Below are 72,089 nucleotides of genomic sequence, written 5' to 3' on the forward strand. Positions count from 1 at the left end.
CCCCATCACCCATTCAGAGTTTCTTCTGCATGGGGAACATGGGGTTGGGGAAATCCTCTGATAAGCTGAAGAACACTGTAGTCATTTTCCATAGATAATATTTGCAGAGTATCTATCCTGTGGAAAATCCTGCCCATGACTTGGAAGTGGAGTACGATCTGAACATAGGGCAGGTAATGACAGGGCTCAGGGACTGCATAAACTGACACTTATGAAGAAGGAAATGCAATTTAACAAATGTTTCTACATTTACTATTCACCTGGTCTGATGGGAAGATTATTGACAGCAGGCTAACAATTACAAGACTCAGGTATTTCAATTAGGCTTTAGGGGAGAAAATTTAAAACCTCTCTTTCTTAGGTTGACCTGAGCCTGACCTGTCTGGGCAATCTGCATTTGGTCCATGGTACAGTTTTCATCTGTGTTTTTATCCACGTATGGCTTGCTTGGGTGTAGAGATACGTCGGCTGCATTGCACAGGACAGTTTAGAAAGCACAAGGATTAGGAACTCACCTTTGTAGAGAACACGGGTGGACTTTTCATTTACCCGAAGGCTTCAAGGACTTTCATGACAGCAACCATGCAGCTCTTACCATTTGAGAGACAGCTGGATGCATACTCACAATACAAGATGAAACAGCTTCTAAACTAATTTCTGTAAACCCATATGGAGTCTGCTTCAATTATATGTAATGACTCACAATACAAAAAAAAATAAAATGCCTGTACAGGAGGTAGTGACATAACAACACTTACTAAGTAACTTTCTTTTTTTTTTGTCTTTATTTTTTCAATGGTACATTAAAAAAAATGAGGTCCCCATATACCCCTCACCCCCCTCACTCCTCCCATAATAACAACCTCTTCCATCATCATGGGACTTTCATTGCACTTGGTGAATACATCTTTGAGCACTGCTGCACCACATGGTCGATGGTCCACATTATAGTTTACACTCTTCCCCAGTCCACCCAGTGGGCCATGGGAGGATATACAGTGTCCAGTAACTGTCCCTGCAGCACCACCCAGGACAGCTCCAAGTCCTGAAAATGCCCCCACATCACATCTCTTCTTCCCACTCCCTACCCTCAGCAGCTACCATGGTCACTTTCTCCAAATCAATGCTACATTTTCTTTGATTACTAATCACAATAGTTCATGAATAGAGTATCAGTAAGTCCACTCTAATCCATACTCTATTCCCCTATCCTGTGGACCCTGAAATGGTTATGTCCACTCCACATCTATGTCAAGAGGGGCCTTAGATTCCACATGGATGCTGGATGCAATTCTCCTGCTTTCAGATGTAGGCACTCTTGGCTCCCTGGTGTGCTGGTTGACCTTCTTCACCCCCATGTTAGCTGAGTGGGGTAAGTCCAATAAACCAGAGGGTAGGAGTTGCTAGTCTGTTGAGGCTCAGGGCCTGGGTATCACATGGTCAGTCCAGAGATTCAGGTCCCCTGGGTATACATTAAACCCCAGCGCCAGCCACAGGTCCAGTAAAAGTAACAGGAGAGGCTTGTGAACAAAGATCACATCTGAGTCCAGCTCCATCACACAGAAACACAAACCCCAAAGTAGGGCCAACTGACATGGCCCTGAATTCCATCTGCCATGACCATAGAACATGTGGGTCTCTGTTTCCCTCAGAAGAACCAATACCTGGGGTTGTATCTACTTTATCTGTCTCTGGGATTCTGCTGAGGTGTGAATAAGGACAATCCCTCTGATAACCTCCCGGCTCTTTTTTGGATACTCATAGCCATATAAACTCATTTGTCCTTTTCATTTCCCCCTTTTATTCAGGTCAAAAAGCATTTTTAACTCCTGATATTATATGTAGGCTGAGATATTCTGCTGGTCTGAGTTAACCCTTTTATTCAAGGTCATTTTCTAGTTACATCATCAGCTGGTATACTAAGTGACTTTCTAAACAAAGAGAACTATGTCCAGGATCTGTTTAGAGGACTTTTCCAACATTGTATTCTTTGGTCTACATAACAACTTTATGAGATTTTATTGTTGTTGTTGCTGTTACTGGTATACGTGTTTTTCAGGCAGGAAAGTAAGTGAAATAACTGTCCATGTTAATAATGATTCAAACCCAGCCAGAGCTCACAGTGTTACCAGGCTGCTCTCAGAAAGGTCATGACCTCTCTGCCACAGGACATGCTTAATTACAGGATAATGATAGTGACCATTACCTATAAGAAGTTAGTGACCATTACGCTGGGCTGTTAAGAAAGGAGCACCTACAAGAAGTGAACACATAATACCTGAACCCTTTCAATCACTAAGACTCTAAAAATGTAGGGACCTACAATCGGCACACAAGATAAAAGAAAGGTTAACTTCCACACTAACCCTCTCCAGGTCAGGTCTTAGAGTCATTGTGAAATAAAATTACCTTTTTTTGCCACACATAACACCAAAAATGCTTCAGCATTGGCAGGAAGTAAGGCCAGGAATTGATAGGCTACTCACAATCAGGATTTATACTTTTGATGCAGGTATGTATTATTTTAAATATTAACATTCACATATACTGTATAATACAGTATATAGCTTCCAGCAACTTGTTCTTTTTCCATCAAATTACACATTTTTAAAGTTTATTCATGTGGATTCGTTCATTTTAACCATGTACAGAATTCATTAATAAAATTATACTCCCTGTCATCCATTCCTCAATTTGTTTACACTTTGCAAGAATTTCGTACAACAAAACCCATCCTTGTGAATATCTTCTTGGCCATGTTGCTAGGGTTTCTCTAGGGTCCAATCAACAATGAAATGGCTCGGTCAGGGGTGTATGACTTTTTAGCTTTCTGAGAGAGAGCCTAATTTGTTTTCCAAATTGCTTATACTAATTTAGAGCCACATCAGTAGGGCATATGAGTGCCAATTTTTCTATTTCCTCCATAACACATGAAATTATCAGACTTATATATGTGTTCCAAGATGAACAGTGATAAATTGAATGTTCTTTTCATTCACATTTCTCTCATTATTAGTGACGTTGAAGAGCTATTCTCTCTTTTCCTGGCCATACCAGTTTCTTCTCTGGTTACTTGCCTCTTCAAGATTTGCTCATTATTTCCTACTGTGTTTTTGGACTTTTGCTTACTAGTGTGTAGGATTCTTATGTATTCTGAATACAAATTCTTTGATTCTGTGTGTAGCAAATACCTCTTTCTAGTCCATAGCTTTTATTTACCCTTCTTGATGACTTTCACACAAAGGTATTTAATTTTAATAGAGTCAAATTTTACAAGTTTTTCTCTTATGTGTATTTGTGCTGGTTTAAGAAATCAATCCCAAATCTGATTATATAAACATATATCCCTCTAAAAGTTTTACTTTCACAATTGATCCTTTAGGAATTGGTTTCTGTATTTGTTTATTTATGGCTACACAATTGCCTTAGCACAAGTAACTAAATGTCCATCCTTTCCCTTCCTATTAGAAATCCAGCCCCTGTCAGATACTAACTTCTAACATATGTTCCTTCTGTGTTGGGCTCTCTAGTCTGCTACACGGGTCATTTGTCAGTCCCTAAGCCTGCCCTTCTCCACTGTTTGAATATAACAGCTAAAGCCCTATTTCAACCTTCAGTACCTGATAGGTTAATTCCTCCCTCAACATTTTTTCCCTTGAATTGTCTTAGCTCTTCTTGGCTCTCTATACTCCCACATGAATTTTAGTATCAGTTTGTTTCACTCCATGTTTAAAAGACATTTTTGCTATTTTGATTGGGATTGCATCAATTTTATAAATTTATTGGAGGAGAATTGACATTTTTACCCCACTGAGACTTTCAGTCCATTAGCATTGCATATCTCCCATTTATTTAGGTGCTTTTTTTATATCATTCAATAGAGTTTTGTAATTTTTTATACCAGTATCATTTCCTATGCAGGTATGTCCAGGGATGACTGACAGTCCCACTGAACAACAGGGATTTATTCCCTTGATATTGTCTCTGTCTGGATATACAAAACTGAGGGAGAGAGAAAGCTGATCACTGGTGTCAAAAGTGGTGGATAAGGAAGTCATGATATAAAAACTTCACAAATAATTCTGGCATCTCCTCTCCTTTCACAGTGATAGAGTCATGAAAAGGGAGACCAGTCCTCTACCCTGAATTTCATCTAAGACTTAGCGGTCAGAAAGCACAGGAAGCTTTCTTCTTCATCCTCTTCCTGCTCATCATCTGCACCATTTGCTATGATGTTCTCCTTCACAAACCCATGCACTTTTTTGTTGCCAACCTCTCCTTGGTTGACAATTTTTTTCTCGTCTGTAACCATCCCTAAGATGCTTATAAACCATCTTTTGGGGAGCAGAGCCATCTAATTTGGAGATTGCCTCACACAGATGTATTTGATAATTGTCCTGGCTAACACTGACAGCTATATCTCAGCTGTGAAGGTATATGATCATGCCCTGGTCATCAGCCACCCTCTTCATTACACAACAATTATGAACCTGAGGTCGTCTTTCCTACTTGTTGTTGGGTCTTGGGTCATTGCAATATCAATGCCCTCCCCCAAGCTCTGCTCACAGCTCAACTGGGTTGGTGTTTTCTCCATGCCTTTAATATGAATCATCATCTTCTATTTTTCAGGTCTTCTCCACTGTCTCACAGGTTCCATCCACCCACTAAGTACCTAAAGCCTTCTCCACTTATGCCTTACACCTCACTGTTGTTTCTTTGTATTATGGGACTGTGATGGGCATGTATTTCTGCCCACTGACCAGTCAGAGCCTGAAGGATGCAGTGATATCTGTGATGTATGTGACAGTGACGCCAGTGCTAAAATCCTGTCATCTATAGTCTGAGAAACCAGGGCATGAAGGTTGCCTTGGGAAAGCTCTTCAGCAAGAGAATGTCCTGACAATGGATGTGAGGTCATGCATTAGACACTGCAGTCCACAATTAGGAGGCACTTGAGAGTTCAGCCCCAAAGTCATCCCACACCAAGAAGCCAGTTTTGATCTTTCCAGCGAAGAAAATTCCTCTTCTCAGAGGTCTCATAGCAGTTTCCTGGGACTGAAATCTTACCGAAAGGATCACTTTGATTGCATTATTGTTCCTTCAGCAGAGCTGCAGCACAAGAACATTAGGTTCATGACCAAGCTGTGCTACTGACTGGCAGAGTAGAGTTTGGAAAGCCTCAGCCTCATATTAAGAACAAAAATCCCAACCCTGCTTCTGTTACATGGTTGAGAAGATAACACCACCTTATACTTTAAAGTGTATAAATCTTTATTCGAGGATCACTGTACTGGACTGTGAAGTGACATCACTCCTATGCTTATAAATTTTGACAGAAGGAGTTGATATTTCTGTACCTCTCACAATGCATTCAGTATTTATTGGTGGGAATTGGGAAGAATGAATGAAAATATCAGACCCTGAAATGTAATATGATAGTGAACAACATAATTGCCTCAGTGTTATTTACCCTCACACTGAAATCTAATGGAACTGACTTATTGAGATATTTTATTCTTACTGCATTGTTAATTATACTAGACTATTTCTAACCATCATAAACCCTTTCTCAAATCTTACTAGAATGACACTCATCAAAATGCTTATTACATTATAAAGTAATCAATATTTTACCTGTTTTACTTTAGTCAAAACATTAAACAAACCCAATTGACAGTATTTTGGGAGTGAAATAAGAAACAAAGAAAAGAACATCATAAATTTATTTGACTGTATTTTTCCAGCAAATTCAGAGATGAGGTTTTGATTCTGGCCAACCTTGATCATGTAGATAACGTTTCCCCAACAACAACATTAAAAAAACACATTTTACCGAGCAGATCAAGAAACACCCCCCTGTATTGTTTTAATCTCTTTGTCCTTTAAATTTTCATTCTGGAAGGACTTCTAAAGTTCATCCTCAACATTATTAATTTGTTTTCTGAAATATCAGTCCTGCCTAAATTACCTGTTCAAATCATTTGTGCTTTTACTCATTGCTGTTTCCAGGTTCTTTCCATTTTCTCCTAAATTAGTCTCTGGACTGAATGCCTCTTACTTTAATGTATTAAGTACATGAAAAAGATATTTCTAAATATTTTTCTGTTCCATTTTTAATTTGCTTTTAATTTTTCTTCCAAAAACTTAGGGCGTACAATTTTTCTTTTACAACGGATATGTTTCCCTGCCTTTTTTTTTTTAATGTCCTTAAATAAGAAGGAATTTAACCAGACCTGGAATTTTCCAAAATACAATCAAGTTTAGGCTCTATCACCATTCAGAATTTCTTTCATTTTGTGTAGGGGGTTGCTATAGATTCTATTAATAAGCTAATGAAAGCTGTAATCACAGTACAAGGAATATATTTGCAATTTTTTGAAAGGTGAAATATCATTTTCCTCATTGTTCTCTTCTATACCCTCACATAATTCCTTACACCTAATTTGAATGGAATACATAAACATGAAATAGTAAGAAATTCAGAGTAGGAAAAACCTGACTCCCAGAAAGAAAGCACCTTTCATGAGCTGACATTTATCCATGTCTGGACAGGGCTGTCCTGGGAACTGGAGATTGATCTGAACAGGGCAGGTAGCAACAGTGTCCATGGGCCTGACCTGGAACTAATGAAGAGGATAATGCAACTTAATAAAAGCTCCAACAACTATCATGTGCTTAGTCTCATATAAGATTTTGGAGAGTGTCTAATAATTAAATGGCTAGTGTAAGAGGAGGTGAGATAACAATAAGCATTTACTAAGTGACATTAAAAACAGCAAACTATGTGTTGGACTCTGGTTTAAGACATTTCAGATGTATTTCGTTTCATCTGCATAACAATTATATGAAGATTTTATTATTACTGCTATTGATCTTGTTGCTGCTATTCTAATTTTATATGTAAGTAAAAACTTTTTTTGAAATTATTGTCACAGTGTGAGTCAAACCCAACCAGAGATCACAGCCTTCACTATGGTCCTACACAGAAGGTCATAGCCTCTTTACCACAGGTGAACCTAGGTTAGAGGGTAACGATCATTATTCTGGGTTGTGATAAAAGCCACATACAAAAGTAGACATCCAGACCCCTTCCATCTCTAAGGATATAAAAAGCACATAATGAAAAAGCCTATAAAGGTACTTAGATGTATTTTAAGTTCCCTAAAATAAAGTAATAAAAATAGCTCACTAGAAAATAAAATAGAGGACAACACTATCAGCATGAAATATAAAGGAATTAAAACTCCCACACTAAACCTCCTCAGGACAGATCCTAGAGTAAAGGTAAAATAAAATTCTTTCTCTTTGCCACAATTAAGACCAGGAAGTTTGCAGCATGAGGAGCAGGGAAACGTTGGAGCCCAATGGTAACCTAGTCCTTATAGCTCCAAATAGGAGATTCTCGGTTTGTGCTGAGCAGCAGAGGAGAGGAGGAACATTCCAATAAAGATCCTAGAAAGGCCACCCCAGAGGACCCTGGGGACACAGTCTCCTAGAAACCCTCTCACCCAGGCTTGCTCTGGAAAACACTCTGGAAATGATTGCTCTTGACAGGCACTGGGGTCCCTGAGGGCACGGCTGGAGGAGTGTGAAAATGAGTCCTGACAATTACTGGAACTTGGCCTGAAGGAAGACCTAGGAGACTTGTGTTTTGGCAGACTTTACAACCTGGTGCATATCTCCAGATTGCTCTTTGCTCTGAACCCCCTGCTTTCTTAAGGAGGATCTAGACCCCTCATCTTCACATCCCAGTACTGCTCTGGCACTACAGCCTGGCCCATGGGTTCTTCTACCTGGTTGGGTAAGAACTCCTCATCCCTACCAGTCCTGTCTCTTGGTATCAAGAAGAGAAGACCACTTGAGCTCAGCACAGCCTCACCTGGTGGGGACTGTGGACACTGGAGAAAAGTTTATGAAAGTGCTATCAAAGGATAGGTAGCTTTTAACTGACACTTACCATGTGTCAGCAACTACATGATTCTCTTTGACTCTGGCAGACCCCCAAGAGGTAAGTAGTAGTATTATGTTATTTGTCGCCTAAGGAAAACAGATGAAATTAATTGCCTAAAGTTACTAGCTAAAAGAGGTAATGTCAAATCTAGAACTTGACGGGACGAACTCCAGAATCCAAGATCTCAAAGATGGGAGATATGGGGATAACACAAACATGGTGGGAGCATTTTGATTTCTTTCCCTCCTTCTTACATATTCCAGAATGTAATCATAATAATGAATCAAAGAACACTGAAAGCCAGACTTTGGATTTTATCTGACAATTCCTCAGTGGGCTCCTGTTTAAAAAGCAGGATCATGAAAGTTAGCTCTGATGTCAGTATCTCAGCCCTAAGCTTTACCTCCTGAAGTGATATTGTGTGTATATGCCCTTGGGTGCAGGCACATAATCCGTGTGTGTGTGTGTGTGTGTGTGTGTGTGTGTGTGCATGTGTGTGATCTTGGAAAGGAGCTAAAAGCTATCCTCCACTGCACGTTCAGCGGTGCCTGTTAACAGCCACTCAGACAGTTGTGTTATTTCATTGTCAATACATGGATGGGTTGAACTATCAGAGAGGACTCAATTCATTCAGAAGTCAGGTCTTTGGCCTTGTCAACTGACCCCACATGCCAGGGGGAAGCCCTTGGCCTCTTCTCTCCCTGGAACAGTCATCTACATCATCACACACATGAGAACAATAACAGAACACATAACGCTTTCCAGGAGAGGAAATTTGAGTGGCCTAGCATCCCGTGGGATTCTGGGAACTCAAGGTTCTCACTCTGCCTCCAGCATCTTGTGGATGCTCCACCTTGCTCCTTTCCCTGGCGGTCAAGGATCCTTTACCTCTTTATCCAGAGCCTCAGCAGAAATCATCCCTGCCCATGATGACTCTGACATTGGCACTGTGGATCTCCATCCCATATATGCTACTTCTCTGTGCTCAGAAACCCCAACTCCTCTGAATTTCTTTCTGTTTCTTAAGTTCTCAGGCTAAATATATCAACCACTTCATTTCTGATGCTGCTACATCTTACATTCTTTAACTGTCTTTTAAAAAATATCACCATGTGATTGTCCTTGCACCAGATTATCACTCCACAAAGTTGCCCTGTTCATCAGTAATTTAATTTATATATTCAAATGTCTGCATTAATGATAACCAAATTTAGGATATCTCTACTACTAGAAATGTGAAGTACAACCCAAATTCACTACATTAAATCTTAGTAATTAATGAAAAGTGTACAAAGTCCTTGCTTTGGTTCAAAACCTTTCAAATATAAACCCAAAATTCTCTTCCAGGCTGATTTCCACCTACTCCCCTGCCTGTCTCCGCTGCTCAAGATAAGGATATATGACACATTTTTCCTAAATTTACCCTCTAATAGTCAGAACTATTGGCCCTTAAGTATCATCTCCACGATAAAGACTGCAGACTTTAACTATTAGCTGATGGGGAGACAAAGAGTGATTTTAAGAGACAGACAAAATCCCATCTGCCTTTTATATTTGTTTTTGGAGTCCAGTAAGCAGATATCTCTACAAAGAAGCCTACATGAGAAAGGAAGGACAGAGATAAGAAATGGGGTGTGAACTACAAAAGGGTTACAAGATTAAGGAATATTCATTTCATTAATAAAGTAATGTAATGTGTCAACAGTTAAAGGGAAGGAAAAGGAATTGAGGTAGATATTGGAGAGAGAAAATGCAGCCACTGAGAAAACTGATGGAACAAAATTCCTGAAGAAACAGAAGGGAACAGGAGTGAATGCATGTGGATAGCTGTGTACTTTTTTTATAATGGAATTAGGTGTTTGGAAATTACATGCAAGGGAAAAGGTTAAGGAAATGTTCCCTCATTGGTTTATTTTTTCTAAAAGATGAAAGAAGGGACACCCAGGTTTCTGGGAGAGTTTCATGTAGAGTTTTGTGATGAGTTTCAGTAGAGTGACAACAGTTTTGATGCACAAATGCAGATAATGGAAAGAGGCAGGATTGCAGAAGAAATATCTGGGTCTAAATGGAATTGAGGATCATGAATTCTAGCTCCAGGTTTGTATGATTTCTCTAACAGCCCACAGAAAACCAGGAATAGGGAAGTGAAAGTACACACAGATTGTCATATGCCGAGGTTATGTTTTAAGAGTGGGTGACCATAGGGGACAGGTGGGGAGAGAGAAAATGGCGAGAATTGGACTGATGAGACAAGAGGTTAAGAGGCTGGAGAACAACATTGGTCAAAGACTGGGTGTACTCAAAATAATGAACTGGGAGGACTAGCGCTGGACAATTAAATAACAGGAGCTAAAGACTGTTATTCTACCCCTATTTACATCCACTTACTATTTGCTTCCTCTCCTTTGACACTTTCTTCCATTGCATCCTTCTCCCTTTTTATAATAAAATGGCACCTGGATCCATCTTCTCAGTGTAAATACACTGTCATTTATTCTGACCTGTTTACAAGCCATCCTCTCTCCCTTGTCCTCAGTGTGACATGATTGAATCATCTGACTCCTTGTCCACATTCTGGACTCAGTTATCACCCAACCTTGTGCAATCTGTATGTTAAATTAAATTTGCTTTTTGTGATATTGTTAAAACTTCAGAAAGACAAAGAGAATAACATAAGAACTCATCATCTAGATTTACCATATGACATTTGATCATATTTGCTCCAAAAGATTTTTAAAAATAATATAAAATTCAGATGAAACCCCCTTTGTTCCAATCCAAAATCTTACCTTTCCCTTCTCAAATTAAACATAACTCATATCCTGAAGTTGGTAATTATACTTTCAAGAATTATACTTTTACTACATATGTGTGTATTATTTTAAATATTAACATTGACATATATTATGATATGGTATATATTTTTCAGTAACTTGTTTTATTTCCATCACATTATATTTTCTTGAGTTATCCACGTAAATTCATTCATTTTAACCCTTTCCAGAATTCATTCATAAGAAAATGACAGAACGTATTATTCATTCCTCATTTGTTAGATGACTTGTAAGAATTATACAAGGCAGTACACATGCTTTTGAAAATCTTCCTGTCTGTAGGTACTAGGGTTTCTCTAGGGTCTAATTTAAAAGTGAAATCGCTGGGTCAGAGGTGTATGAATGTTCAGCTTCTACTAACTTAGAGTCATTAGGAGGACATACATGTCCATTTTTCAGCTTCTTCCATAACACTGAAAATTCTGAGGCATTTACACATGTTCCAAAACGAAGGATGTTAACCTGATTTGTTTTAATTTGCATTTCTCTCATTTCTGAAGAGGACTAACATCTATTCGTTTATTGGATTCACCAGTTTCTATCTCACTTGCCTCTTCAAGCCTCTGCTCATTAGTTCCTATTTCGTTTTTGTTCTTTTTCTCATTATTGTGTAAGACCCCGGTATTCTGAATACAAATCGTCTATTGGTTATTTTTGCAACAAATACTCTTACAGTCCATGCCTTGTCTTTCTTTTTGGTGTCTTTCTCATACACATGGTTTTTGTTTTAAGATAAACAAATTTTACAAAAAAAATTCTCATTATGTTTTGTACATTTGTGTAGGGTTTAAGAAATAAATTCTTATGCTGATATCATAAACATTTTTCCTCTAAAATTTTTGAAGTGTTGCCATTCACAAGTAATCCTTTAGGAATAGTTCTCTGTGTTCATTTATATTAGGTCACCAAATGGCCAAGCACAATATACTAGTCATCCATCCTATCATGGCTTTTATCAAACCAACATTTGTCACATATGAACCTCTAATGCAGCGGTTCTTAACAAGGGGTCCATAAGCCTGAATTGAAATTCAAAAAAATGTTCTTATGGGTACGTGTTGGTGCAGGTATGATTATTTATTAAATAATACACAGCATAGTGTGAACTTAGTAAGGGGTCAGTAGTTTTCACCTGACTGGCAAAGGGGTCCATGGAACCCCTGCTATAATGTATGCTGGTTCTGTTACTAGACTCTCTAGTCTGCTACCTGCCAAATTGTCAGTCCATATGTCTGTCCTTTTCCACTGTTTCAATTATCTTAGTAAAACATTTCAATACCTAATAGTACTTTTATTCCCAATTTCTTCTTTACATTGAGTTATCTTAGCTCTTCTGAGTTCTTGATTCTCCTAAAAGAATTTTACGATCGTTTGTTAAGGTTCATGTTTAAAACACACCTGTGGTATTTTGATTGGGATTGCAATACATTCATACATTTACTGTCAGAGAGTTGATATTTAAGCAATTGAGTCTTCCTATCCTTTAACATTACATATCTCCCATGTAATTGGGTACTCTTTTTTTGTCTTTATTTTTTTAATGTTACATTAAAAAATATGAGGTCCCCATATATCCCCCACCCCCTTCACCCCACTCCTCCCCCCGTAACAGCAACCTCTTCCATCATCATGAGACATTCATTGTACTTGGTGAATACATCTCTGAGCACCGCTGCACCTCATGGTCAATGGTCCACACTCTCCCACAGTCCACCCAGTGGGCCATGAGAGGACATACAATGTCTGGTAACTGTCCCTGCAGCACCTACCAGGACAACTCCAAGTCCCAAAAACGTCCACACATCACATCTCTTCCTCCCACTCCCTACCACCAGCAGCAACTATGGCCTCTTTCTCCACACCAATGCCACATTTTCTTCGATTACTAATCACAATAGTACGTAAATAGAATATCAGTAAGTCCACTCTAATCTATACTCTATTTCTCCATCCTGTGGACCTTGGAATGGTTGTGTCCACTCCATATCTATATCAAGAGGGGGCTTAGATTCCACATGGATGCTGGATGCAATTCTCCTGCTTTCAGTTGTAGGCACTCTTGGCTCCCTGGTGTGGTGGTTGACCTTCTTCACCTCCATGTTAGCTGAGTGGGGTAAGTCCAATAAACCAGAGTGTAGGAGTTGCAAGTCTGTTGAGTCTCAGGGCCTGGCTATCACATGGTCAGTCCAGAGATTCTGGTTTTTATCTTACAGGAAAGTTTTGTAATTTTATATACCACTCTTGGACCTTTATTACTAGACTTGTTTTTTGACTAGCAATCTTTCTTAAAATTAGATTTTCCAGTTATTTGTACTTACTATAAGAACAGTATTGATTTTTTTCCTGTCTCTATAAATGTATTTGTATTTATATTTTGGATAGATGGAGTCTAACAATATGTAGTACCTTGTTTCTAGTTTCTGACACTTAGCATACTTCCCTTTATAACACTGATGGAAGAATATTAATATATTTTTATACCCTACAATCTATAAGTACTGACATTTATAATGTTGATTTATTCCACAAATCATCTTGAATTCTCTTAGTTTATCTACAGATTCCATTCAATTTTCTATACAGACAATCATATTTTCTTGAATTTTACCCACTTTCTGCTTTCCTTTCAAATATTTATATGTAAAAATATTGAAGGGGCAGCATTTATTAATATAAAAAGATAAATTAAAAATAAATAAAATAAAAAGATTCATTTCTCTCTATGTGTCAGCTCCAAATGGCTGTTTTTGGGGTTAGGTGGTGCCATGAAATATTCACAAGGGGGACAAAGTCTTATTCCACCTGTGACTCCTTGCAGTTTCGTCCAGCTTGATAAAGAGAAAGAGAGAATGGAGGAAGCCCAGAACTGAGCCATATCAATGAACTGAGTAGAGCTCTGTCATATGGTCACACATCTCTGCAAGGGGGCCTGCAAAATGCAGTGCAACTGAGTGTCCTGAAGAAGAGAACGACCTGCATTTGAGCGAGCAGCTACTAGTCAATTAGTATGGGTTGAAACGCCAAGATGAATTCAAAAAAAGGGAGCCTATTATCTAGATGTTAAGGGAGTATCACATTATTTCAGGTAGAAAATAATGATGGTCACTGAGACAGAAATAGAATGTTGGGTTATATAAGGTTTTTTTTAAATGAAGAATCAACATGGTCAGATGCAGAAGTGAGGGATAAACTGGGTAAATGTGCCAGTGAGCATCTCACAGTGGAGAATCCAAGATATATACCTTGAATTGATGCAAGAAATATTGAGTGCTAACCACTTAGTCTACTCTGTATTTTCTGCATGATTTTTTCTGTGAAACTACAACTTCTCTACTAAAAATTAAATAATTAAAAAATTCCTTGATGTGCACAATGAACAACATTATATAGTAATTGGAGGAGAAAAAAATGAATGTGAAGGGAAGCTGCTGTGGCTCAAGCAATTGAGTGATAGTCTCCCACATGGGAGGTCCAGGGATTGGTTCCTGGTGGTGCCCAAAGAGAAAGCAAACAAACAACAAGCAAAAACAATGGGCAGATAATGAGAGCAAACAACAAGAAAAACAACAACCAAACACAATGTGCAAACAGGCCAGGAAGCCATTTCTGGGGAAAGGGAGTAGGGAATGAATGTGAATATGCAAACTAACAAGCTTCATCAGACATGGTGGCAGAATTACTAATGACTGAACATGGAATATGGAAAAAACAGATCAAGCCTAAAGACATAGACCTGAGAATCATTGGCAAACCAGTAGATGAAACCACTAAAAAGTTAGAGGAGTCAACAAAAGAAATAACAAGTAATGGAGAGAGCAGACCAAAAAGAAAAGCACTGTAATTAAGAAATAAACTCTATCAAAGGAGATGGTGAAAGTTTCCTTTACAATGGGACACGTGGGGAACAGATGAGGCTCAGTGTTTGAGCATCTGCTTCCCTTATACAAGGTCCAGGGTTCAATCCCCAATACCTCCTAAAAAGAAAAGAAATGATAAGGGAGGGACACATGGGGAGGACTGTACTGGTTTTACAGGACCTAAATAAACCCAATGATCCTTGTGATTTATAATCAAACAATGCCAGTGTAGACACCTGTTACCTATTGGGTTCTGATTCAATCCGAGTGGAGAAATTTCTGATTGTCTGGGCTCTTCCCTATACTGACACATCCTAGGCACAGGAGTGTTTGGTCAAAGAATCCAAATGCTGTACTTTCCTTACAATGTAAAAAAGATCTGTGAGTGATTCTATCTTGAGATCATGTTGTAAATTAGTTGAGATTTAGGTGGTCTATACAGGATGAATAAATTGATGAATAAACAGTAATAATTATATATTTCTGATTTTTCCATGCAGCCAAACAAAGTGTCTAGCATATGAAAGAAGAAAAGTTAATTATTCTTTAAAGAACCAAAACCTAGGCTTTTGGGTGGTGGTTCTGGGGTAGCAGGCAATGCCCACCACTGATACACAGGATGCTCATTTCTTACACTTGAATTCCATGGGTGACTGAGAGTCCCAATGATCTATGGGTATTTTTTCCCAGATATATTGTCTCTGCCTGGATTGAGTAAACCCGAGAATGGAGAAAGCTGATCATTGGAGTCAAAAATGGTGAATAAGGAAGTCATGACAGTAACTTCACTAATAAATGTGGATTCTCTTCTCCTTTCATTTTGAAGAAGCCATGAGGAAGGAAAACCAGTCCTCTGTCCTGTATTTCATTCTCCTAGGAATTAGCAGCCAACAGGCACAAGAAGATTTCTTCTTCGTCCTTTTCCTTTTCATCTACCCCATCACATTGATTGGAAACCTCCTTATCATCTGGGCCATTCGCTCTGACATTCACCTTGACACTCCCATGTACTATTTCCTTGCAAACCTCTCCTTGGTTGACATCTTTTTCTCATCTGTAACCATCCCTAAGATGCTCACAAATCATCTCTTGGGCAATAGAGCCATATCCTTTGGGGGATGCATAACACAGATGTATTTCATAATTTCTTTGGCTAACACTGACAGCTATATCTTAGCTGTGATGGCTTATGATCGTGCTGTGGCCATCAGCTGCCCTCTTCATTACACAAATATTATGAACCTAAAGTTTTGTTTCCTGCTTGTTGTTGGGTCTTGGGTGATTGGAATCGCCAATTCCCTCCCCCACATTTTGCTCACAGCTAAGCTGTCCTTCTGCAACAACCGGGAAGTAGCCAACTTCTACTGTGACATTAGCATTTTGCTCAAGTTGTCCTGCTCTGACATTCACTTTAATGTGAAGATGATGTATCTAGGGGTTGCTGTTTTCTGCGTGCCATTAATATGTATCATTATCTCCTATGTTCAGGTCTTCTCCACTGTCTTACGTATTCCATCCACCAAGAGCATGCTCAAAGCCTTCTCCACCTGTGGCTCCCACCTCACTGTTGTTTCTTTATATTATGGGACGGTGATTGCCATGTATTTCCGCCCACTGACCAGTTACAGCCTGAAGGATGCAGTGATAACTGTGATGTACATCGCAGTGACCCCAATGCTAAATCCTTTCATTTATAGTCTGAGAAACCGAGACATGAAGGCTGCTTTGGGGAAGCTCTTCAGCAAGAGAATGCCCTCACAATGAGTGTGAAGTCATACATTAGACACTGCAGTCCCCAATTAGGATGCACTTGAAAGTCCAGACCCAATGTCAGCCCACTCCAAGAAGCCAGTTTTGATCTTTCCAATGAAGGAATCCAACTTCTGAGATCTCTTGTAACAGTTTGATGAGACCTCAGTCTTAAAATTTGACCATGTTATGTGCGTTCTTGCTCCTTTGGCTGAGTAGCAGCACAAAAACATTGGATTCATGTCCCACCTGTGCTACTGGCTAGCAGAGTAGAGTTTGGAAATTCTCATCATCATCTTCCACATCTTCCTATTATGAAAAAAATACCTGCCAATGTTCTATCACACTATTAAAGTATCACAAAATACCATGCTTTAAAGGATGTAAATCACTATTCAAATGTTGGTTTTTACCATTTCTTTTAGGTTCCTTTACTGCCTAAGTAAATACCATGAAACAGATTGGTTTAAACAATAGGAATTTATTAACTTATGGTTTTGAGGCTGAGCAAATGTATGAATCAAGGCATCATCAAGGCAATGCTTTCTCTACCTGACTGATTGTGGGCTGACTGACAGCAACCCTTGGTCCTTAGCTTGTCACATGGCTGGGGGCATGGGGGCAGCTCCTAGCCTCTCTTTTCTCTTCCAGGTTCCATTGATTTCACCTTCTGACTGCTTAATAGGTGACTTTCTCTCATTGTCCATAGTCCTTCCATTTATAAATGACTCCAGTAATAGGATTAAGACCCATCCTGATTGTTGTGGATCACATTTTAACTGAAATAGTTTCATGAAAATGTCCTACTTATGATCCACAAGCAATGGATTAAATTGAAGAACATGTTTTTCTGGACAATATACAGCTTCAACCCACCACACTGTTATTAAGCTTCTATGCTTGTAAGACTTTGAGGACAGGAGCAGTCTTAACATATCTCTATTACTCTCCTAGGGCTGGTCATATAAAGTGCGTCCATTCATTATTGGTGGAAAATGGGATGAATGAATGAAAATAGACTATGTAATGCTTCCTGATAGTGATCGGACATAACCAATCTTGACTATATTTACCTTTCCATTGAAATTTTTAAAGAAACTTATTTTGGGAGTTATTTATAATTGGCAATTTCTGCATTATTGAATTATAATGTGAAATAAAGCTGAGTTGCCATAAAATTTGCATACCAAATAATATAGAAAAGGAGCTTTATTGAAAATAAAGTGGACATATTTCTCCAGCATGGCCCAAGGAAGATGAGGTTTTATTCTGGTGAACAATCCTATTTATGTAGACAATAGTTTCCAAAAACAAGCAGTAAATCCAGCAGATCAGAAAACACTCCCTAAAGGATTCCACCCCCAGTGATCTGATTTTATTCAGATGATGATCCCCAAACCAATGAGGCGACACAACGTTCATACCTGGGGGCCGGAGTCCTCAGTGGTACTGACATTCTTTTATTTTAGTTTCTATTCATATTTGCTGTTGGACTTTGAAATACTAAGAATCCTTGGGAGTTCCAGACATTGTCCTCTGTATAGCCAACATGTAGCAACAATTCAATTCAATCGAACTGAACAATTCAATTGCCTTTGATAATTGGAATCAATCGTTCTAGCCAGTACATAATATTTGACTTAAAATTATAAATCCCAAAAGAAAATAGTTGATAGCCTTTTAACAATGTTATAAACATCCAAAAAATAACTTTCTGTGAACATACATAGGTGCAATAAAAGTGCATAAAAACAAAAGTACAGTCCTCTTCTGTCTTGAAATTCATCATCTTTTAAACTTATTGAACAATTGAAATATAGATGATTCACAGCATCTAAATGTGTTGCAATAAAACATTATTTTTAAGAAATATTTTCAGTATCTTAATTTAATTTTGTAAATATATTTACAACCTAAATAATACTAGCTAGGGATAGAATTTTGAGTTGTGAATTTTTTCTCTTATAACTCTGATAATTTTTCAGTGTTTTCTAATCTTTAATGTTCTGTAGGAAGTAGTATGAAGTCAATTGAACTTCTATTCCACTTTAGTTATCTATTATTCTCTGGCATTGAAATTTGTATTCATAACAATTTTATTCCCCATCGTTAAAATGTCAAATAGTTAGGATACATCAAGGAATATTGTAGCACTAATATTATTTATGAATTCAAACAGATATTTGATTATGTTGGTAAAAGTCAGTTTCTCTGGGTGTGATAACCCTTTGACTGCATTAGATTTTGCTGACAGGTCTGATTAAATTGTGTTACGATTAGGGCTTTGATTCAACCAAGTCATTAGAGTGTGATTCAGCCTTGAGCCCCAGCCCACTTGGGCTGATGAAACAGATTCTCATATGGAAGTAGACACAGAGGAGAAGACAGAGAAATAGAGACAGCTCATTAGACACGGCAGAGGCCAAGGGGAGAGAGATGAGCCTGATAGTTTACAGCTAACCTTGTGAGAACAGAGGAGCTGAGCCTGGAAAGAAATGAGTGCCAGGGAGAGAGATAAGCTTTATGCCAGCCCACAGCTGAGATTACAAGAGGCTGAGACCACGGAGCCTTATGAGGAAGAAGGAAGGCTGACCCCTCACCAACATTGCCTGTCATCTTGCTTCATGCATGGCAAATGACTGAGTGAGCAATTACCTCTTATAGCACCTAGAGGTGAACTCTTCAGGGCCTTGTGACTGTAAGTTACTCTGCTGAATAAATACCCTTTATAAAAGCCAACAGTGTTGGTACTTTGCATCAGCACCCCTTTGACTGACTAATACAGATATCTTCATTACTTTTCTCCCAGGTGTGGTTAGGTCTTCAGTACAGAAACTTAGGTTTCTGATTCTCTGTAATATGATCTTTTATTTTTACTTAAATGTCTGCTTTTTAGTTCTATTATGGTTTCTTTCTGTGAAACTATGGTTACTCATAAGGTAGTGCTCCACTTTTTCTCTAACATTTGTTGTTTCCTTTATTCTTTGAAACCCTTTGTCCTTTTAATAATTTCTCTGGAAGGACTGCAGAAGTCCATCCTCTGCTTTACTATTAATAATTTATTTTCTTAAGTGCCAGATCTACCTAAAATGCCAAGAGAAAATCTTTTTTCTGCTCTTTATTCATTGCTATCTGCTAGATCAGAAGACATTTTCTTCTAAATTTTTCTCTGAGTATGCTGTCTCCTATTTTTAATGTCTTTAGAACATGAAAAAGGATAATTTCTCTTCTAAAAATTCTGTTTTGTAATTTAAATTCCTTTCAATTTTAAGTTTCTCACTCAGCTATTTAAGGTTATAATACCTTTCTCTTACACTGAAAATCTATTTTACAGTTGATTTCTTTTTTAAAAAAATGTCCTTAAATAGAAGGGATTAAATCACCCTTGGAATTTGCCAACAGACAATTAAATTTTCCCCTATCACTATTCAAAGGTTCTTCTCCATTGGGAGAGTTGGGTTGGGGACTCCTTCGTAGATTAAATGAACAAATATGAAAAAAAAAAAAAAGAGAAGGTAATGAAATCTATGTTCATTGTCTACAGATAATATTTGCATAATATCTTTCCTGTCATATCATCCTATCCATGACAGGACAAGGCAGTCCAAAAACACTGGAGTTTGATCTCAACATCAGGCGGGAACGAAAGGTTTTGGGGCTGCATTTAGGAGACCTACTGTTAGCACACAAGATAAAAGAAAGATTATCTCCCACACTAACCATCCTCCAGTCAGATCCTAGGGCAAAGGTGAAATAAAATTATTTTTCTTTGCCACATGTAGCACCAAAAAGGTCTTAGAATGGGCACGAATTAATGCCAGGAATTGATAGGATACTCACAATCATGATTTATACTTTTAGTAAACGTGTTTCTTTTAAATATTTAACATTTATATATATTGTATGACCCAGTATGTATCTTCCAGCAATTAACTCTATTTCCATCAAATTATACATTTTTAAATTTATCAATGTGAATTCATTCATTTTAACTGTGAATAGAATTCATTAATAAGAAAATTACACACTTTATCATCCATTCTTCATTTTCTTGATACTCTGTAAAATTTCTATACAACAACACCCATCCTTGTGATTATCTTCTTGGCTACATGTGCTAGAATTTCTCTAGGGTTTAATCTGAATTAGCTCGGTCAAGATTTTATGACTTCAGTTTTATTAGAGAGTGCCTAATTGTTTCCCAAAGTGATTATACTAATTTAGAGTCATATAATTAGGGCATATAAGGGCCAATTTTTCCATTTCCTCCATAACACATGGAATTATCAGACTTATACACACGTTCCAAGATGAACGGTGATAAACTGAATGTTTTTATTTGCATTTCTAACATTGTGAAGTTGAAGAACTATTTTCTTGTTTGCTGTTCATACCAGTTTTTTCTTTTGTCACTCGCCTCTTCAAGATTTGCTCATTATTTCCTACTGTGTTTTTGGTCTTTTGCTTATTAGTGTGTAGGATTCTTATGTACTCTGAATATAAATTCTTTGATTGTGTATGTAGCAAATACCTCTTTCCAGTCCATAACTTTTATTTCCCCTTCTTGATGATGGCTTTCATACAAATGTATTTAATATTAATGGAGTCATTTTTACAATTATTTCTCTTATGTTTTGTGTATTCGTGCTGGTTTATGAAATCAATCCCTAACCTTATAATATAAACATAAATCCCTCTAAAAGTTTTCCTTTTCACAATTAATCATTTAGGAATTGATTGCTGAATTTGTTTCTATATGAGTACACAATTGCCTTAGCACAAGTAACTATATGCCCATCCTTTCCCTGCCTATTAAAAAACCATCCCTGTGTGAAATCTATGGTAAGCTGGAGGTAAGTATTTGTACAGGGAAGGGATAAAATGGGGGCATACGGATACCTTTGGGTGGGGCTTTGTGGGCTTGAGGGGGGCTGGGGATGGGAGGAAGGGTCAGATGGCCCAAGAAATTGGGGGGAGGGTGGGGGGAACATTTGAACTTAGAAGATTGTCAGGTATGTGGTTGAAATTATAATGTAGAGAAAACTCTTTAGAAAATATAATAAGGAAGGTTACCTGTTTAAGATGCTTAAGTGGGGGGCATCTGACACAGGGCAAACTTCTAGGAGGTGTGTAAGTGTTCCTTTTGTCATAGTGGGTTATATCATTGGGTGGAGACCTATACAATGAGAGTGAAGGTATACTCACATCCTTGGAAAGACTGATGTTCTCAAACAGAGGAAATTGTATATCTCAAGAGAGTCTGTGGCTCCCAATGGTTTAGGGCATTCAAGTATGTCAAGCCCTGAATGAGGCAGGGCCTCGCAGCAGGTCAGACCGACGCGAGTGATGCTCACGGAGACTGGCTGATGGCGCAGGTCCGCTTTATTGCGGAAGTACACACATTTTATAGGGCACAGGGTGACGTGTAAGCCGTTCATTGGCTCAACTATTAGAAGCTTCTAATTGGTTACTATAGGCAGTTGCTAGGGAAAGGTTTGAAATCTGAGGGCGGGTACTAATGGACGGCTGTCAGGGTTGATGAGACTGTGACATTGTGACTGGTGCGTGTAAGCTGCTACCAGGGAGCATGACATGATTAGAGAGCCTGAAGCAAAGGGCTCGGCACTGGCACCATGGCTGGCACTTTGGAGCGGGCTTTCAAGGAGGCGGATTATCTACCTCATACTTGATGCCTGCAGGGGAGGCGCGTATCAACCTCAGACCCTGGTTTCAGCTACTTGCGCCAGCCATATTTTTGCCTGCCTGCGGACCCTTCCCTCACCTGAACATTGTTGCAAGTATCTCTGAATATGGTCCTTCAGGTAATGAAGATTGATTGTCACTGTGGGCCCTCGGAGGGGTAAAGAGGTATTGAACAGATGTAATCAGTGTAATTGTGGGGCAATGGAATTGTTCCACAAGATCATGCAATGATGGATATAGGACATGTTAAAGTACACCAAAATTGTATAAAAGTCCATAGGCTAAAATGTAAAACATAATGTAAAACATAAGATAACTAAAAATTTAGAAAACTGTATAGTCTAAAATATAAACCATAATGTAAACCCAAATGGAACCATGTTTGAAAGGTATTGTTTCAATATCTGTACATCAGCTGCAGGAAATATAATATGAACATGTAAAACGATCCTTGCTGCGGAAGGGACAAAATGTTTGATGTTGGATATGTGGGAGTACTGTATATTGTATATGTGAACTACTGTGATCTAAAACTTTTGTGAAGACAAACTTAATAAGTAGAAAAAAAAAAGAAAGGATGTAGACACTGAGGAATAAGTGGAAGAAATTGCCTTGCCGCTGTACATACATGGCAACACCTATAGCAGTGATGAAAGGCAAAATGTCAAAAACAAAGCTTTCTCATTTTTCCATTTTTTAATACCCCAATTTATTTTTCCTTTATTTAATTTTTCTAAATTACTATGTATTCTATATCTAATCTTTTTTTAAATTTTATTTTTTTATTGATTTTGTAAAAATATTACATTAAAAAAAAAATATGAGGTCCCATTCAACCGCACCACCCCACCCCACCTCTCCCCATCCAGGAACATTCACTTCCATCATCATGACACATCCATTGCATTTGGTAAGTACATCTCTGGGAATCTCTGCACCTCATGGTCAATGGTCCACATCATGGCCCTTACTCTCCCCCATTCCATCCAGTGGGCCCTGGGAGGATTTACAATGTCCGGTGATTGCCCCTGAAGCACCATCCAGGGCAACTCCAAGTCCCAAAGGCGCCTCCACATCTCATCTCCTCCTGCCATTCCCCATACCCATCAGCCACCATGTCCACTTTTCCCACTCCAATGCCACCTTTTCTCTGTGGACTCTATATCTAATCTTTACACCCATCACTATATTCCATTTTACTATTAACAGAACATGGCAATATATTAGGCTTCATTTTTAAAGAAGTTTTGGACCACAGAGAGGTTCAACTATGGCAGAGGAGGAACACTGATGTGGGATGTTACTGATAGGGGGCACATGGTTGGGAGGGAGCTCTCCAGGGCATGTATACAAGGTACATAAAAATGTTTGGATATTTTCATAGTGGTTTCAGTTAAAAACGACAACTGAGGGAGTGCTGAGCTTCTAGCCAAGGGAGCTCTATCACATTCCCCAGTGGAACAGCAATCCCCCAAGTGCAGTGGCAAAGACCAATAAAGACAGATGTTCTAACAATGAGCCCTTGATACTGATGACCACGATTATGAGCCTGTGTGCCTGAAATACGAACTAGGCCTAGATCTGCAGGGTGCCTAAGAGTTACCCCCTGAAAGCCTCCATGTAGCTCAAATGTGGCCACTCTCTAAGCCAAACTCAGCATGTAAATGCATTACCTCTCCCCCAGTGTGGGACATGACACCCAGGGATGAGCCTCCCTGGCACCAAGCGATTACTACCAAGCACCAGCTGATGATGTAACTAGAAAGAGACCTTGAATAAAAGGGTCAACTGAGACCAGCAGAATCTCAGCCTACATGTAATATCAGGTGTTAAAAACTGCTTTATGGCTTTGGAAAAAGGGACAAATGGAAAGGACAAATGAGTTTACATGGCTATGAATCTCCAAAAAAGAGTCAGAGGTCATTAGCAGGGTAATGCTTACGCATGTCTCAGCAGGGTCTCAGAAACAGCCAAAATAGATAGAAGCCCAGGTACTGGTTCTCCTGAAGCCTACAGAGATCCACAGTTTCTAAGGTCATGGCAGATGGCTCTGGAGTTCAGTGTTGTGTGAGTTGGCCCTACTTTGGAGTTTGTGTTTCTGAGTGTGATGGAGTTGGACTCAGATATGACCTTTCTACACATGCCTCTTCTGTTACTTTTTACTGTGGTTGGTGCTGGAGTTGGTATATACTCAGGAGACTTGAATCTCTGGACTGTCCATGTGACAACCAGGCCCTGAGCCTCAGCAGACTTGCAACTCCTACCCTCTGGTTTATTAGACTTATCTTGCCCAGCTAACAGGGAGGTGAAGAAGGTCAACCAGCACATCAGGGAGCCAAGAGTGCCTACATCTGCAAGCAGGAGAATTACATGTATCATCAATGTGGCATCTAAGCCCCTCTTGATGTAGAGGAGGAGTGGGCATGGTAACATCTCATGGTCCACAGACTGGAAGAATAGAGTATGAATTAGAGTGGACTTACTGATATTCTACTATGGAACTATTGTGATTAGTAATGGAAGAAATTGTAGCATTGATGTGGAGAAAGTGGCCATGGCTTCTGAAGGTAGGGAAAGGCAAGAAGAGATATGATGTGGGGACATTTTCAGGATTTAGAGTTGTCCCGGGTGGTACTGCAGGGATAGATGCTGGACATTGTATGTCCTGCCATGGCCCAGTGGCTGGAATGAGGGAGAGTGTAAACTACAATGTAAAGCACTATTGGTGTGGTGCAGCAGTGTTCCAAAATGTTTTCAGCAAATGCAATGAATGTGCCACAATGATGAAAGAGGTTGTTGATGTGGGAGGAGTAGGATGAGAGGTTGGGGGCTATATGGCGACCTCATATTTTTTTAATGTAACATTTAAAAAAAATAAAGAAGTAAGAAAAAAGAAATTAAAAAGTGTTTATATTCTATAACATGATAGGGGTTTGGGTAAATAGGTATATATGTTTATGTTTGTTAAAACTTGTCACTTAAGATTTGTGTTATTTCATTGTATGTAAATTTTAAGTAAAAGTGACTATACTAAAAAAAACCAACAACAACCATCCCTGTTATATATTAGCTTTCAACATATGTTTAGTCTGTGTTGAGTTCTCTAGTTTATTAAATGGGTCCTTTTTCAGTCCCTATGCCTGTCCTTTGATATTTGAATATCACAACTAAAGCCCTAGTCAACCTTCAATATATGATAGGTTAATTCCTCCCTCAACATTTTTCCCCTCAAAAATCTTAGCTCTTCTTGACTTTCCATACTGCCACACGAATTTTGGTATCAGTTTGTTCACTCTATGTTTAAAAAACAATTTTGCTATTTTGATTGGGATTGCATCAAATTCATAGATTTATTGAAAGAGAATTGACATTTTTACTTACTGAGACTTTCAATCCATTAACATTGCATATCTCCCATTTATCTAGGTACTCTTTTTATCCTTCAGTAGAGTTTTGTAATTTTTTATACCAGACTTGGAACTATTTTATTAGAATTATTTTAAAATTGTTCATTGTTTCCACCATTAGTCTGAATGGTGATTTTTTGTAAATTTTATATTTTCTAATTATTCTTAACATAGGAACAGTACTGATTTTTAATATTAATTTATTTCCCCATTTGTGACTGACCTGTCTTAGTTTAGCTTCAGACTCCCTCAGATTTTCTTTGCATAAAACCCATATTTTCTGTCAATTATACCATTTTACTTTCTTTGTAATTTTTATATTGAAAAAAAAGGGAAGGTGGGATGTTTGTTTGTAATATAAACATAAGTAAATAAAGAAGAAGTAAATGAAAGTAATAATGAAATAAAAAGTTCTATTTCTCCCCTATTTAACATCCATGGGAAAAGGATGTGGCTCAAGCAATTGGGCTCCCATCTACTATATAGGAGGTGCAGGGTTTGGCTCTTGGGACATCCTGGTGAAAGGTAAGCTATCCCTTAAGGTGAGCTGGCCCACACAGACAGCTGGTACAGCAAGATGATGCAACAAAAAGAGACACAGAGGAGAGAAAATAAGAGATGTAACAGATCAGAAAACTGAGGTGGCGCAAGACATTGAGTGTCTCTCTCCCACTCAAGAAGTACTGCCTAAAGAGAAGACAAGCAGACACAGAAGAACACACAGAGAGTAGACAGTAAGCACAAAAACAACAGGGGTCGGGGTGGGGAAGAGAAATAAATAAATCTTTAAAAAAACCCAAACATCCCTGAGTAGGTATTCTTTATGGCACTACAAGAAGAGGAGAAACATGGACAAAAGCACATTCCACCAAACTAACTCCAACATCCTATTCAGCCTCCTTACAATTTTCATCTAGTTGCCAGAAAGGGAAAGAGAATATGGAGGAAGACCAGAACTGGACCAATACAATGAATTGTCTAGAAGTCAAAAGACAAGAATGCCTCAGAAATGTAGAACAGTTGAGTATCCTGGAAGAGGAGACTAGCCTATACTTGGGTGAGCAGGAAGCAGTCTCTACTGTAATTAGTATGGATTCAGATGACACAGGCTCAAAAAGGACATGTGTCTACATGGATTCAAACCCCACTCCTGGTACCAAAATCTGTTTTAGTTTACTAGGTTTCTTAGGCAAATACCATACAATGTGTTGGCTTTAAAAAGGGAAATTTATTTGCACACAGATTTAAGCCTAGGTAAATGTCAAACCAAGACATCATCAAGGTGATGCTTATTTCTCAAAGGCTAACTGCCAACAAACCTTGTTTCCTCTGTCACTTGGCAAGGAACACAGAGAAATCTGCTGGTCTCTCTCTTCTCTTCTGGGTTTCTTTGCTTTCAGCTTCTTGTTTCCTGGCTTTATTCTCTCTTCATCTGACCTTCATTCTCTTATAAAGGATTCCAGTAATAGGATTAAGACTTACCCTAACTGAGGAGGGCCACACCATGATTGAAGTAATCTCATGAAAAGGTCATACTTATAGTGGGTTTACAACCAAAAGAGTGGATTTAGATTTAAAAACATGCATTTCTCAGGTATATATAATTTCACACCAACACACAACCCTCTTGATCCAAAAAAAACATGTTCTTTCTACCTGCAAAATAAATTCATTCCATCACAACATCTCAAAATCATAGGTCATTTCAGAAACAAGTCCAAGTACAAATTCTCATCAAAATCAGTTATGCGTATAGTCTGTCCTCGGGCACAATTTCCCTGTGTTGATAGACCTGCAAAACCTAAAAACAAGTTATGTGTGTACAATATACAAAGGATGCCCAGGTATAGGGTAAGTATACTCATTCCCACAGGGAGAAAATCGAAGGAACACCTGTCTCAAACAATTCCAAAACCCTACAGGAAATACTCCATTAGATTTCAAGGTCTGAAAGCATATTTGTCCTCCAGGCCTGATGGTGCAGTAGCCCCACTACTTTGAAGCACTAGCCCAGCAACCATGCTTTTCTCATATACTAGGGTGAAGGCCCCAAGCTCTCTAAGCATTGGGGTGGCAGCCAAGCACTCTTCAATTCCTGTGGTCAAACAGTTAAGGAAGCAATACAAGACTTTGGGTTGAAAATGATGATGGTCTAGGCTAAAACAGTATGAGTAAATAGGAACATTATGTAAGGTCTCTTCTAAAGGAAGAATTAACAAGATCACATGTAGAGGCAAGTGATAAACTGGATGAGTGTGCCTGTGAGCATCGAACATGTGGTGAACCCATGAAATACATCTGGATTCAACTAAAGAAATTTTGAGTGCTGCATTCTCAGTGCACTCTGTATTTTCTGCATGATTTTCTCAAAACACACAACTTCACTAATAAAAAATAACTAAATTATGTTTAAAAACAATTGGATTATACATTGAACAATATTCCACCATAATTTTTCTGCAAGTGATAAAAATAAGCAAGGTGTAGTTTTACTACTACAAAAAACTGGTTTAGGTTGAAATTGCCACATATAGGGTAGATCAGATTGGAGAGAGGACAGGACATGGAAATATGGGAAAGACAGATCAGGCCTACAGAAATAGACACGAGAGTCTTTAGCAATGCAATACCTAAAGCCAATATATTAGAGGATTCACCAAAAGAAACCATGAAGAAAGGAAAAAACAAATCAAAGACTGAAGATCTGTAATTAAGGGATTGGAAACGAGATAAAACCTATCATAGGAGATGGTGAAAATCTGCTTTGAAAATGAGACACTGGGGGAGGAAAGTCACTGTGCTGGCTTTACTGACCTAAATAAACATATTGGTTCCTGTGATTTACAATCTCTTGATGTGAATGTAGATACCTGGTATCTACTGCTCTCTGGCACAATCTGAGATTAGACAATGGACCAATTCTTAATTTATGAACTGTTCATTTTAAACATATGCTATTAAATACATTTTTGGTTACACATTTCAAAAACTGGAAAACGAAAAGCTAATTATTTCTTAAATGACTAAAATCTAGGTGTTGTGGGTGATGGTGCTGGGTAACTGATAAAGGACACATTTGATGTACAGATTGCTCATTTCCTAAGCATGAATATCCAAGCATGACTGACAGTTAGTCCTACTGACCAAAAGGGATTTTTTCCCTTATTTTGTCTCTATCTAGATATATGAAACTGAAGGAGAGAGAAAACTGACCTCTGGAATCAAAAGTGGTGGATAAGGAAGTCAAGACAGAATAATTTCACTCTTAATTCTGGATTCTCCTCTCCTTTCATAGTGAAAGAGACCCAAAGAAGGAAAACCAATCCTCTACCCTGTATGTCATCCTCCTAGGAGTTTCTGGTCAGCAGGCACAGGAAGATATCTTTATCATCCTCTTCTTGCTAATCTATCCCATCAAATTAACTGGACAGGGAAACGGACTTTGGCCCAGTGGTTAGGGCGTCCGTCTACCATATGGGAGGTCCGCGGTTCAAACCCCGGACCTCCTTGACCCGTGTGGAGCTGGCCATGCGCAGTGCTGATGCACGCAAGGAGTGCCGTGCCACGCAAGGGTGTCCCCCGCGTGGGGGAGCCCCACACGCAAGGAGTGCGCCCGTGAGGAAAGCCGCCCAGCGTGAAAAGAAAGAGCAGCCTGCCCAGGAATGGCGCCGCCCACACTTCCCGTGCCGCTGACAACAACAGAAGCGGGTGCCGCTGACGACAACAGAAGCGGACAAAGAAACAAGACGCAGCAAACAGACACCAAGAACAGACAACCAGGGGAGGGGGGGAATTAAATAAATAAATAAATCTTTAAAAAAAAAAAAAAAAAAAAAAAAATTAACTGGACACCTGCTCATCATCTGGGCCTTCGCTCCAATGTTCTCCTTCACAACCCCATGTACTTTTCCTTGCCAACCTCTTTTTGGCTAACATCTTTTCTTCATCTGTAACAATCACTAAGATGCTTGCAAACCATCTCTTGGGCAGCAAAGCCATCTCCTTTGGAGAATGCATCACACAGAGTACTTCATGATTGCTTTAGCTAAGTTAGCTGTGTTGGCTTATGATCATGTTGTGGCCATCAGCCACCCTCCTCAGTACACAACAATTATGACCCTAAGGTCTTCATTCCTGCTTGTTTTGTGTATTGCATCATTGCAAATGCCAAAGCTCTCCCCCCATGCTCTGCTCACAGCAAGTCTGTCATGTGACAACCAAAAAGTGTACACCTTTTATGTGAGGTATACATTTGCTCAAGCTGTCCTGCTCTGACATTCACTTTAATGTGAAGACGATGTACCTAGGGGTTGGTGTTTTCTCCTTGCCATTAACAGACATCATTCTCTCCTATGTTCAGGTCTTCTCCACTGTCTTATGGGTTCCATCCATCAAGGGCATGCTCAAAGCTTTCTCTACTTGCAGCTCCATCTCACAATTGTTTCTTTGTATTATGGGACAGTGATGGGCACTTCCAGTTACAACCTGAAGAATGCAGTGATAATTCTGATGTATGTGGAAGTGATGACAAAGTTAAAGCTGTTCATTTATACTCTGAGAAAGCAGGATGTAAAGGCTGCCTTGGGGAAGCTCGAAAAACAAAACAATGTCCTCACAATGAATGTGAAGACATGGCTTAGATACTGCAGTCACCAATTAGGATGTGCTTGAGAATCCAGCCCCAAATACATCTCACTCCAAGAACACAGTTTTGATCTTGCAGCCAGAAAATACCACTTCTCAGAAATCTTGTAACAGTTAGATGAAACTGAAATCTTACAGCAAGGATCACTTTCTTCACATTATTTCCCCTTTGGGAGAGGGTCTGCATAAGAACACTGGGTTCATGTCTCAGTGGTGCTACTGACTAGCAGAATAGAGTTTGGAAATTCTTTTTTTTATTTATTTATTTTTTTATTTATTTTTTATTGACTTTGTAATAATATTACATTAAAAATATATATGTGAGGTCCCATTCAACCCCACCCCCCCACCCCCCCTCTCCCCCCCCAACAACACTCGTTCCCATCATCATGACACATCCATTGGATTTGGTAAGTACATCTTTGGGCACCTCTGCACCTCATAGACAATGGTCCACATCATGGCCCATACTCTCCTCCATTCCATCCAGTGGGCCCTGTGAGGATCCACGATGTCCGGTGATTACCCCCGAGGCGCCATCCAGGGCAGCTCCACGTCCCAAATACGCCCCCACCTCTCATCTCTTCCTGCCCTTCCCCATACCCATCGTCCACCATGTCCACTTTTCCCAATCCAATGCCACCTCTTCTATGTGGACATTGGATTGGTTGTGTCCATTGCACCTCTATGTCAAGAGGAGGCTCAGATTCCACATGGATGCTGGCTGCCATCCTCCCATTTTCAGTTGTAATCACTCTAGGCTCCATGGTGTGGTGATTGTCCTTCTTCAACTCCATCTTAGCTGAGTGTGGTAAGTCCAATAAATCAGATTGTAGGTGCTGGAGTCTGTTGAGGCTCAGGATCTGGCTATCACATTATCAGTCCAGAGATTCAAATCCCCTAACTATATCTTAAACCCCAACGTTAACTGCACCTCCAGCAGATTAGTATGAAAGTCTTATGAAGGGAGATCCCATCTGAGTCCAGATTCATCACACATAAACACCATTTCCAGAGAGGGGCCATCTGCCCTGGTAGTAAACCCCATCGGCCATGACCATAACTCTCATGGGTCTCTTTAGCCTTCATAGGAACCAATATCTGGGGGTTGTATCTGCTTTATCTGTCTCTCTGACTCTGCTCAGTTGTGCATGAGGGCAATCCTTCTGCCAGCCTCCAGACTCTTTTTTAGAAACTCGTAGCCATATAAACTCATTTCTCCTTTCCATTTCCCCCTTACTTTAGGTCAAACAGCATTTTAAAGTCATGTTGTTTTATGTAGACATGGATATTCTGCTGATCCGCATTGAACCTTCCATATAAGGTCCTTTTCCAGTTGCATCATCAGTTGGTATTTGATAGTGGTCCCTCGTTGCCAGGGAGGCTCATCCCCGGGTGTCATGTCCCACGCTGGAGGGAAGGCATTGCATTTACATGCTGAGTTTGGCTTCGAGCCTGGCCACATTTGAGTAACATGAAGGCTGACAGGAGGAAATTCCCAGGCACAATGTTGCTCTAGGCCTTGTTCTTATTTTAGGTTTATCAGCTCACAAGCATAGTCATTAGCATCAGGGGCTCACTGTTGAACCCTCACTCCCTCCCGGTCCCCGCCGCTGTACCTGGGAGACTATCGCTGCTCCCCTAGGGACCACGACAGAGCACCACTGGCCAGGAACCCAGTACCCCCCCTGCTGGGTTTTTAATTGTTGCCACTATGAGTATATCCAATCATTACCATGCACCCTGGACATATGTTCTGTACAGCTCCCTGTCAGCCATATATCACCTGTCATTGGTATCCCATACCAGTATCCCTCCATTGCCATTGTTGAAACACTCTGTGATCCAGAACTCCCCGAAATTTGAAGCCCAATATAATGTCATGGTCCCTTACTAGGGAATGGCATATAGCGATGGGTTTAAAGGATAGATAAAGAACTTGGATAAAGTTAGATAAAGAACTTAGATAAAGAATGTTGACTTGAAAAAATTCCACATCCTATCCTTTTTTTTTTTTTTCCCCCCCCCTAATTATTCAGCGTTTCTTCATAGGAGTCCTAGACCACAGCAATGCATATATATAATATACAGCACTCCCATACATCCACCACAACACCTTTTTCCTTCCACAGTGATACTCTTACACCCTATTCACATCATATTTACTTAAGGTGATGTACAGAGTCTGAGATATTAGCTTTCTAACATGGTAATATCTGTGCTTACATTATGGTGCATACTTTAGGATACACAGTTCTTTACATTTTTAGTTCTCCTATGTTTTACATTATGTTTTACATTATCAGTCTGTCGTCTCCTATATGTTATGGTGTAATATTACATGTTTTATATCCATCCTTGTGTACTCTCAAGAAACTCCTCCCTTGCCCCCCATTTACTTTGGTTCCACACATTTAACGTCCATTTTCCCTTCCACCTTGGTGCCCACAGTGACAGTCAACCTCTGTTTCCTGAGGAGCCACTTCCAGAGATAGATGGAATAGTGTTTAGGGCCTAACTTGCTCATCTGCCCCAATGCCCTGGGAGCCACCCTTTCTCTCGAGGGATAGAGTTCCCTCTATTTGGTGGCATTAGTCCTCCCCAGGATGTGGGTCCACCCCCACTCTCACTACTTGGGATTCTACCTCATGGTGTCACCCACTCTGGCAGAATGAGCATTTAGACATTCCCCAGGAGCCCGTCCTGCATCAGACCCTCCCCTCCGAGCATTCTAAACAGGTAACCCTCTTTATTATATTTTGATATTATTTTCTCGGCATTTTACTCTCCACCACCTCCTAACCCTCTCCTGTGTTCGTATGCTACCCCTCCTTCCCCCCACTTTTGGGCAACATTACCCAACCGTCCCTCCCCAGCCACCCTCAAACTCGTAAAGCCCCAACCAAAGGCAACCCCTTGCCCCCATTTTATCTCTTCTTTGTGTTCATACTTACCACCATCTCGTCTTAAGTTCCACCCCTGCAGACATCGGCTCATATCCTTCCTCCACCCTCCGATTTCCTGTAAGCCTATCGTTCAGTCTCTTGCTATCTAGGGCAGCTTGTTTATTTCATATCATTGAGGTCATGTAGTATTTGTCCTTCAATGTCTGGGTTGCTTCACTCAACATAAGGTTCTCAAGATTCATCCATGTTATCACATGTGTTTGCAGTGTGTTTGTTCTTACAGCCGAGTAGTATTCCATTGTGTGTATATACCACATTTTATTGATCCACTCATCTGTTGATGGGCATTTGGGTTGATTCCAACTTTTGGCAATAGTGAACAATGCTGCTATGAACATTGGTGTACATATATCGGTTTGTGTCCTTGTTTTCAGTTCTGCTGGGTATATACCCAGCAGTGGTATTGCTGGGTCAAATGGTAAATCTATGGCTAGTTTTTTGAGAAACCGCCATACTGTCCTCCAGAATGGTTGGATCCTTCTGCATTCCCACCAGCAGTGGATGAGTGTTCCCCTTCCTTCACATCCTCTCCAGCACTTGTATTCTTCTGTTTTTTTCATAGCTGCCAATCTTATGGGTGTAAGATGGTATCTCATTGTAGTTTTGATTTGCATTTCCCTGATAGCTAGAGATTTGGAACATTTTTTCATGTGCTTTCTTGCTATTTGTATTTCTTCTTCGGAGAAGTGTCTGTTTAAGTCTTTTTCCCATTTTTTAAATGGGTTGTTTATCTTTTTATTTTCAAGATATAGGAGTTCTTTATATATGCAAGTTATAAGTTTCTTATCAGATATATGATTGCCAAATATTTTCTCCCACTGTGTGGGCTCCCTTTTTACTTTCTTGACAAACTCCTTTGAGGTGCAAAAGGCTTTAATTTTGAGGAAGTCCCATTTATCTATTAGTTCTTTTGCTGCTCGTGCTTTTGGTGAGATATTCATAAATCCATTTCCTATTACAAGGTCCTGTAGATGTTTCCCTACACTGCTTTCTAAGGTTTTTATGGTCTTGGCTCTTATATTTAGGTCTTTGATCCATCTTGAGTTGATCTTTGTATAAGGTGTGAGATGGTAATCCTCTTTCATTTTTCTACATATGGCTATCCAGTTCTCCAGACACCATTTGTTGAATAGGCCACTGTCTCCCAATTGAGAGGGTTTGGTGGCTTTATCAAATATTATGTGGCTATATATGTGAGGTTCTATATCAGAGCTTTCAATTCGATTCCATTGGTCTATGTGTCTTTCCTTATGCCAATACCATGCTGTTTTCACCACCGTAGCTTTATAGTATGTTTTGAAGTCAGGTAGTGTGATTCCTCCAATTTCGTTTTTCTTTTTCAGTATGTCTTTGGCTATTCGGGGTCTCTTTCCTTTCCAAATAAATTTCATAGTTAGTTTTTCTAGTTCCTTAAAGAAGGCTGCGTTGATTTTTATTGGGATTGCATTGAATGTGTAGATCAATTTTGGTAGGATAGACATCTTAATAATGTTCAGTCTTCCTATCCATGAACAAGGAATAGTCTTCCATTTATTTAGGTCTTCTTTGATTTCCTTGAACAATCTTGTATAATTCTCGTTGTATAAGTTCTTTACCTCTTTAGTTAAATTTATTCCTAAGTATTTGATTTTTTTATTTACTATTGTGAATGGTATTTGTTTCTTGATTTCCTCCTGATCTTGCTCATCATTGGTGTACAGAAATGCTACTGATTTTTGCGCATTGATCTTATAACCTGCGACTTTACTAAACTCATTTATGTGTTCTAGAATCTTCGTTGTAGATCTCTCAGGGTTTTCTATGTATAGGATCATGTCATCTGCAAATAATGAAATTTTGACTTCTTCCTTTCCAATTTGAATGCCTTTTATTTCTGGTTCTTGCCTCAGTGCTCGTGCAAGTACTTCTAAGACAATGTTAAATAGGAGCGGAGACAGTGGGCATCCTTGTCTTGTTCCTGAGTTTAGAGGGAAGGAGTCTAGGATTTCTCCATTGTAAACAATATTGGCTTTAGGTTTTTCATATATACTCTTTATCATGTTCAAAAAATTCCCTTGTATTCCAATCTTTTGGAGTGTTTTTATCAAGAAAGGGTGCTGTATTTTGTCAAATGCTTTTTCTGCATCAATAGATATAATCATGTGATTTTTTTCCTTCAATCTGTTTATATGGTGTATTACGTTGATTGATTTTCTTATGTTGAACCATCCTTGCATACCTGGGATGAATCCCACTTGGTCGTGGTGTATAATACGTTTAATGTATTGTTGAATACGATTAGCAAGTATTTTGTTAAGTATTTTTGCATCTAGGTTCATCAGAGAAATTGGTCTGTAATTTTCCTTTCTTGTGATGTCTTTGTTTGGCTTTGGTACTAGGGTAATGTTGGCATCATAGAAGGAGTTGGGTAATGTTCTTTCCGTTTCGATGTTTTGGAATAGTTTCAGCAGGATTGGTGTCAGTTCTTTCCGGAATGTTTTGTAGAATTCACCTGTGAAGCCATCTGGTCCTGGGCTCTTCTTAGTTGGGAGATTTTTGATAACTGATTCTATCTCTCTGCTTGTGATTGGTTTGTTAAGATCATCAATTTCTTCTTTCGTCAATATGGGCTGCTTATGTGTTTCTAGGAATTTGTCCATTTCCTCTAGATTGTCATTTTTGTTGGAATATAGTTTTTCAAAATATCCTCTTATGATAGTCTTTATTTCTGTGGGGTCAGTGGTGATATCTCCTTTCTCATTTCTTATTTTGTGTATTTGCATCTTCTCTCTTTTTTTCTTTGTTAGTGTTGCTAAAGGTTTGTCAATTTTGTTAATCTTCTCAAAAAACCAGCTCTTGGTCTTGTTTATCTGTTCAAGTGCTTTCTTATTTTCTATTTCATTTAGTTCTGCTCTTATCTTTGTTATTTCCTTCCTTCTTCTTCCTGTTGGGTTACTTTGTTGTTGTTTTTCTAATTCCTTCAAATGTGCAGTTAGTTCTTCGATTTTTGCTCTTTCTTCTTTTTTGATATATGAATTTATGGCTATAAACTTCCCTCTCAGTACTGCTTTTGCTGCATCCCATAAATTTTGGTATGTTGTGTTATCATTATCATTTGTTTCAAGGTAGTCATTGATTTCTTTTGAGATTTCCTCTTTGACCCACTGTTTTTCTAAGAGTGTGCTGTTTAATTTCCAAATCGTGGTGTGAAGTCTGGGCTTCTGTCCCTTGCAAATCTCCAGCTTGACTCCACTGTGGTCAGAGATAATGTTTTGTATGATTTCAATCTTTCTGAATTCGTTCAGCCTTTCTTTGTGGCCTAGCATATGATCTATCTTGGAGAATGATCCATGTGCGCTTGAGAAAAATGTATATCCTGCTGTGTTTGGGTGTAGCGATCTATATATGTCTATTAGATCGAGCTCCTCTAATATACTATTCAGATGTTTTGTTTCTTTGGTGATTCTCTTTTGAGATCTTCTGTCCAGAGTTGATAGTGGTGTATTAAAATCCCCCACTATAATTGTAGATGTATCTATTCTTTCACTTAGTTTTTCCAGCGTTTGCCTGACGTATTTAGAGGCACCCTTGTTAGGGGCATAGATATTTATGATTGTTCGATCTTCTTGACAGATTTTCCCTTTCACTAAAATGTAGTATCCTTCTTTGTCTCTCACAATTGTTTCACATTTAAAGTCTATTTTGTCTGATATTAATATAGCTACTCCTGCCTTTTTTTGGTTATTGTTAGCTTGTATGATTGTTTTCCAGCCATTCACTTTCAATCTCCATGCGTCTCTGGGTCTAAGATGTGTCTCTTGTAGACAGCATATGGATGGGTCATATTTCCTTATCCAATGTCCCAGTCTGAATCTTTTGATAGGTGAGTTTAATCCGTTGACATTCAGTGTTATTACTATCAAGGAATTATTTGTGTTAGCCATATTTTGATTGGATTTGTGTTTGTCATATTTTGTTTGTATATTTTTTTGGTCTTTTTTGTTGCTGTTGTTGGTCTTATACTCTCCTCCAACTTTGCCTTTCCTGTTTTTTCCTTTCTTCCTGCAGAACTCCCTTTAGAATTTCTTGAAGGGGAGGTTTCTTGTTGGTATACTCTTTCAGTTTCTGTTTGTCTGTGAATATTTTGAACTCTCCATCATGTTTGAATGCTAGTTTAGCTGGATAGAGTATTCTTGGTTGGAAGTTTTTTTCCTTTAGTACCTTGACTATATCATACCACTTTCTTCTTGCCTCCATGGTTTCAGAAGAGAAATCAGCACTTAATCTAATTGAGCTTCCCTTGTATGTGATGGTTTTCTTTTCTCTTGCTGCTTTTAGGATTTTCTCTTTGTCTTGAGCCTTGGATAATTTGATAAGTATTTGTCTTGGGGTGGGCCTGTTGGGGTTTATGACTTGTGGAGTGCGCTGTGCTTCTTGGATATGTACATCTGTCTCTTTCAGTAGATTTGGGAAGTTTTCAGCCATTATTTCCTGCAACACTCCTTCTGACCCCTTTCCCTTCTCTTCACCTTCTGGAATGCCTATAATACGTATGTTTGAGCGTTTTGCATTGTCATTCAGGTCCCTAAATCCTAATTGGATTTTTTCTATCTTCTTATTGACCCCTTCTACTATCTGTTTGATTTCTGAGGTACTGTCTTCCACATCACTAATTCTCTGCTCTGTCTCTTCTAGTCTGCTGATATTTGCTGCAAGTGTATTTTTGATTTCTTGAACTGTGGTGTTCATTCCCATCATATCTGTTATGTTTTTGCGTATGTCTGCAATTTCCCCTCCAAGTGATGTCTTCATGTTGTTAACCTCTTTCATTACTGCATCAAATTTGTCGGTGATGAATGTTCTGAGTTCTTTCATTGCTTGTGCCAAGTTTTGCTCCCCTTCGTGCTTATTGGTTTGTTGATTGGATTCAGTCATGTTTTCCTGATTATTGGTTTGGTTTGTAGATTTTTGTTGCTTTCTGGTCATCTCTTTATTTTGACGAATTTAATCAGTTCCTTAGCTTCTTTGTCTGCTTTTGGAGGTTAATTAGTTGTTATTTTTGCATAGGTGTTATATCTTCTGTTTGTCACTTTTTTCTTCTTACTCAAGTTACTTGTTGTTGGTTAAGTTCACTTTAGAAGAAAGTATTAGTGTTGGGAAAAGGCAATTGTGTCAGCAAGGGTAAAGTGTAAAGTGGTATTGGTAATGTATGTTAACAAAGCAAGAATATGAGATCTGGGAGGATGGAGGTTAGATTCATGTAGATTGTATAGAGTTATAGCTGTAGGTAGAGTATCTTTTATGAAGTAGATGACTGAATATAGGCGGAATATGGTATGAACTACAAAGCTATTGTTTTCATTAGAGAAGGAAAAAGAAAAGAAAGGTAATAGTTTCAAGAGTGGATAACAGACAGAAAACAGAACAAAGGTATTAGAAATTAAGAGTTAGACACTTTGTGGATCAAAGAATGGGAGGTGGGGGGTGGAATATAGGAGAGACAGTAGATGATAGTGGTTATCAAGATGCAGGGGAAGAGGGATAGTGTAGGTAGCCTAAATCAGTTCACACAGAAATGAGGCAGTGGAGGATGGGAAAACCCAGCAAATGTGAGGTGTTCCCTGTAGCACGTATTGTGTACTTGAATTAAAATAAAATAAGTGGTAAATGAGGGACAAGAGGGAAAGAGAGAACCGAAAAAAAAAAAACACTAATTATAATAAAGAAAAAAAGAAAGACAAGAAGAAAGGAAGAAAGAAAAAGAGGATAGGCAAGCGGTGGGGAACAGATGGGGGGAGAGAGATACAGGTATACACGTGTCACAATTGCAACACTATCTAAAACAACAACCAAAAAAACCCCTAAATATCTGTATATATATAAAAAAAAAGGACTTTGGGGGAGACGCTAGGAGAAAAGACTAGGGGATAATGCAATATTAGCAATCAGGGCGTCAAAAAGAGTAAAAAATAAGATAAAGTGAAAATAAAAACAAAACAATATGAACCATTAAAGATAAAACGCAATCTTTGAGGTCCAGGGCACTCAAGGACCCCAGGTAGACCCCAGAGCGTGATGGATTCAGGGGTGATAAGTCTGAGACACTGAAGATTCAAGAGGTGTGAGTCTGGGTTGTGGACCGCCAGAGTTCAGGGGACCCAGACCTGGCAAGCTCAAATCTGGTCCACAGAAAGCTTAGGAGCCCCGCAGTGCAACACAGCCCTCAGGGATCCCCGTAGCTGGGTGCCAGCCCTGTGGGGGAAGCCAGATCCGCGAATTTTATATTGAATTTCTGATCCCTGAAATTCACCTAACTCCTCAGGGTATCAGCCTTTGGACAGCTCCCTCCCTGTGCTCCCTCGCAACGGCCACTTGAGGGCGCCTCTACACCACGGCCAGTTCAATGACCCAGATCCCAAGCCCCGCCGGGTGGGGTGGGCTTCAGCTGGAAACGCCGAAAACAGACCCTAAGATCCGAAATCCCAAACTTCGCAAAATATCCTCCAATCAGCTTCCAGACGTGTCCTCCTCCCTCACTGCACCCTACAACAGTCTCCCAATTGTGTCCCCTTATTGTCCAAAATCCAATTCCTTTGCAGATCGGCAGCCGGACCTGTGGGGATGGGGCTCCAGGCGGAAGCACTGCCCCCCCTGTCCAGCGACCAAAAACGTCCCCCGCTTCACAAGAAAACACCGTCTGTCTCCCCAAATCAATCTGCAAAGGAGTCTTGTCCCAACAATCCCTCACCAGCCAGCCCAGTATCCGCGAATTTCTCAGCACCGCAAAGCCTCTAGTAAAAGAAAAAAAAAAACAAAAACCCTGGCCGCCGCGGCTCCGGAGCTTCAGGAGCACCCGCTACCGCGGCTCCGCCCACCCAAGGAGGGAACTTCCCGAGCCCCGCTGGGACCTCCGTTTATATATTATAGATGTATCCTCTCTGTTACCTTCCCACCGAATTGACGTCCAGACACCTTCCAACCAGCAAAAATCCCCGAAACAGCGCGGTCTCAAAGAGCCTTCAACGCTGCCCAGCCGCCCCCTGCAGAGACACTACCAGGCAAGCTCACGCAGCCACCATCTTGCCGAAAAGCGAGAGTTTGGAAATTCTCACCATCATATTAGGAATAAAAATATCACCCCAGCTTCTGTCACATGGTTGAGAAGAAAACATCAGTTTGTGCTTGTAGGATATAATTCTCTACTCTAAATTCCATTGTACTGGATTTTTTTTTAAAAAATTTATTTATTTATTTTTGTTTCTCTCCCCTTCCCCCCACCCCACCCCAGTTGTCTGTTCTCTGTGTCTATTTGCTGCATGTTCTTCTTTGTCCGCTTCTGTTGTCAGCGGCTCGAGAATCTGTGTTTCTTTTTGTTGCTTCATCTTGTGTCAGTTCTCCATGTGTGCGGCACCATTCCTGGGCAGGCTACACTTTCTTTCACGCTGGGCAGCTCTCCTCATGGGGAGCACTCCTTATGCGTGGGGCTTGCCTATGCGGGGGCACCCCTGTGTGGCATGGCTCTCCTTGCGTGCATCAGCACTGTGCGTGGGCCAGCCCCACACAGGTCAAGGAGACCCGGCATTTGAACCACAGACCTCCCATGTGGTAGATGGATGCCCTAACCACTGGGTCAAGTCCGCTTCCCTGTACTGGATTATGACATTTCATCACTCCTTCTATGCTTGTAAATTTTGAGGAAGGAGCTGTCTTATCACATTTCTATATCTCTCGCCAGGCATCCAGTAATTATTAGTGGGAATTCGGAAGAATGAAATAAAATATCAGACCCTGAAATGTAATATGATAGTGACCAACATAATTAGATTCAATGTTATACTCATGCCCATTTAAATTTTAATAGAACTAACTTAGGGAGATATTTTATTCATACTGCATTGTTAATTAAATTAGCCTATTTCTAAACCTGATAAGACCCTATCACAAATCTTTTCTCTTTTTTAAAAATTTTTATTTCAGTAACATATATAAAATCCAACATTTCCCCAGTTAACCACATTCAGATAAGTAATGCAGTGAACATTCAGATATACATTCACAATGTTTTACAACTACCACCACCATCCATTACCACAACTTTTCTATCACCCCTAACAAATTCTGTATGAATGAAGCTTTAAATCCCTCTTCTCTAACCTTCCCAGGCCCTGGTAAACTGTAGGCTAGTTTTTGACTCTGAATTGGCTTATGCTATTTGTTTCATATCAGTGAGATCATTTATTTATCCTTTTGTACCTGGTTTATTTCCCTGAACACCAGGTCTTCAGGGTTCATCCACGTTGGTACATGCATCAAAACCTTCTTCCTTTTGCAAATGCATAATATTTCATGTATGTGTATAACACAATTTCTTTGTACATTCCTCTGTTGATGGACACTTGGGCAGCTTCCTTCTTTTCTCAATTATGAATAATACCTCTATGAACACTGGTGAGTGTGAATATCTGATTTTCTGCTTTCAAATTTTTTTGTCTTTATTTTTTAATGTTACATTAAAAAAATATGAGGTCCTCATATACCCCCCAGCCCCCTCACCCTATTCCTCTGCCCATACCAACAACCTCCTCCATCATCATGAGACATTCATTGCATTTGGTGAATACATCTCTGAGCACAGCTGCACCTCATGGTCAATGGTCCACACCATAGCCTACACTATCCCATAGTCCACCCAGTGGGCCATGGGAGGACATAAAATGTCTGGTCACTGTCCTTACAGCACTACCCAGGACAACTCCAACCCCCGAAAATGCCCCCACATCACATCTCTTCGTCCCACTCCCTACCACCAGCAGCCACCATGGCCACTTTAACCACACCAATGCCACATTTTCTTCAATTACTAATCACAATATTTCATGAATAGAATGTCAGTAATTCCACTCTAATCCATACTCTTTTCCTGTATCCTGTGGACCCTAGAATGGCCATGTCCATTCGACATCTGTATCAAGAGGGGGCTTAGATTACACGTGGATGCTGGATGCAATTCTCCTGCTTTCAGTTGTAGGCACTCTTGGCTCCCTGGTGTGGTGGTTGACCTTCTTTACTTCCATGTTAGCTGAGTGGGGTAAGTCCAATAAATCAGAGTGTAGGAGTTGCAAGTCTGTTGAGTCTCATGGCCTGACTATCACATGGACAGCCCAGAGATTCAGGTACCCTGAGTATACATTAAACCCCAGCACCAACTACAGTTTTGGTAAAAGTAACAGGAGAGGCTTGTGGACAAAGATCACATCTGAGTGATATACTCATTTGTCTTTTCCATTTCCCCCTTTGATTCAGGTCAAAAAGCATTTTTAACTCCTGGTATTATATGTAGACTGAGATATTCTGCTGGTCCAAGTTGACCCTTGTATTCAAGGTCATTTTCTAGTTACATCATCAGCTGGTACTTGGTAGTAATCCCTTGGTGCCAGGGAGGCTCATCCCCGTGAGTCATGTCCCACACTGGGAGGAAGGCAACACATTTACATGCTGAGTTTGGCTTTGAGTCAGGCCACATTTGAACAACATGGAGGCTCTCAGGAGGTAAGTCTTAGGCACCCTGCAGCTCTAGGCCTTGTTCTTATTTCAGGTGCACAGGCTTACAAGCATAATCATTAGTATCAAGGGCTCATTGTTGGAGCTTTCTTCTTTTTTGGTCTTTGCCGTTGCACTTGGGGGATTGTTGCTGTTCCTTTAGGGAATGTGATAGAGCTACCCTGGCTAGGAACTCAGCACTCCCTCAGTTGTTGTTTTAATTGTAACCACTATGAAAATATCCAAACATTTTTATGTACCCTGGATATAGGCCCTGGAAATCTTCCTGCCAACCATGCGGCCCTGTCAATAACATCCCACCCCAGTATTCCTCCCCTGCCATTGTTGAACCTCTCTGTCATCCAAAACTTCTTCAAAAATGAAGCCCAATATATTACCAGGTTCCATTAATAGTAAAATGGAATATAGTGATGAGTTTAAAGGTTAGATATAGAATATATATTAATTTAGAAAAATTAAGGTAAAAGTAAATTGGGGTATCAAAAAATTAAAAAATGCAAAAGCTTTGTTTTTGATGTTTTGCCTTCCATCACTGCAATAAGTGTTGCCCTGTATGCAAATTGGCAAGGCAACTTCTTCCATCTTTTCCTCAGTGTCTATGTCCTTTCTTTTCCTTTTTTTCCCTAATTATTATGCTTATCTTCACAAAAGTTTTAGATCACAGTAATTCATATATACAAATACAGTACTCCCACATATCCAACATATAACCCTTTTCCCTTCCATGGCAATAATCTTTTTACATGTTCATACTATATTTACTGAAACTGATGTACAGATATTGAGACAATAGCTTTCAAACAAGGTAACATTTGGGTTTACATTGTGCTTTATATTTTAGACTATACAATTTTCTCAAGTTATAGTTATCTTAAGTTTTACATTATGGTTTACATTTTAGCCTATCAGCCCCTATACATTTTTGGTGTAATTTAACATGTCTTATATCCATGTTTGCATAATCTTATAGAACACTTCTATTGCCCACACAGTTCCATGGATTTAATACATCTATCCCCCTCCCCTCAGGGCCCACAGTGACAGTCAATCTTCATGCTTGAAGAGCCATGTTCAGAGATACTTGCAACAGAGCTGAGGGCTTGACATACTCAACTGCCCTAATGCATTGGGAGCCACCATTTCTCTCAAGAGATACAATTCCCTCTAATTGAGAACATCAGTCCTCCCCAGGATGTGAGTATACCTTCACTCTCATTATATTGGTCTCTGTCCAATGATATAATCCACTATGGCAAAATGAGCACTCACACACTCCCAAGAAGCCTGTCCTGCATCACATTATCCCCTTTAAGCATCTAAAACAGGTAACTTTCCTTATTATATTTTTGAAAAAGTTTTCTCAGCATTATACCCTCAACCAAATACCTGACAATCTCCTATCTTCATATGTTCCCCCACCCTCCCCCCAATTTCTTGGGCAATATTAGCCATCCTTCCATCCCTACCCCCCCTCAAGCCCACAAAGCCCCACCCAAAGGTAACCCTATGCCCCCATTTTATCCCTTCCTTGTATAAATACTTATCTCCAGCTGATCATAGATTTCACCCATGTAGGCGTCAGCTTGCATTCTTCCTCTACCACCCAATTTCCTTTAAGCCTATCATCCAGTCTCTAGCTCTCAGAGGCAGCTTGGTTTACTTATTTAATATCATTGAGGTGATGTAGTATTTGTCCTTCAATGCCTGGATTGCTTCACTCAACATAAGGTTCTCAAGATTCATCCATGTTATGACATGTGTTTGTAGTGTATTCATTCTTAAAGCTGAGTAGTATTCCATTGCATATATATATATACCACATTTTATTTATCCATTTATCTGTTGATGGGCATTTGGTATGATTCCAACTTTTGGAAAATAGTGAACAATGCTGCTATGAACATTGGTTTGCATATATCGGTCTGTGTCCTTGTTTTCAGTTCTACTGGATATATACCCAGCAGTGGTATTGCTGGGTCATATGGCAAATCTATAGGTAGTTTTTTGAAAAAATGCCGAACTGTCCACCAGAATGGCTGGATCCTTCTGCATTCCCACCAGCAGTGGATGAGTGTCCCCATTCCTCCACATCCACTCTTGCATTTGTAGTCTTCTGTTTTTTCCATAGCTGCCAATTTTATGGGAGTAAGATGGTATCTCTTTGTAGTTTTGATTTGCATTTCCCTAATAGCAAGAGATTTGGAGCATTTTTTCATGTGCTTTTTAGCCAGTTATAATTCTTCTTTGGAGAAGTGTCTGTTTAAATCTTTAACCCATTTTTTAAATGAGTTGTTTGTCTTTTTATTTTGAGATATAGGAGTTCTTTATAAATGCAGGTTATAAGTCTCCTATCAGATATATGTTTACCAAATATTTTCTCCCATTGTGTAGGCTCTCTTTTCACTTTCTTGACAAACTCCTTTGAGGTGCAGAAGGGTTTAATTTTGAGGAAGTCCCATTTATCTATTTGTTCTTGTGCTGCTTGTGCTTTTGGTGTGAAGTTCATAAAGCCATTTCCTATTACAATGTCATGTAGATGCTTCCCTACACTGCTTTCCAAAGTCTTTATGGTCTTAGCTCTTATATTTAGGTCTTTGATCCATATTGAGTTGATTTTTGTATAGAGTGTGAGTTGGTAATCCTCTTTCATTCTTTTACATATGGATATCCAGTTCTCCAGGCATCATTTGTTGAATAGGCCATTCTCTCCCAGTTGAGAGGGTTTGGAGACTTTAGCAAATATTATATGACTATAAATATGAGGATCTATATCAGAACTCTCAATTTGGTTCCATTGGTCTGTGTGTCTCTCCTTGTGCCAATACCATGCTGTTTTCACTACTGTAGCTTTGTAGTATGTTTTGAAGTCCGGTAGTGTGATTCCTCCAATTTCGTTTTCTTTTTCAGTATGTCTTTGGGTATTCGGGGCCTCTTTCCTTTCCAAATAAATTTCATAGTTAGTTTTTCTAGTTCCTTAAAGAATGCTGTGTTGATTTTTATTGGGATTGCATTGAATGTGTAGATCAGTTTTGGTAGGATAGACATCTTAATAATATTTAGTCTTCCTATCCATGAACAGGGAATATTCTTCCATTTATTTAGGTCTTTGATTTCCTTGAACAGTCTTGTGTAGTTCTCAGTGTATAATTTTTTTTACATCTTTAGTTGAATTTATTCCTAGGTATTTGATTTTTTAATTTACTATCATAAATGGTATTTGTTTCTTGATGAATCCCACTTGGTCATGGTGTACAATTCGTTTAATGTGTTGTTGAATACGGTTAACAAGTATTTTGTTGAGGATTTTTGTGTCTAGGTTCATTAGAGAAATTGGTCTGTAATTTTCCTTTCTTGTGGTGTCTTTGTTTGGCTTTGGTACTGGGTAATGTTGGCATCATAGAATGAGTTAGGTAATGTTCCTTCTCTTTTGATTTTTTGGGAGAGTTTCAGTAAGATTGGCATTAGTTCTTTCCGGAATTTTTTGTAGAATTCACCTGTGAATCCATCTGGCCCTGGGCTCTTCTTAGTTGGGAGGTTTTTAATGACTGATTTAATCTCTTTACTTGTAATTGGTTACTTAAGATCATCAATATCTTCTTTCATCAATATCTGCTGCTTATGTGTTTCTAGGAATTTGTCCATTTTCTCTCAATTGTCATTTTTGTTGGAATATAGTTTTTCAAAGTATCCTCTTATGATAGTCTTTATTTCTGTGGGGTCAGTGGTGATATCTCCTTTCTCATTTCTTATTTTGTGTATTTGCATCTTCTCTCTTTTTTCTATGTTAGTCTCACTAAGGGGTTTGTCAATGATCTTCTCAAAGAACCAGCTCTTGGTTTTATTTATCTTTTCAAGTGCTTTTTATTTTCTGTTTCATTTAGTTCTGCTCCTATCTTTGTTATTTCTTTCTTTCTTCTTCCTGTGGGGCACTTGGTTGTTTTTTCACTAATTCCTCCAAATGTGCAGTTAGTTCTTCAATTTTTGCTCTTTCTTCTTTTTTGATGTATATATTTCCCTCTCAGTACTACTTTTGCTGCATCCCAAAAGTTTTGGTATGTTGTGTTATCATTTTCATTAGTTTTAAGGTAGTTATTAATTTCTTTTGTGATTTCCTCTTTGACCCACTGTTTTTCTAAGAGTGTGCTGTTTAATTTCCATATCTTGGTGTGAAATATGGGCCTCTGGCCCTTGCGCATTTCCAGCTTCACTCCACTGTGGTCAGAGCTATTATTTTGTATGATTTCAATCTTTCTGAATTCACTGAGACTTTTTCTGTGGTCTAGCATGTGGTCAATGTTGGAGAATGATCCATATGCACTTGAGAAAAATGTATATCCTGCTTTATTAGGGTGTAATGATCTGTATATGTCTATTAGGTCCAGCTCCTCTAATATACTGTTCAAAGTTTTTGTTTCTTTATTGATTCTCTTTTGAGATGTTCTGTCCAAAGTTGATAGTGGTGTATTAAAGTCTCCCACTATTATTGTAGAGGCATCTGTTCTTTCACTTAGTTTTTCCAGTGTTTGCCTCACATGTTTGGAGGTGCCCTCGTTAGGAGCATAAATATTTATGATTGTTCATTCTTCTTGAAAGATTATCCCTTTCGCTAATATGTAGTATCCATCTTTGTCTCTCACAATTTTTTCACATTTGAAGTCTATTTTGTCTGATATTAACATAGCTACTCTTCCCTTTTTTTTTTAATTATTGTTTGCTTGTAAGATTGTTTTCCAGCCATTCACTTTCAACCTCCTTGAATCCCTGGTTCTAAGATGTGTTTCTTGTAGACAGCACATAGATGGATCATATTTCCTTATCCAATCTTCCAGTCTGATTCTTTTGTTAGGTGAGTTTAATCCATTGACATATACAGTGTTATTACTTTCGAGGAATTATTTATGTTAGCCATATTTTTTTGGACTTTTGCTTGTCATATTTTGTTTGTTTTTTCCTCCTCTTTTTGTCTTTTTGTTGCTCTTACACTCTCCTCCAACTCCGCCTTTCCTGTTTTTTTCTTTCTTCCTGCAGAACTCCCTTTAGTATTTGTTGAAGGGCAGGGTTCTTGTTGGCATACTCTTAATTTCTGTTTATCTGTGAATATTTTGAATTCTTCATCATTTTTGAATGCTAGCTTAGCTGGGTTGAATATTCTTGGTTGGAAATTTTTTTCTTTTAGTACCTTGATTGTATCATACTGCTGCCTTCTTGCTTCCATGGTTTCAGATGAGAAATCAGCACTTAATCTTATGGATCCTCCCTTGTGTGTGATGGCTCTCTTTTCTCTTGCTGCTTTTAGAATTTTCTCTTTGTCTTGAGCATTGGATAATTTGACAAGTATATGTCTTGGGGTGGGCCTGTTGGGATTTATGGTGTTTTGGGTGTGTTGTGCTTCCTGGACATGTACATCCATCTCCCTCAATAGATTTGGGAAGTTTTCAGCCATTATTTCCTCCAACACCCCTTCTGTCCCCTTTCCCTTCTCTTCTCCTGGGATGCCTATAATACATATGTTTGTGTGTTTTGCATTGTCATTCAGGTCCCTAAGTCCCAGCTGGATTTTTTCCATCTTTTTATCTATCAGTTCTACTATCTGTTTGATTTCAGATATACTGTCTTCCACGTAGTTAATTCTCTCCTCTGCCTCTTCTAATCTGTTGCTATTTGCAGAGTGTATTTTTGATTTCTTGAACTGTGGTGTTCCTCACCATCATATCTGTTATTTTTTGTGTATGTCTGCAATTTCCTAAGTGTTTTCTTCATGTTGTTAATCTCTTCCTTTACTTCATTAAGTTGGTCTCTAATGTATGCTTTGAGATCTTTAATTATTTGTCTGATGTTCTGCTCCTCTTCCTGCTTTTTAGTTTGTTCCTTGGATTCGGCCATGTTTTCCTGATTATTGGTTTGGTTTGTAGTTTTTTGTTGATGTCTGGTCATCATTTTATCTTGACGGGTTTAATCAGTTCCTTGCTTCTTTGTCTAGTCTTGGGGATTAATTAGTTGTTGTTCATGTGTAAGTGTTATGTCTTCTCTTTGTCACTTTTTTCTTCTTACTCTATTTTCTTGTTCACTTTGAAGGAAATATTAGGGCCAAGGAAAGCAAAATGAGTAAGAAAAGAAAATGTATAAAGTATTATTGGTAATAAATGTCAACAGAGCAACAATGTGAGATCTAGGAGAATGGATATTAGACTCATGTAAGTTGTGTAGAGTTATAGTAGTAAGTAGAGTACCTATAATGAGACAGTCAACTAAATATGGTGAGGAACATGGTATGAATTAAAAGGCCAGTATTTTCATGAGAGAGGGAAAAAGAAAAGAAAGACAATAATATCAAGAGTAGATAAAAGACAGAAAACAGAACAAAGGTATTAGAAATAAAAAGTCAGACAATTAGGGGCCAAAGTAAGGGAGGTGGAATGTAAGAGAAACAGTAGATGATGGAGGATAGAAACATGTAGGGGAAAGGGGATAGTGTAGGTGGCCAAAATCAATACACACAGAAAAGAGGAAATGGAGGATGAGGAAACACAGCAAGCATGAAGCGCTCCCTGCAGCACCTATTATATAAAAAAGATAAAATAAAAAAGAAGAAAAAGAGAGAAAAGGAAAAGAGAGGAGAAAAGGGGGAGCAAAGGAAATGGGGGGAAACAATCAAGAAAAAGAAAAAGAGAAAAAAAAAAACTAAATAAATGAAAAAGAACCTTGGGGGATAAAATGGGAGAAAATACCAGGAGACAATGCAGTATTAGCAACCAAGACAAAAAAAAAATTACCAACGTTTCAAGCTAGGGATCCTCTTTGCATTTAAATAATACGCTTAAGGACCCGACCTTTCCCCTTTCTCCCTTCCTCACTTCTCTCTCTCCCAGAGCAGGTGGAAAGCTGCCTGAGAGGTCCAGTGGGAGATTCAAGTAGGTCTTTGTTGAACCAATTCAACACATAAAACTATGACTCTTTATTTCCAGCACAAGAGCACCTACACCTCACCAGAAACTCCAAATATGCTATTGGAAGCTTGGTTAGCACGTCCTACAATCCCTCCCCCTTAGGTGTGCTAGGGGACGTCTAATTGGTTTTCTGACTCCACCTTCTCCCAGACCAAGTTTCCTATCCCAGGACTTTTAGGTAAATTGGGCTTTCTCAGCAGATTTGCCTCTTCTTTCTTCCCAGACTCTCCCCAAGTCATCTGGTACACTCCTCCAAGCTGAAGGAGAAAAAAACAAAAAACAAAAAACATGGAAGGCTAGGGTAATCAAGGACCTCAGACAGACCTCAGGGCACAGTGGATTCAGGGATGGGAAGTCCGTGATATTGTAGACTCAAAGTGTGTGAGTCTCTGGAGTGTGGGCCACCAGGGTTTAGGGGACACAGACCTGGGAACCATACATCTGGTTAACATGGGTTTTGGGAACACTGCAGCACAACAAAGCCTTCAGGGATCGCCTCGGCCAGGCTGCCAGCCCTAGGGGGAGGGGTCCCGCCCACAACTTCTGACTTCTGTGTCAGAAACCCAAAATTCCACCTCTCATAAGAATCTCTTCTGTCACTATCTCACCAAATTGACATCCAGACACCTCCTGCCTGCAAACACCCGAAACAGCCCGGTCCAGCAGGACTCCAACCCCACTCAGCCGCTTCTTTGCAGGAGAGATTATGAGGTGCACTCACTCAGGTGCTATTTTGCCCCACCTCCAACTGCTTTCAAATTTTTTGAGTGTCTCTCCTGATGTAGGATTGTCAGGTCATATGGTAATTCTCTCTTTTTTTTACATATTTTATTTTGAAAGAAGCTTTAGATTACATAAATGTTACATCAAAAATATAGGAAATTCCCATATGCCCTACACCCCCACATACACTTTTCCCCATTAACAACTTCTTTCATTAGTGTGGTACATTTGTTGCAATTGATGGACACATATTGAAGCATTGCTACTAACCATGGTCTATAATTTACATTATAGTTTTCACTTTGCCCCTCACAATTTTATAGGTTTTGGAAGAATGTATAATGGCCTGTATACCTCACTTCAACATCATGCAGGATAATTCCAATGTCCCAAAAATGCCCCATGTTATACCAATTCTTCCCTTCTCTTCCCTCAGAACCTCTGGTGGCCACTGTCTTTATATCAATGCTACAAGTTCTTCCATTGCTAGAATAATAACATCTACTTTAGTACATAATTGCATTCCCCCTTATGTTTGTTCATGCCTCAATCTTGAGGATTTGGGGATGGTGTTGTTCACTCTATTTCCAATTGAGAGGAAGCATAGATCCCATGGGGCAGATGGATGGAACTGTCTTGCTTGCAATTGTAGATACTCTGTTTTTTGGGATGGCCATTGTCCATTGTCATTCCCTTGTTAGTTGTTCTGGGCAAGTCCAGTGATCTGGAGAGTAGGTATTACATTTCTGCTGAGATTTAGGGCTCAACTGGTGTATGAATGGCTAGATGATTTACGTCTCTGGAACATATATTTAACGAGTATAGTGCTAAATATAAGCTAAAAGAAAAGAGGCAGAAGAGCCATGTGTAGGAAAATTATAAAGAATTATAACTCTGTTACATTGCAGAGCATATATTCCAAGGTAAGGCCCACGCAGGAGCCTCATTCATAGCTTGAGGCAGTTTACTGTGCCAGTCAATGAGATTCTCCTGAAACATGCCTAAGCATGATCTCTGGAATGACCACCCAACCTACTTTGAAATCCCTTAGCTTAAAAAAGTCATTTTATTTAATATTTCCTCATTTTGTTCAAGGCCTTTTTCCAAATGCATCACTAGTTGGCTCTTGATAATAATCCTTTGGTGACAGGGAGGCTTATCTCCAGGAGTCATGACCCAAGCTGAGGGGATGGTAGTGTATTTACATGCTAAGTTTGGCTTAGAGAGAGGCCACATTTGAGCAACAAGGAGATTTTCATGAGATAACTCTTAGGTAATATATAATACTAGGCTAGTTTCAATTTCACAAGAACAAGGTTCATAAGTACAACCATCAATATCAAGGCCCTAGGATATTGGTCTGTCCTATTTCAATAGGCACTGACAATGTGCTCGGGGGATTCTTGCCACCTATTAGAGAATGTAGTAGGACTTCCCAGGATGGGAATACAATATTCTTTTGGTTATTGTGTGAGTCTCCACTGACCAACGAATACCCGATGACTACATGAACATAGTCTTATGCCATAGATGCATGCCCCTGGTGCACACTTCCCCACATACTCCCCCATCCTGACAATCCACACCAGTGATCCTCTCCTGCCACAAATGACCCTTCTGCAATCCAAAACCTCCACCAAAACAAAGCTAAAATACCAATAAATAAAAATAATACACATCTTGCAATGATGAAAGACAAAATTTATTTTAATTTTTATAGTTTATTTGTTTTATTATTATTTTAACGTGTCTCAAATCTTACTAAAATGACAGTCATCAATATACTTATTATATTTTAAAGTAATAATTGTATTATACAATTTACTTTAATTAATCAAAATATTAAACAAACCCAGTTGATAATATTTTGGGTATGAAATAAGAAACAAAGCAAAGAACATTATACATTTCTTTAACCATATTTCTCCAGCAGAGTTGGAGTAAATGAGGCTTTGATTCCCATGACCAACCCTTATTATATAGATAATGTTCCCCCAACAACAACAACAAAAATGGTCAATAAAAACCTCCTTTATTGTTTTAAACTCTTTGTCCTTTGAATCTTCATTCTGGAAGGACTTCTGAAGTCTATCCTCAACATTACAAATTTGTTTGATGAAATGTCAATTCTGCCTAAAATGTCCATTTAAATCATTTTTGCTTTTACTCATTACAGTTTGCTGTTTACAAGTTCTTGCCATTTTCTCTTAAATTAGTCTCTGAATTGACTGCCTCTTACTTTTAGGTGTTAAATATATGAAAAAGAGATTTCTAAAAAAAAATTTTCTGTTCCATTTTTTTATTTGTTTTCAAGTTGTCTTTCTTCCAAGTTCGTAAGGTATTCTACTTTTCTCTTACAATAGAAATATATTTCTTGCTTTTTTAATTAAATGTCTTAAATAAGAAGGGATTTAACCAGGCCTGGAATTTTCAAAATAAAATTAAATTTACCCTTTATCGCCATTCAGAATTTCTCTCATTTAGAGTAGGAGGTTGTCATAGATCCCATTAATAAGCTAATGAACACTGTAATCACTGTACATAGAATATACTTGCAATTATTTGAGAGGAAAGTATCATTTTCCTCATTGTTCTCTTCTATACCCTCACATAATTATTTACACCTAATTTGTATGGAATAAATAAAATTTGAAGTAGTAAGAGATTCAGAGTAGGAAAAACCCAACTCTCAAGAAGAAAGCATCTGCCATGGGCTGACATTTATCCACATCTGGATAGGGCTGTCCTGGGAACTGGAAACTGATCTGAATACAGGGCAGATTGCAAAAGCGTCCATTGGCCTAACCTGGAACTTATCAAGAGAAAATGCAATTTAACAAAGGCTCCAACACCAACCAAGTGCTTAGTCTTGTAGAAGGTTTTGGAGATTCATCCAACAATAAATAATCAGTGTAGGAGGAAGTGAAATAAAAATTCACATTTATTAAGTGACTTTCAAAATAAAGCACATTAAGTTTCAGGATCTAGTGTAAGACCTTTTCATATGTATTTCATTTCATCTGCATAACAACTTTCTGAATATTTTATTACTGTTGTTGCTATTGCTGCTATTCTGGTTTTACATGTGAGTAAGTAAAATAAATGTCTATATTACTGAATGTCAGAGTCAGAGTGTGAGTCAAACCCAACCAGAGCTCACTGTCTTCACCATGGTCCTACTCAGAAGGTCGTAACCTCTTTACCACAGGACAACCTAGATTAGAGGTTAATGACCATTTTTATTGGTTATTATAAAAGGCAGAAAATAAAGTGGACCACATAACTCTTGCCATCTCTAAGGATATAAAACTCTGGGCCATCACTATCAGCAAGCAAGATAAAGCAAAGTGAAACTCCCACCCTGACCTTCCTCAAGACAAATTCTAGAGTAAAGGTGAAATAAAGGTGTGGCTTTATGCCACACAACACCAGAAAGGCCAGGACAAGCCTGGACAAGAAAAAGCCAGGAGCTCAACTGACACGTAGTCCTTATAGCTCTAAGGAGGGCGTTACAGTTTTGTGCTCAACAGCAGAGGAGAATGACCCGCATTCCAAAAAAGAGTCTAGAGGCGCCACCCCAGAGCATGGACCCTGGAGACACAGTCTCCTGGAAACCCTCTCTCCCATCCTTGGTCTGAAAAACACTCTGGAAATGATTGCTCTTGGCTGGCACTGGGGTCCCCGAGGGAATGGCTAGAGGAGTGTGAAAATGAGTCCCAACAATTACTGGGACTTGGCCTGAAAGAAGAGGTTGAAGACTTGTGTTTTGGGAGACTTTATAAGCTGGTGCATATTTCCAGATATCTCTTTGCTCAGAACCCCCTGCTTCCTTAAGGAGAATCTAGATCCCTTGGTGTCTCACGTCCCAGCACTGCTCCGGCACTACAGCCTTGCCCGTCCGTTCTTCTGCACGGTTGGGTAAGACTTCAACTATTCTATACCAGTCCTGTCTCCTGGGTAGCAAGAAGCGAAGACCAGGGGTCAGCTCTTCAGGCCATTACTGGCCCTTTATCCAGCACACATATTCCCAAAACTCGTGCTAGCAGGTGCTAGAGCAGCTGGCTGTAAATTTCCTTTCTGGGAAGAGTGAAGGCCACAGACTTACCCCTTTTTTACTTCACTTGAGCTCAGCACAGACCCACCTGGTAGGGACTGGGGACACTGGAGAAAAAGTTTATGAAAGTGCTATCGAGGTATAGCTAGCTTTTAATTGGCACTTACCATGTGTCAGCAACTACATGATCCTCTTTGACTCTGGCACACACCCAAGAGGCAAGTAGAACTATTATATTATTTATCAGCTAAAGAAAAGGGGTGAAATGAATTGCCTAAAGTTACCAAGCGAAATAATGTCAAATCTGGGACTTAACTAGACGAACTCCAGAATCCAAGTTCTCAAGACAGGAGATATGGGGATAACAGAAATGGAGCAGTGGTATAACCGTTGCCATCTTATGTTCCCCTCAGTCACAACATTTGGATTTCCCTCCCTCCTCCTTACATGTCCCAGAACAGGAGTCATTATAATGAAACAAAGAACACTGAAAACAAGACTTTAGATCTTATCTGATGTTTCTTTTCCTCAGGCTCCTGTTTATGAAAACAGGATCAGGAAGGAGAAGCTCTGATGTCAGTATCTCAGTCCAACATCTTACCTCCTAAAGTGATATTGTGTGTATGTGGCCTTGGGTGCAGGTTGTTCCCCTTTTCTCCTCTTCCTGGGGGTCAAGGTTCTTTTACGCTTTTCTCCAGAGTCTCAGCAGAAATCATCCCTGCGCATGACCATTCTGATATCTGCACTGTAGATCTCCAGCCCACCCACCCACATCCCTGGGCTCAGAAAGCCCAATCCTCTGACTCACTTTATGTTTCCTAAGTTCCCATGCTGATTATATCACCCCATTTCTGGTGCTTTTTCTTACACTTCTTAGATGTCTTTAAAAAATAAAAAAAATTAGCATGTGATTATCCTTGCACCAGATTATCACTCCAGAAAGTTGCCCTATTCATCAGTAATTTAATTTATATATTCAAATGTCTTCATTATTTTAAACAATTTTGAAATATCTCTACTACCAGAAATGAGAAGAGCAACCAAATTCTACCACTGTAATTCTTAGTATCCAATGAAAAATGTACAAAATCCTTGTTTTACTTCAAAACCCTTCAAAACATAAACCCAAAATTTTCTTCTAAGCTGCTTTCCACCTATTCCCCTGCCTGTCTCCTCTGCGGCTGATAAAGATGCTTAATACATTTTTCCTAAATTTGCCCTTCAATAGTCTAGAGTATTGGCCTTTGAGTATCCTCTCCATGATAAAGACTTTGGACTTCAACTCTAAGCTGATAGGTAGACAGAAAGTGGTTTTAAGAGACAGACGAAAATCCATTTGCCTTTTATATTTCTGTTTTTGGGGTCCAGTAAGCTGAAGAAGCCTACCTGAGAAAAGAAAGACAGAGAGGAAAAATGGGGTATTAGCTAGAAATGGTATAAAATTAAGGAATGTTACTTTAATAACTATGACTGTAATGTCTGAACAATTAACAGGAAGGATAAAGAATTGAGGTGGATAATGACAGAGAAAATGCAGCCACTGGGAGAACTGAGGGAGCACATTGCTGAGGAAACAGAAGGGAACAGGAGTGAGCACATGCTGGCTGGCTGCATGCTTTTCATGTGAGGAAATTAGGTGTGTGCAAATTATAGGCAAGGGAGAAGGGTAAGGAAATGTACCCTCACTGTTTATGTTTTCTAAAAAACAAAGGAAGCAACACCTAGGTTTCTGGGAGAGTTTTCATGTGGAGGGTTTGTGATGAGTTTCAGGAGAGTGGCAAAGGCTTTGATGCACAGCTGTGGTTAAGGGGAGGAGGCAGGATTGCAGAAGTGTCTGGGTCCAAATAAAATTGAGGATCATGAATTCTAACACCAGGTTTGTGTGATTTCTCTAGCAGCCCTCAGCAAACCAGGAATAGGGAAGTTAAAGTATGCACAGATTGTCTTACATTGCAGTTATGCTGGAAGAGTGGGTGACCATAAGGTATAGTTGGGGAGAGAGAAAATGGCCAGAATTGGGCTGACAAGACAATAGAGGGTAAGAGGTTGGAGATCAACATTGGTCAAAGACTGGGTGTACTCAAAATAATGAGGTGGGAGGTGTAGCACTGCACAATTAAATAACAGGAGCTAAAGACTGTTAAATTTTATCCCCATTTGTCCACTTACTATTTGCTTCTCTCACTCTTTCTTCCATTGCATCTTTCTCTTTTTATAATAAAATGGCCCCTGTATCCTTCTCAGTGTAAATACACTCCTATTTATACAGCCCTGTCTACAAGCCATCCTCTCTCTCCTGTCCTCAGTGTGACATGATTGAGTCACCCAACTCCATATCCACATTCTAGACTCATTTACCACCTAACCCTGTGAAATCTGTATGTTAAATTAAATTTGCTCTTTGTGATATTGTAAAACATCAGAACGAAAAAGAGAATAAAATAAGAACTCATCATCTATATTTTACATGTGACAATTGATCATATTTGCTCCAAAAGACTTTTAAAAATAAATACAAAAGATACAGTTGAAATTCCCTTTGTTCCAGGCCAAAACCTTACTTTTTCCCTCTCCAACCAGACATGACTGCTAACCAGAAGTTGGTAATGTATTCCCATTCAAGAATTAAACTTTTACTACATACGTGTGTATTATTTTAAATATTAACAACTACGTATATTATGATAAGGTATTTATTTTTTAGCAACTTGCTTTATTGCCCTCACATTATGTTTTGAGTCATCCATGTAAATTCATTCTTTTTAACCCTGTCCAGAATTCATTCATAAAAATATGGCACAGTGTATTACCTATTCTTCATTTGTTAGATGCCTTGTAAGAATTCTATATGGCATTACACATCCTTGTGAAAATCTTCCTGTCCAGCAGTACTAGAGTTTCCCTAGGTTCTCATGTAGGAGTGAAATTGCTAGGTCAGAGGTGCATGAATTTTCACCTCTCCAAGGGAGATCCCTCTCCAAGGGATTGATTTCAAAGTGGTTCTGCTAACTTAGAGCCTCATCAGGAGGGTGTATGTTTCCATTTTTCAGCTTCTTCACTAACAATGAAAAGTCTCAGGCATTTACATGTTAAGGATGTTAACTTGAATTTGTTTCAATTTGAACTCTCATTTCTGAAGAGGTTGAACATCTGTTCTTTGTTTATTGGACATACCAGTTTCTTTTCTCACTTGCCTCTTCAAAATTCTGCTCATTTCCTATTTGGTTTTTTGTTGTTTTTCTTATCACTGTTTAAGACTCTTAGGTTTCTGAATATAAATCCTTTATTGGTTGTATGTGTAGCAAATACCTCTTACAGCCCTTGCCTTGTCTTTCCCCCTTCTTTTTGATGTCTTTTCATGCACACGGTTTTAAGTTTAAGATAATCAAATTTTACAAGTTTCTCTTTATGTTTTGTGCATTTGTGTGGGGTATAAGAAATAAATTCCTATCCTGATACCATAAATATTTTTCCTCTAAAATTTTGAAGTGTTGCTATTCACAATTAATTCTTTAGGAACAGTTCTCTGTATTCTTTTATATATAGGTCCACTCCTGGCCAAGCACAATATACTGAATAGTCATCCATCCTACCGTGGCTTTTATCAAACCAACACTTGTCATATATGAACTTCGAAAGCAGTAGTTCTTAGCGAGGGACCTGTGAGCATGAATGGAAATTTGAAAAAAAAAACATTTTTCTTGTGGGTACGTGTTGGTGCAGGTGTGATATATTTATTAAATGATACACAGCATAGTGTGGACTTAGCAAGGGGTCCATGGTTTTCACTTGACAGGCAAAGGGGTCCGTGGAACAAAAAAGGTTAAGAACCCCTGTTCTAATGTATGCTTGTTCTGTTACTAGACTCTCTAATCTGCTACCTGCCAAATTGTCAGTACATATGTTTGTCCTTTTTCACTGTTTGAATTATCTTACTAAAACATTTCAATACCTAATAGTACCTTCATACCCTCTTTCTTCTTTATATCAAACTATCTTAGTTCTTCTGAGTTCTTGATTCTCCTATGTGAATTTTAAGATCGGTTTGTTAATGTTCATGGTTAAAAGATACCTGTGGTATTTTGATTGGGATTGCAGTAAATTCATAGATTAAGTGTCAGATATTTGACATTTAAGCATATTGAGTCTTTCTATCCATTAACATTATATTTGTCTCATTTAATTGGGTACTCTCTTTTATCTTACAGGAAAGTTTTGCAATTTTTTATATGACTCTTGGACCTCTTTTACTAGAATACTTTTGTGAATAGCAGTATTTCTTAAAATTCCAGCTAATTGATCTTACTATAAGAACAATATTGATTTTTTCTGTCTCTATAAATTTATTTGTATTTATATTTTGGATAGATTGAGTTTAAAAATATGTAGTACTTTGTGTCTAGTTCCTGTCACTTAGCATATTCATTTTTAACACTGTGGAAGAAAAGTACTATATTGTAGTATCCTACAGTTCAAATGTATTATTTTTAATATTGATTTATTCCACAAATCTTATTGAACTCTCTTATTTGTCTACAGATTGCACTGAATTTTCTATGCAAACAACCATATTTTCTGTGAATTTTATCCACTTGCTTCTTTCTTTTCAAATACTTATATGTAAAATTATTGAAGGAATAGTGTTTATTAATGTAAGGAATAAATGAAAAAATAAACATGATAAAATAAAAAGATTCACTTCTCTCCTATGTGTCAGCCCCAAATGGGTGTTCTCAATGTTGGGTGGTGCCATGAAATATGGAGAACCTGGGACAAAGGCTCATTCCACCATATGACTCTGTAATTTTCATCCGGTTGGCAGAAAGAGAAAGAGAGAATTGAGGAAGCCCAGAGTTGAACTACATCAATGAAATGAGAAGAGCTCAGTCACATGACCACACATCACTGCAAGGATATCAGTGAAATGCAGTGTAACTGAGTGTCCAGGAAGAAAAGAACAACCTGCATTTGAGTGAGCAGCTACTAGTCGATTACTATGGATTGAAGCTACAAGATCAATCAAAAAGGAGTGAACCTATCATCCAGGAGTTAAGGGAGTATTACGATATTTTGGGCAGAAAATGTTGGTGGTCACTGAGTCAAAAGTAGAATGTTGGGTTATATAAGGTTTCTTTTAAATGAAGAATCAACAAGGTCAGATGCAGAAGTGAGGGATATACTGGGTGAATGTGCCAGTGAGCATCTCATATGTAGGGAATCCAAGATATATACCTTGAATTGATACAAGAAATGTTGAGTGCTAACCTCTTATTCTACTCTATATTTTCTGCATGATTTTCCTGCAAAACTACAACTTCTCTATTAAAATTTAAATAATTTAAAAATTTTTTTGATGTGTACAATGAACAACTTTCCACAGTAATTCTTCTGGAGGAGAAAACAATGAATGTGAAGGGGAGTGGATGTGGCTCAATGAGTTGAGCTCCCATCTCCCACATAGGAGACCCCATTTTTGATTCCTGGCACCTCCTGAAGAAGAAAAATGAACAATGAGCAGACAATGAGCAAAAAGAAAAGACAAGCATGGAAAAGATGTGGCTCAAGCACTTGAGCAACAGCCTCCCACATGGAAAGTCCCAGGTTCGGTTCCTGGTGCCTCTTAAAGAAAAAGAAAGCAAACAACAAACAAAAACAACATGCAGACAATGAGAGCAAACAGTGAGAAAAACAACAAGCAAAAACAATTAGCAAATAGTTGAGGGAGCCATCTCCAGGTTCACAGCAGAGGTTGAATGTGAATGTGCAGAGGAACAGGCTTCGTCAGACTTGCTGGTGGCAGAATGACCAATGACTGAACACGGAAACACAGGAAAGACAGATAAGCCTAAAGATATAGATCTAGGAGTCATTGGTAAAGCAGTAGCTGAAGCCACCATAAAGTTAGAGGAGCCAACAAGGGAAATAATGAGGAATGGAAAGAGCAGACCGAAAAGGAAAGCATCGTAATTAAGAAATAAACTCTATCAAAGGAGATGGTGAAAGTTTGCCTTTAAAATGGGACACTTTAGGAGCAGATAAAGTTCCGTGTTTGAGCATCTGCTTCCCATATGCAAGGTTCTGTGTTAAATCTCCTAAAAGTAAAAGGAATAAAGAGGGGAGGACACATGGGGGACATTCACTGTGTTGATTTTACAGAGACCTAAATAAAGCCAATGATACTTGTGATTTACAATCAATCAATGCCACTGCAGACACCTGTTACCTATTGGGTTCTGATTCAATCTGAGTTTGGGCAGTGGAACAATTTCTAATTGTCTGGGCTATTCCCTATACTGACACATCCTAGGCACAGGAGTGTTTGGTCAAAGAATTCAAATGCTGTACTTTCCTTACAATGTATAAAAAGATCTGCATGTGATTGTCTTTGAGATCATGTTACAAGGTACTTGAGACTTAGGTGGTGTCTATACAGGTTGAATTAATTTATGAATAAACTAATTATCATGTATTTCTGATTTTTCCATGCAGCCAAACAAAGTGTCTAGCATATGAAATAAGAAAAGTTAATTATTCCTTAAAGGACCAAAACCTAGGTTTTTGGATGGTGATTCTGGGGTAGCAGGTAATGCCCACAACTGATATACAGGATGCTCATTTCTTACACTTGAATTCCATGGATGACTGAAGTCCCAATGACTAACCGGAATTTATTCCCCATATTTGTCTCTACATAGATTAAGTAAACCAGGGGTGGAGAAAGCTGATCACTGGAGTCAAAAGTGGTGAATAGGAACTACAATAATTGACAAAACTAATCTACCAGGGTAGAAGCAGGAATGAGTGCTTCTGGTGTGGAAATTTGGGCTTAAAGTATTAGAAAGCATCGTACGGGAATTATCCTAAAATCCTACAGTATCAATTTTCAAGTTTGCTTTCTTTTGTTTCCAATAATGCTTTTGAAATTGACCCATTTTATGAAATTATTGATAGTTTATTCCATTCTGTTTCTGAATAATATCACACTGCATTTTACCACACTGTCTTTATCCTTATTCCTGTTGATGGATATTTGAGTTTTTTGCAGTTTGGGCTCTTGTGCATTAAGTTGCTAAGAATATTTATGTAAATCTTTTAGTGGTTATATGTTTATATTTTTCTTTCATATATATGTATGAGTGGAATTTCTGTGTTAAATGGTAAGTTAATGATCAACTTTAAAATAAACTACCAAAGAGTTAAATGAAGGGAAAAATAAAAGTGGTGAATAAGAAAGTCATGACAGCAACTCACTAATAATTATGGATTCTCTTCTCCTTTCATTTTGAAGGAGCCATGAGGAAAGAAAACCACTCCTCTACACTGTATTTCATCCTCCTGGGAATTAGCCATCAGCAGACACAGGAAAATATCTTCTTCATCCTCTTCCTGTTCATCTACCCCATCACATTGATTGGAAACCTGCTCATTATCTGGGCCATTCGCTCTGATGTTCACCTTCACACACCCATGTACTTTTTCCTTTCCAACCTCTCCTTGGTTGACATCTTTTTCTCATCTGTAACCATCCCTAAGATGCTCACAAACCATCTGTTGGGCAATAGAACCATCTCCTTTGGGGGTTGCATAATACAGATGTATTTCATGATTTCTTTGGCTAATACTGACAGCTATATCTTAGCTGTGATGGCTTATGATCGTGCCGTGGCCATCAGCCGTCCTCTTCATTACACAACAATTATGAACCTAAGGTCTTGTTTCCTGCTTGTTGCTGGGTCTTGGGTGATTGGAATCGCCAATTCCCTCCCCCACATTTTGCTCACAGCTAAGCTGTCCTTCTGTAACAACCGGGAAGTAACCAACTTCTACTGTGACATTAGCACTTTGCTCAAGTTGTCCTGCTCTGACATCCACTTTAATGTGAAGATGATGTATCTAGGGGTTGCTGTTTTTTCTGTGCCATTAATATGCATCATCATCTCCTATGTTTGGGTCTTCTCCACTGTTTTACGGGTTCCATCCACCAAGGGCATGCTCAAAGCCTTCTCTACCTGCGGCTCCCACCTCACAGTCGTTTCTTTGTATTATGGGACAGTGATGGGCATGTATTTCCGTCCTCTGACCAGTTATAGCCTGAAGGATGCAGTGATAACTGTGATGTACATTGCAGTGACACCAATGCTAAATCCTTTCATCTATAGTATGAGAAACCGAGACATGAAGGTTGCCTTATGGAAGCTCTTCAGCAAGAGAATGTCCTCACAATGAATGTGAGGTCATAGATTAGACACTGTAGTCGCCAATTAGGATGCACTTGAGAATCCAACCCCAATGTCATCCCACTTCAAGAAACCAGTTTTGATCTTTCTGGCCAGAAAATCCAACTTCTGAAAATCTTCTAACAGTTTAATGAGACCTCAATCTTACAAATTCACCACTTTGTATGCATTCTTGCCCCCTTAGCAGAGCTGCAGCACAAGAACATTAGATTCATGTCCCACCTGTGCTACTGACTAGCACAGTAGACTTTGGAAAGTCTCAAATTTGACTACCACACTTGCATAAAATGGACAAAAATATCAGCCAGTATTCTACCACACTGTTATAGGATCACAGGAGTCCACACTTTGAAGGATGTAAATCACTATTTGAATGTTGGTTTTTACCATTTGTTTTAATTTCCTGGACTATTTAAGTAAATACCATGAAATAGATCAGCTTAAACAATAAATATTAACTTATGTTTTTGAGGCCAAGTAAAGGTCCCGATCAAGGCACCATCAAGGAGATGCTTTCTCCACAAGACTGTGGTATTTTGGGGCTGGCTGACAGAAACCCTTGATCCTTTGCTTTTCACATGGCAAGACGCATGGTGGCATCTCCTAGACTGTCTCTTCTCCAGTTTCCATTGGTTTCAGCTTCTGGCTACTCTGTCTGTAACTTACTCTCTCATTGTCTAGATTCATTCCATTTATAAATGACTCCAGTAATAGGTTTAAGGCCCACAGAGATTGATTTTGGTCACACTTTATTTGAAATAGCCCCAAAGCAATGGATTAAATTGAAGAACAAGTTTTTTGGAGAACATACAGCTTCAACCCACCACACTTTTATTAAGTTTGATTACTGCTCTATGCTTGTAAGACTTTGAAGACAGGAGCAGTCTTAATACATCTCTACAACTCTCACAGGGATGGTCATATAAAGTGAATCCCCTTATTATTGGTAGAAAATGGGGAGAATGAATGAAAATATCAGACTATGAAATGTTATCTCATAGTGATCAGACATAATTACACTTGATGTTAATTACCTATTGATCAAAATCTTTAAAGGAACTGATTTTAAGAGATATTTTTAAATGGCCCATTCTGCATTAATGAATTATAATGTGAAATAAAGCCTAGTTGCCATAAAATTTGCATACCGAATAATAAAGAAAGAAAAGGAGCTTTATTGAAAATAATGCATGCATTACTCTCCATCATGACCCAAGGCAAATGAGAAAATACAGAATTTTCATGACCAGCCCTCATTATGTAGACAATAGTTCCTAAACACAGTTAATCCAGCAGATCAAAAGCACCTGCTAGGCAGTGGACTTGGCCCAGTGGTTAGGGCGTCGGTCTACCACATGGGAGGTCCGCAGTTCAGAACCCAGACCTCCTTGACCCATGTGGAGCTGGCCCATGCACAGTGCTGATGCGTGTAAGGAGTGCCCTGCAACACAGGGGTGTCCCCCGCGTAGGGGAGCCCCACTTGCAACGAGTGCACCCAGAGCGAAAGAAAGTGCAGTCGGCTCAGGAATGGTGCCGCACACATGGAGAGCTGACACAACAAGATGACGCAACAAAAAGAAACACAGATTCCCGCACTGCTGACACCAACAGAAGCGGACAAAGAAAAAGACGCAGCAAATAGACACAGAGAACAGACAACCGGGGTGGGTGGGAAGGGGAGAGAAATGAATAAATAAATAAACCTTTAAAAAAAAAAAGCACCCGCTAAAGGATTCCACCACCAAATATATGGTTTTATTCACTGAAAACTATAAATGTTCTTAAAAATATTTATAAAATATAACTTATTGTTCCTAAGTCTCTTCCCTCCAAACAGAATGATGATTTAAAGAATTCAACTGAGTGTATCTTAGAATTACGTACAAGTTTTTTCATTATGTACTATTTTAATTGCAAGTAAAAATATAGAATTATTATTTTCTACATATAATACTCACTGCCAAGAGTTTGTCTACCACGCTGAAAAATGACACTTTTTACTTTTTAGTGCTTTCTGAGATCCTAAAACACCAAGGATGAGAACGATTTAATAAAAAAGAATTTGATTACAAATGCATCTGGATCTGTGGATGTATGCCCAAATGATGGAATGAAGGAAGGTATTTTATTTATGGTATTTCAAAGTTGGCCAAAGAAAATGTTACTTAAAGCTATCTGCTGTCTGTCCTCATGAGAATGTTAAGTTTGAGGTCTGTTTTGTTCAGTGCTGTACACCCAGCACAGTGCTTGCACACAGTTGTTACTCAATAAATTTGTGTTAAAGAAATGAATTAATCCTGCACTATTATGTCTAAATAATGAATACACAAAGATTAATTTTGTTGTTCTGTGTAAGAATAGCATGCAAGAAAAGCTAAGGAAATATAGCTTCTTAGAAAAACTCCATAACACTTAACTTCTGAATCATGCTCACACAATTCCTCTATGTAACTTAGGTTTGAAAGGGGGAGTTGACCTCCTCTAAGGTACTCCCTGCCATAGTAAGAATCTTTGTGTAGCTTTAAACACACATATATGTTAAATCAGTCACCTTTTATCTTAACTATATTCCTTTAATTCTACCTAACAACCATCCTGAAGTAATATTTAGCACTTTAATTTCCTTCATGTACTAAGGCCACAGGATGGATTAATTCTGGAAAAGACCATATAGCTTGTATGTCAGTTAGAATCCAGTCAGAAAATAGAAATAATGCCAGGTTTGGGGTGCGGGGTGGTTCTTTTCAGTTTAACTGAAGTATTAGTATATACTTTTTAATTTTATTTTAAAAAAATTTAGATTACATAAATGTTGTGTAAAAAAATAGGGGATTCCCATATGCCCCACCCCCATGCCCTAACACATTTTCCCTCATTAATCATCTTTCATTAGTATGGTACATTTGTTAAAATTGATGAACACATACTGAAGCATTGCTACTAACCATGGACTACAGTTTATATTTAGTCTACACTCTACCCCACACAATTTTGTAGGTTATAACAAATGCATAATTGCCTGTATTCATCATTTCAGTGTCATGGAGGACAATTCCAATGTCCTGAAAATGCTCCTGTTTTACACCAGTTCTTGCCTCTCCCTTCCCTCAGAACCTCTGGTGGTCATTGCCTTTATATTAGTTATAATAGTTCTTCCATTGCTTGAATAATAATGTCTACAATAGAATAATAAGTCTACCTAGGTCCATTGTTCATTCTTAATCTTGAGGATTTGGGGATGGTGACGCCATCTAAATGAGAGGGGGCTTATCAGATGCAGACTAGCTCTCTTCCTTGGAATGGGTGTTGTCAATCATCTTCTCCTTGTTAGTTGTCCTGCATGAGTCAAATAAACTAGAGAGTAGGTTTTGCAACTCTGCTGAGATTCAGGGTTCAACAGCATACAAGCAGAGCAAGGATTTACATCACTGGGACACATATTGAACAAATATAGTGCTAATTATAGGCTCAAAAGAAGGGACAGAAAAGCCATGCGTAGGGAAACTTTTTATAGATTTTTTTTTGTGTTAGAGAATTTGTCAGTTTAAAGAAAATCATGTAAAGATTATGAATTCTCATATATCTCCCCTAATGGTAACACTTCACACTATTTTTGAGACTTGTGTTAAAGTTGATGAAAGAACATTTTTATAATTGTACTGTTAACTATAGTCCATAGTTACTTTAGGGTTCCCTGTTGTTCTCTGAACAACACAAATAGTACAATTATAAAACACAACCTGTTGTTTTTAAATTTATTTCTATTCAAACAATATACATATATATAACCTAAAATTTCCCCCTTTTAGCCCCATACAAATATGTAATTCAATATTGTTGCTCTGTCCACAATGTTGTGCAATCATCACTACAAATAGAAAATCTGTACAACTTAAGCACAAGGGTTTTTAATCAAGGAAGATTTGATACAGGCCTGTGGAGGTAGGTGTTGAAAGACTGAAAGAGAAAAAAAGATGCTGAGATAACCCAGAGATTATAATGTACAGGAAAAAGTCAGTTCCTCTAAGAATAAGGGAACAAAGGGAAAAGATGGTGATCCCCAACCAGTGAGGTACACAACATTCATTCCTGACGGTGTCCTCAGACGTACTGACTTTTTTTTTTTACTGTAGTTTCTATTAATCTTTGCTGTTGGATTTTGACGTACTAAGAATTCCTGTGAGTTCCAGACATGTAGCAACAATTCAATTTAATTGAACTGAACAATTCAATCGCCTTTAGTAATTGGAATCAATCATTCTAGCCAGCACACAATATTAGGCTTAAAATTAGAAATCTCAAAAGATAATAGTTGATAGCCTTTTAATGATGTTATAAAGATCCAAAAAAATACATTTTCTGGGAATATACATAGATGCAGTAAAAGTGCATAAAAACAAAAGCACAATCCTCCTCTGTCTTAAATTCATCATCTTTTAAATTTTTGAACAATTGAAATATAGATTATTCACAACATCTAAATTTGGTGCAATAAAATGTTATTTTTAAGAAATACTTACAGTATTTTAATTTAATTCTGTAAACATATTTGCAGCATTATTAATGCTAACTGGGGATCCAGTTTTGAGTTGTGAAAATTTCCTCTTGAAAGCCTGACAATTCTTCCATGTTTTCTAAAATTTGACGTTCTGTAGGGAGTAGTATGAGGACAAAGTGAATTTCTATTCTTTTCTAGGTTATCTATTATTCTCTGGCCTTGAAATTTGTATTCATAACAATTTTATTCCACACATTAAAATGTTAAATAGTTAGGATACATCAAGGAATATTTTAGCATTTATATTTTTTATGAATTCAAAAATGATATTTGATTACGTTTGTAAGCATCTGTTTCTCTGATCATGCTACCATTTGACTGTATCAGATTCAGCTGAAATGTCCGATTAAATTATGTTAAGATTAGAGCTTTGTCCTCCATGTTGCTCAAATGTGGCCCCTCCCTAAGCCAAACTCAACATAGAAATGCATTACCTTCCCCCCAGCGTGGGACATCACTCCCGGGGATGAGCCTTCCTGGCATTAAGGGATTACTGTCAAGCACTGGCTGGAGATGCAACTGGAAAAAACCCTGAATAAAAGGGGAAAATGGTAAAGACAAATGAGATTATATGGCTTCAAAATGAGTGAGGAGGTCATCAGAGAGGATGCACTTATGCACATCTCAGCAGGATCTCATAGACAGTCAAAGTAGATACACACCCAGGTAGTGATGCTCCTGTGGGCTACAGAGACATCTAGGTCCTATGGTCATGGCAGATGGTTCTGGAGTTTGGTGCCTTGCCAGTGGACTCTACTTTGGAGTTTCTGCTCCTGAGTGTGATGGAGTTGGACTCAGATGTGACTTGTCTACACATGCCTCTTCTGTCCCTTTTATCGAACCCATGGTTGGGACTGGGGTTGGAGTATGACAAAGAGACTTGAATCTCTGGGCTGTTCATATGTCAGGTGGGCCCTGAGCCCCAATAGAGTTGCAGCACATACTCTCCAGTTTGTTGGATTTACCCAGGTCAGCTGACAGGGAAGTGAGGATGGACAACCACCACACCAAGGAACCAAGAGAGTCTACAGTTGTGGACACAAAAGTCCCATATATCAGACATGTGGGATCGAAACCCCCTTTCAACTGAGAGGTGGAGTGGCCATCACCATCCCAGGGTCCTCAGGATTGGGGAATAAAATATGGATTAGAGTGAACTCACTGGTATTCTACTATAGAAATTGTGACTCTAGCAATGGAAGAAATTATGTCTTTGATGTGGAGACAGTGGCCACTGGAGTTGCTGAAGGCAGGAAGAGGGAAAAGGAGGTGTGTTACAGGGGCATTTTCGGCACTTGGAGTAGTCCTGAATAATATTGCAGGGACAGATGTCGGACATTATATATCTTGCCATAACCCATTGAATGGACTGGGAGAGAGCCTAAACTACAATGTAAACTATAATCCATGCTGTGTAAAAATGCTCCAAAATGTATTCATCAAATGCAATGAATGTACCACACTAATGAAAGAAATTGTTGATGTGGGAAAAGTGGGGATGTGAAAAGAGTGGAGCATATGGGAATCTCTTCTATTTTTTAATGTAACATTTTGTGTGATATATGTATCTTTTAAAAATAAATAAAAATATGTTAGAAAAAAAGATTAGGGCTTTGATTCAACCAAGTCATTAGAATGTGATTCAGCTTTGAGGCCCAACCATCTTGGGCTAATAAAACAGATTCTCACATGGAAGTATATACAGAGAAGAACACAGAGGAATAGAGGCAGCTCATTAGACAAGGCAGAGGCCCCAAGAAGAGAGATGAGCCTAATAGTCCACAGCTGATCTTGTGAGAAGACCATAGCAGCTGAGCCTGGAAAGAAATGAGCCCTGGGGAAAGAGATGAGCTTTATGCCAGCCTATAGATGAGATCAGAAGAACCTGAGACCATGGAGCCTTATGAGGAAGAAGGAAGGCTGAACCCTCACAGACGTCACCTGCCATCTTGTTTCACACATTACAAATGACAAGGTGAGCAATTACCTCTTATGGTACCTTACATTGGACTCTTTCGGGCCTTGTGATTGTAAGCTACTTCTCTAAATAAATACCCTTTATAAAAGCCAGCAAAGTTTTGGTACTTTGCATCATTACCCCTTTGACTAACTAATACAGATATTTTCATTACTTTTCTCCCAGGTATATTTAGGTCTTCAGTACAGAAACTCAGGTTTCTGGTTCTCTATAATATGATCTTTTATTTTTACTTAAATGTCTGCCTTTTAGTTCTATTCTGGTTTCTCTCTGTGAAACTATGATAATTCATAAGGTATATCTCCGCATTCTCTCTAACATTTATCTTCTCCTTTATTGTTCGAAACCCTTTGTCCTTTCAATCATTTCTCTAGAAGGACTGCAGAAGTCCATCCTCCACTTTACTAATTTATTTCTAATTGACAGATTTCCCAAAAGTCAAGAGAAATCTTTTTTTCCTGCTCTTTATTCATTGCTGTCTGCTGGATCCAGAGACATTTTCTTCTAAATTTTTCTGTGTGTATGCTCTTATTTTTAATGTCTTAAGAACATGAAAAAGGATAATTTATTTTTAAAAATTCTGTTCTGTAATTTAAATTCCTTTCAATTTTAAGTTTTTCACTCAGCTATTAAGGTTATAGTACCTTTTCTCTTGCTGAAAATATTTTTCACAGTTCATTTCTTTTAGAAAAAATGTCCTTAAGTGAGAAGGCATTAAGCCATATCTGGAATATGCCAACAGACAAATAAACTTTACCTCTATCACCATTCAGAAGTTCTTCTCCCTTGGGGTACTTGGGTCGGGGACTCCTTTGAGAAGCTAATGAAATCTATATTTATTATTCACAGATAATATTTGCAAAATATCTATCCTGTTGTGTCATTCTGTCCATCACTGGACAGGGCTGTCCTAAGAACTAAAGTTTGATCTGAACGTAGAGCAGGTAACAACAGGGCTCAGGGACTGCATTTAGGAGACCTACTATCAGCATGCAAGATAAAAGAAAGTTTAATTCCCATTCTAACCCTCCTCCAGTAAAGTATTAGAGCAAATGTAAAATAAAATTATTTTTCTTTGCCACTCATAACAACAAAAAGTCTTCAGCAGAGACAGGAAGGAAGGCCAGGAATTGACAGGATACTCACAATCAGAATTTATACATGTGTATTCTTTTAAATATTAACATTTACATATGCTATATGACACAGAATGTATCTTCCACCAACTGGCTCTATTTCCATCAAATTATATATTTTTAAATTTATCAATGTGAATTCATTCATTTTAACTGTGTATAGAATTCATCAATAAGAATATTACACACTTTATCATCCATTCTTCATTTCCTCTATACTTTGTAAGAATTCTTAACAACAACACCCATCCTTGCAGATATCTTCTTAGCTACATGTGCTAGAATTTCTCTAGGGTCTAATCTATGTTGACTTAGCTCAGCCAAGGTTGTATGACTTTTTAGCTTTAGGAGAGGGTGCCTAATTGTTTTCCAAAGTGTTTGTACTAATTTAGAGTCACATCATTAGGGTATCTGAGAGCAAATTTTCCCATTTCCTCAGTAACACATGAAATTATCAGATTTATATGCATCTTCCAAGACAAACAATGATAAATTGAATGTTCTTTTTTATTTGCATTTCTCTCATTATTAGCGAGGTTGAAGACCTATTCTCTGTTTACTGTTCATACCAGTTTCTTCTTTTGTCACTTTCCTCTTAAAAATTTGCTCATTATTTCCTACTATGTTTTTGGACTTTTGCTTATTAGTGTGTAGGATTCTTATGTATTCTGAATATAAATTCTTTGATTGTGTGTATAGCAAATACCTCTTTCTTGTCCATAACTTTTATTTCCCCTTCTTGATGATGGCTTTCATACAAATGTATTTAATTTTAATGTAGTCAAATATTTACAATTTTTCCCCTTATGTTTGGAGTATTTGTGCTATTTAAGAAACCAATCCATAGCATGATAATATAAAAATATCCCTCCAAATGTTTTCCTTTTCACAATTAATCCTTTAGGAATTGATTGCTGTATTTGTTTATAAATGGGTTCACACTTGGCTTGGCACAAGTAACTGAATGGTCAGTCCATCCTTTCCCTGCCTATTAGAAACCCAACCCCGGTTATATACTAACTTGTAAAACACATTTGGGGGAAGAGAACTTGGCACAACGGATAGAGTGTCTGCCTGCCACACGGGAGGTCCAGGGTTCAAACCCAGGGCCTCCTGACCTGTGTGGTGAGCTGGCCCATGCACAGTGCTGATGTGCACAAGGAGTGCCATGCCACGCAGGGGTGTCCCCCATGTAGGGGAGCCCTACGCACAAGGAGTCCGCCCCATAAGTAGAGCCACCCTGCGCGAAAGAAAGACCAGCCTGTCCAGGAGTGGCTCCACACACATGGAGAGCTGATGCAGCAAGATGACACAACAAAAAGAGACGCAGATTCCTGGTGCAGCTCACAAGAATACAAGTGGACACAGAAGAATACACAGTGAATGGACCCAGAAAGCAGATAACTGGGGAGAGGGGGAAGGGGAGAGAAATAAATATAAATCTTAAAAAAAAGTGTTGGGGGATATGTATGGTTGACAGGGAGTTCTACAGGGCATATGCCCAGGGTATATAGTAATGTCTAGATATACTCATAGTGGAAACAATTAAAAACAACAGCTGGGGGGGGTACTGGGCCCCTGGCTGGGGGGTCACTGTCGTGGACCCTGGGGGAGCAGCGGCAGTCCCCCAGGTGCAACGGCAAGAACCAGGAAGGAAGGAGGGCCCAACAGTGGGCTCCTGACACTAATGGCTATGCTTTTGAGCCTATACACCTGCAATAAGAACAAGGCCTAGAGTAGCACTGTGCCTGGGAGTTTCCTCCTGACGGCCTTCATGTTACTCAAATGTGGCCACTCTCACAGCC

General features: G+C 38.8%; 2 protein-coding genes and 1 pseudogene across 2 annotated transcripts; all 3 read left to right on the top strand.

Annotated features, from left to right (window-relative positions):
• Window positions 1-15,473: 15,473 nt before the first annotated feature.
• On the top strand, window positions 15,474-16,406 carry LOC101425237 (olfactory receptor 1A1-like). The gene has a single exon (XM_004463579.2). The coding sequence runs from the start codon at window positions 15,474-15,476 to the stop codon at window positions 16,404-16,406; it is 933 nt and encodes a 310-aa protein (XP_004463636.2).
• A 13,005-nt stretch (window positions 16,407-29,411) lies between these two features.
• LOC111765409 (olfactory receptor 1A1-like) lies at window positions 29,412-30,172 on the top strand (annotated as a pseudogene).
• A 31,496-nt stretch (window positions 30,173-61,668) lies between these two features.
• LOC101424352 (olfactory receptor 1A1-like) lies at window positions 61,669-62,601 on the top strand. Its single transcript, XM_004463578.1, has one exon. The coding sequence runs from the start codon at window positions 61,669-61,671 to the stop codon at window positions 62,599-62,601; it is 933 nt and encodes a 310-aa protein (XP_004463635.1).
• The last annotated feature ends 9,488 nt before the right edge of the window (window positions 62,602-72,089 follow it).

This window comes from Dasypus novemcinctus, chromosome 21 (genome assembly GCF_030445035.2).
Source record: "Dasypus novemcinctus isolate mDasNov1 chromosome 21, mDasNov1.1.hap2, whole genome shotgun sequence".
Taxonomy (NCBI): Eukaryota; Metazoa; Chordata; class Mammalia; order Cingulata; family Dasypodidae; genus Dasypus; species Dasypus novemcinctus.

What these genes read in the sequence shown, in the direction of transcription:
- LOC101425237 (XM_004463579.2), top strand. Translation starts at nt 15,474, where the DNA reads ATGAGGAAGGAAAACCAGTCCTCTGTCCTGTATTTCATTCTCCTAGGA.
- LOC101424352 (XM_004463578.1), top strand. Translation starts at nt 61,669, where the DNA reads ATGAGGAAAGAAAACCACTCCTCTACACTGTATTTCATCCTCCTGGGA.